General features: G+C 36.7%; 2 protein-coding genes across 2 annotated transcripts; both read right to left on the minus strand.

Moving 5' to 3' along the window:
• Positions 1-11,941: 11,941 nt before the first annotated feature.
• LOC149559072 (uncharacterized) lies at positions 11,942-58,247 on the minus strand. Its single transcript, XM_089833026.1, has 5 exons — positions 57,083-58,247; positions 56,208-56,290; positions 55,875-56,087; positions 54,542-54,645; positions 11,942-12,523 (listed from the first exon to the last, which is right to left on the minus strand). The coding sequence occupies exons 1-5, from the start codon at positions 57,249-57,251 to the stop codon at positions 12,325-12,327; spliced, it is 768 nt and encodes a 255-aa protein (XP_089689152.1). The 5' UTR covers positions 57,252-58,247; the 3' UTR covers positions 11,942-12,324.
• Positions 13,908-16,162, minus strand: LOC149559073 (uncharacterized). Its single transcript, XM_089833025.1, has 3 exons — positions 15,183-16,162; positions 14,687-15,095; positions 13,908-14,585 (listed from the first exon to the last, which is right to left on the minus strand). The coding sequence occupies exons 1-3, from the start codon at positions 15,555-15,557 to the stop codon at positions 14,527-14,529; spliced, it is 843 nt and encodes a 280-aa protein (XP_089689151.1). The 5' UTR covers positions 15,558-16,162; the 3' UTR covers positions 13,908-14,526.
• Positions 58,248-72,089: the final 13,842 nt, after the last annotated feature.

Consider the following 72,089-nt stretch of genomic DNA (forward strand, 5'->3'; position numbering starts at 1 on the left):
GGGGGAAAGCTCTCTCCCTTTTAAAGTCATACGAATGGTAGACATCAAGGTGAAGATGATGGATGATCAATGGTGGAGTTTGAAAAGAAGAGTGATCCATGTGCACACACAAGTTAACCAATAGAATATAAGTTGACTTCTCATATGAGACAAAAGTCACAAAGCTTTTTATTTTATTTTGAAAATTAGAAAAATGACTTTATGTGTGCACTTTAAGTGGGTTAGAAGAATGAGATCTTTTGTTTAATTAAAAGAGAACGTGTTCTTTTAATCAAATAATGAACTTGGGATAGCATAGTCAAACTATAGATTATAATCAAATTAATTGATTATTAGCAATTTGGCCTAGGTAAATGATTATTAATAAGGAATTACTTAATTTGATTATAATCTATAGTTTGACTATACTCAGCTGATTATTAATAAGGAATTACTTAATCCCTTTCCTTTATAGCGCTCTATTAGACAAGGCTGCTCGTTATCCCCCTTCCTTTATGTGCTCACAGCTGATGCTCTCGGTTACTTGCTCCACAAATATAACCAAATGAATCTTATTAAGGGTATTTCCATCCCTGATAATTCGGTGGTATTAAACTTTCACTTTGCTGATGATAGTATGCTTTTCTTGAAAAATTATGAAGCTGAGATATCTCATACGATGGAGAGGTGCTCAATCTCTATTGTGAAATCTCTGGTTCTAAGTTAGCACATCATAAAACAGAATTTATCATGACTCGTATAGATGTAGTCCCTTATTGGATTCCTAAAGAATGGAAGCAAATAAAACATGGCCAAATCTCTTGTTATTTGGGCATTCCCTTTGGACTAGGCGTCCCTTTGTCTGATATGTGGAATTGGTTTCTTAACAAATTCAAATCCAAGCTGTATGTGTGGAAAAATAAGTACTTATCTCTAGCTGGCAAGATTCAAATGGTTAATCGTATTTTTTTGGCTTCTCATGTCTATTATTCTTCATGCTGGATGCCATCTAAAAAATGTTATAATGATCTTACTAAACTTATTCGATGCTTTCTATGGTCTAAATGGAGCGGTAATGCTAGTTATACATATACTTCATGGTTGCATTGTATTCAACCTAAATCTAAGGGTGGCTTGGGCTTATTGGACCCCCAAACTCAAGGGGTTTGCCTGGCTGCCAAGTGGATAATTAGAATTATTGATGGGGAGGAACCTTGGAAGAAGCTGGTTCGGTTCTATATTTCCCATGCTTCTGCTTATAAAAGATGGCAATCAGTTAGATGGGTGGATAAAATTTTATTGGTCCCTTCCTTTCAAATTAAAGCTTCCTTTCCTTTGCAGCCTATCTGGAAAGCTTGGTAGTCAGTTTGCAAGTTTTTGAATTGGAGAAATCATTCCTTACAGCATGGTTTCAGTTTCAACGACTCTTCTATTTGGTGGAACAAATTGGTTCAATATCATGAACAACCTCTTGTTGTAGCTTTTCAAAAACATGCTAATTATCTTTTTAAGAAAGGAGTTCACAAGTTCAAAGATTTGTGGGACTTTAATTCTCTTGATTGGGCGTCTTGGACAACCATTAAACACAGTTTTCTTTTGCACAGCAAGTTCAAGGACTTTATTATATTTGTTAAATCACTAGTCCCTATCAAGCTAGCCATGAAAATCTGCACTCCATTGGAATGCAACTTTTCAAAGGACTGGTCATGGCTGTCCACTCATCAATTTGGTCACTTCCCCCTCAAGAAAATCTACTTAAATCTTGTGTCGCCAATGTCTTTAAATCCACGACTTAATAATAAATGGAATTGCAAATTCAATGAAAACACTTGGCGTAATTTGAGTGCCCAGATCTGGCTTTCTAAAGCTGAGGCTAATGCTCAACTCTTGGCTCGAAAAGTTTTACATTTCAAATTCCCAGTTGGTAGCACGCTAAGATGTTTGCTGACCCAACCTGCTAAATGCTCGTTTTGTTTGTGAGAGGAAGATATGAAACATCTCTTTTGGGATTGTATATGGCCTAAGAAAAAGTGGACTGCTGTCTTCACTTTTCTTCCAGCTATCTTCGAACATTCTTTAAGTTGGAAGGAAGCTATTTTAGGTATTAATCTTAAAGGTAATATTGTGGCCGACTCTTTGCGGCAAATTATTTTACTTAACATTTGGAAATGCAGATGTAACGCTGTATTTTCTAATTCTAAGATGCATCTTGAAGGAGAAATTTTTCAGTTTTATTCTCACACCATTTTCTAGAGGATCTTTTTGTGCAACTTTTTGCAGGGAGGACCCAAGGCCTAGTTGAAGATCAGTAACCAGCTTGACAAAATTAAATATCAGTTGCTACAACTTTTCAAAAGAGATGTATTTTGCTCAAAGGAGCTTCAACGAATGTTAACATTCAAGCTGTAATGTTCTTTGTTTGGTTGTAACTCTTTAGAGCCAGTTATGTTAACATGGTCTTTGTTTGGTTGTGACTCTTTGGAGCCGGTTTTTGTTGCTCTATAGAGCCGGTTAGTTGCTCATCATGCTGTTCACTGTATGAGCTTTTGGAACTATTGATTGACTCTTTTGTATTTTATTCTTTTTGCTTTATTCAATTGAAAAAAAAACTCATGCACACCAAAATAATCATCACTTCCACAACCCTAGATCTAATTGAAAATCAAAATCGTATAAGAACGCAACAACTGTCCTAGTTTGATCAATAATGTTCCATCGCTCCACGCACGTTCTTCTCCATTCAAAGTTATTCAGTTTCCAAGAAAAATCAACCGTCTCATGAAAGAATTGTATTTTAGTAATTTTACATTATCAGCTCCCGGAGTTCACTGATCCATACAAAGTATATTTGACTGAGGTGCTGTTTTGATCTTTTAGAACAAACGTCAAGAATCCTTCTATGAAAGATTCTCCCTCTAAATCATGTGCAACCGAGTATTTACTGATGACGGAAGAAAAAATTATCTATACAAAACAATTAATATTGTATTATGTTGAGAGGAGTATCCATCTATTTTCTTACCTAGTCTTCAGAATCTTGGTGGTGGCAGATTAATATAAAATGTAAAATCATTAGGTACATATGTATTTTGTTCAAAAAAATTGTAAATATCCACATATATGAATGTGGGTATTTGTGTTATATATAAAAAATTACAACAAATTTGAAAGAACTACCTGCCGCGTTCAGTTAACAATTGAAATAAAATATAAGACGATTAAATCCATTGACTTGTTTTAATTTAAACGAAAAAAAGCTACAAGTAATCTGTTAAAATTCCAGTTTTCCTTTTATAAAGATCAAATAGATCATACGCTCCTCCCTGTCCCCACACCACCCCAATACACTGAACCAGTGTAGATGAGCCCTTCAACAAATAAAAGATATATTGAGCGTGAGCACACACTGAGTTCATAGCATTCTACACACCGATGTACATTTTTTGGGAAAGAACAAACTATATATTATTCAATACATGGGAGGGAATCTAGACTGATCTGGAAAGGAGCTCCTTGTTGTGCCATCACTCAACCGTCAACTCCCCAAACCCTTCCATTCAACTTTCGATTCTCTGAACTCAACAGACAGTAAACTTCGAAATAATATAAAAGTCACATGGGACTACTCGCTCTTCTTAAAATCTCCCCATTTCATCTGTATTCCATTTTCACAGTTGTTTTTTAAGTTGTTCAAGATGTGATAAATATGATAATGGTTCTGCTAAATGCCAAGGATTCAAGAGTATTTATTCAGTTTTAATGTGGAGTCTAAGTGCCCTTCATTTGGTTATTTGAATAAGTTCTCTGTGAACTAATTTTTTTTCCACCATTTGGAGTTTGCTCCATCCATACGACCTTGAAAGCCATCCATACCATCTAATTTTACAGAAAGCGCTTAGCATGGAGAATCACTCTGACTTGCTCAGGAGAAAACTTCTTGTATTGATTTTTCTCTATTTTGTGCTCAGATTGCCTTGTGGGCAGGCCCTAGATTGCCTAAAAAATGATTCAAATGTTAAAAATCGCGGCTTTAGCAAAGCCCAGATGAAAATGGATTCAAATGATCTCAGTTGTAGAGCAAGTAGAAGAAATTTGGATGAGCAGAATAACCCACCTATTAGTTATGGGGCTTTAAAGTCGGACAGTGTTCCGTGTGCTATAACTGGACAATCATATTACTACTGCAATCACAGAGATGAGCAAGCTAATCCTTACACAAGAGCTTGTACCGCAATCACTCACTGTCGAAGAGATATGAATTAAGATTTGTTTCAATCTATTAAATTGAACTTGTATTGTTTCATCACTAGAAGTGCATAATAAAAACGTTTTCTGATAAAATATGCCAAGGGAGGTGGTTGTGTCTATTATATGGAAGTTACAATTTCTGAACTGTTTCAATATCCGAGCTGTACTTTTATCCTTTGAAGGCCATGACTCGTGCAAAATGTGCATAACACTTTTTGATCTAAGGTTTTCTTGGCATTTGTTGATCTTGACTGTGCATGAATGAAAATGTCAATATTTAGCTTGCTAAATTAGAATGGTCATTCGTTTTAATATTTTTCTGGCTTAAGCACGTATTCTTAGAGAGCTTTCTATCGCTATGCTATGCTATGGTAGAGAAGATTTATCATTACATTCTTTCGAATGATCTTTCTCATTAATGGTGTAGAGGCTCTGAGTTTGGTATGTATCAAATCAACCCCTGGCGAGAAATTAGAATTTAGAAGCCGGCATTGCCATTATTTAATGGAAGATATAGCTTACAGGTATTGGTATGTAGGATTGCATTTCTTATGGTACAGTCAAAAGTTTGTGAAAATATAGAGAATCGGTACCATGTCCATCGTCGTCATCATAGGTATCTAAAGAATTTTCAATTTTTTCTGACGGAAAGGCTTCCAATTGGTGGAAAAATAGGAATGTCTTTGCTAGATTTGGAAGTAGATGAAAGAGCTTCTTATATAGCAAATATGGATCGACAAGGAACAAAATGTAGAAGACCAATAATAAAAGAACATTAAGTGTGGATCAACAGTGGCGGAAAGTGTTTTTTGGTTGGATGTGAAGTCCAACTGTCATGTCTATTCAATTCATATTCCTCTCATTTGTCTCTTCATCTTCTCGTGAAGACTGTTGTATAAATATAAGGGCAAAGCCCTATTCATCTCATATTCCTCTCATTTGTCTCTCTGTCTTCTCATGAAGATTGTTGTATAAATATAAGGGCAAAGCCCTGTGTATATAAGCTGCAAGTTGCAGTGACTTAATAAAAGATAGGCTACGCTCTTCAGTCTGGGCGTAACCACATTTGTGGAATTATCATGTGTCTCTTTCTCTATTTTGTGACTTGTAGTTTATCTTTCAAACTTAACAATTGGTATCAGAGCATGTAAGATCCTAGAGAGCAGAGCAGACTATAATAACCCAAGTCAAGAAGAATCCTGTTAAAAAGAAAGTCTTGCAAAAACTGAAGATACAGGTGAAGAAAGCCATTAAAAGTAAAAAAAATGAATTCGTTGAGCCCCTCTAAAGGAAGTACCAAAGGCTGAGCCTAGATCTATACAGAGATAGTGAGCAAAGAGGGCAGACCATGGTTGTGCAAAGGCAGTAAAGAAAGTTGTTGATATGAAGATGTAACGCTTGCTGTTATAGCTTTTGAAGGAGTTAGGGTTTATTCCAATGTGTTGTCTCCATAAATAATTTTCTTGATTTCCGTGTGATGGAGATGGGGTTTGGATGGTTTAAATAGCGTTTTTGCCTAATTATGATTTCTGCATTATAGTTTCAGTCTGCAATATATATTCTTTATCTAAAATTTGTGAAACAAAGTGAAAGGCATGAGAATCTTCTATTGGTGTGGCTTCTATATTGATTGGTTACCTTTTTCTTTGAAAAAAAGCCTCGAGGAAAGTAAAGCAGATAGGCAAGTGCCTACGCATGGCGTGTAAGACGGGATTATTTTATACTTTGTCCACTGGAGGTTAGTGGGTCTTTAAATAAACCGAGGGTGTGGTCTCAGATTCAAAGCACATATAGCAGATTTCAAAGATGTCAAGAAATGCCTGCTAGATTTGTTGGAGCAAAGTGGCAGACCCCGCACTGGAAAAAGAACAAACTAAAATGCTATAGGCAAAATTAGGAGGCAACAAATCAACATGTTTCTGGCAGATTCTCTGAAATGGACAAACTGGGATATGAAGTAGGTTCTGAAGGAGAACAAGGTTCACTATTGGTTGCCCATCCCCTAAATGCTTTTAAGAGTGACCGTAAAGATGCACTCTGGGATTTGAAGCCATGTTTTTCTGATTCTGATGTGGACCACAGAGGTAGTTTTTGGGGCTGCATTGTTTTCTTGTTAGCAGAAGTTTTACTGTTAGCAGTATTGATAATGTTGTTTGATTTGGCTCATTGTGGAGAAATTGTAGTTTCAATATTACTGTTTAGTGTGATGTTTGGTATCATGTTTCAGATTTTGTTTTTGATACCATGAATAGTTCAGTGTTACACTGCAGTTGGAGTTTTAGCAAAAAAAAATTACTGTCATGAGATGGTTTCCTCCATAGTATTGGAGATGTTTGTTATTGTGTCATGATGAGCTCTTGATTCTAGATTGGAGCATTGGCATGATATAGGATCTCTTGACAGGTTTCACTCTTGAGAGCATAAAGTTTGATTTGTGGAGTTCCAAGTTGTGTTGTTTTCCCAGGTTATGCAGACGTGCAGTGGGAGTTTTGACAATTGGTGTGGTTAGTGCTCTTGGTATCGGGTACTTTGGCAGATTGACCATGGAGGTGCTCTTGAAAACTAAGAGGCTTGGGTGAGGCTATAGTTCTCTTGGTTTAGAGAACATTTGTTGAGACGGTTTCTCTTTGGAAGCTTCAACATGAAGTTCAAGGAGCCTACACCTGTGGATGGACGTGGATGCGAGTTGATTATAGACCTAGTGGAGATTGTTTTTGGATAAGAGTCATTGAGACTTGGTGTATCTTGGAGGAGCATTCTCACTTGCCATGTGGAGTCTTCTCGGCAGATTTGTCTCCTTGTGCACTTAGGAGATGGTTGATATTGTTCCTAGTTTTTGAATGTTTGGAGTTTGGTCTTCTTGTTTATAGGAGCTTTCATTCATGGTGTTTGGGTGTTGTAAATGCTCTCATATGGGGAGGTAAAGGAGATCATACTTGACACTGTTGGGCACTTGATGGTGTTGGTAGAAGGATGAGTTATGATTTGCGTTGGTGTTCCTTCCAAGAGTTTTTTGAAGTCATCTATTGTTGTTGTACTTCGTTGTTTTTTAACAACAATACGTGGTCTTTTCATGAGGACTTGGAAGATGACATTTTTAAACAGGTTGGTTGCAGTTCGCAGATCATCTCAAGTTAATGCCATGCCTTCTATGTGCTGATTGGTAGATTGAGTCAACTTATAGTTGACATTGCTCATACAATTTTAAATTACTCTATAATGGTCTTCTAATTTTTTACACATCAATGGCTTTTTGGTGTGTTTGGTTGGAAGATGGTATATTTGGTGAGTTATTGTATGGGTTGGTTATGTGGTTATAAATCTACTGATATTGTATGGTTAGTTGGATGTGATTAGCAATTAGCTGTGGTTGCTATTCCGGTTATGAAGATTGTCTTTTGGCAATTTCTTACCATGCCATTGGTAAGGGCAAGCAGAGTTTAAGAGGTTGTTTAGATGTGAGGTTGCAGCATAAGTTGAACTTCAAGTGGGAGATTGTTGAATGTGAAGTCCAACTATCATGTTTATTCCTCTCATGTCTCTCTTCGTCTTCTCGTGAAGACTGTTGTATAAATATAAGGACAAAGCCCTGTGTATGTAAGCTGCAAGTTGCAATGACTCAATAAAAGATAGGCTCTGCTCTTCAATCTGGGCGTAGCCACATTTGTGGTGAACCAGGATAAATCATGTGTCTCTTTCTCTATTTTGTGATTTGTAGTTTATCTTTTAAACTTTAACATTTTATTCAAACAAGGAAGCTTCATGAGACAGGTTCATGGATGGATTCTAAATGAGAAGGCCAATGCATCCATTAACTGTAGGCTATAGCAGCATGCTCAACTACAACATTGATTTGGCTAGACATTGATATATTCAAATGTAGAATTATTGAGCACACGAGCAAAATTGTGAGAAGGCTCTGGTATTTGATATTTTGAAGCACAATAAGGGCAAATATATTTTTCATTCATATTTCCATGTTAAGGCGTATAGGTTGTTTCACTGAAATTAGATATTCTTGAGTAGAGACTTCAGTAGTTGAAACATTCATTTACAGAAGAAGTTCATGTAACTGTAATAAAAGATAAAGTAGAAACATAGTATAACATAAAAGCACATAGGGTAAATAAAGGTTATGAAAGATTTCTGAGAATAAGGAAGAATTATTGAAGTGCCAAGATGATCTAGGGGAAAGGTTGAGAAGAAATCTCAAACCTTTACAAACTGAAAGACCAAAAGAAACTTTGAATATAAAGTTGAAGGGGCTAAGAGGAATAAAAACAGAAATTTATGAAGGTTGTGGCACACCCGCATCCTCAACGGGAGGCAACAATCATGGAGGCACAATGTGGAGAACCATGGAAGCAACAACTATGGTCAGAATCAAATAAGTCATAATTACGGATATACATGTCTAAGGAAAATCAAGTAAAAGCATGTGTGGGGTAAGAGTAATGAAGTGGAATATGAAAACAGCTATGGAGCAGGGTACCGTTAAGGACCATCAGCTCTTTTAATATTTCATTTAGATAATTAATAGTCAAGCATTGTGCCAGGTGCATACAGATTTAACAAGTCCCTCCCTAAGATTTACCAGAGGATCCCTTGGTGAAGGAATTATCAGGAGGAAATTATCCCTTTAGGTAACTCTTTAGCATGGTAACAGCCAGTTACACTTAATTCTCATCAGTGATGACCAGAAATCCATGAAGGTTTTAGTTTTGATACTGTTAACCATAGTTGGAAAACTCAGATTCTGCAATAATTTGACAAGCCCAAAAAATTTAAAAATTCAGGACTCAGCAAAATCTTAGGAAAAATTCAGCAATAATTCAGTAATTTTATCAAACATTTTTATACATAAATGCTTAAAAATATTCTTCAGAACTCACATATTACTACATTTGTTGAGCATATTACTGATTTCCATCATATATAAACCAAAATTAGAATTTAATACATAACACGGACCAAAAGACTAGTTCAACTGCAAATTGAATTATAACGCCACTTCCACCAGACATGTCATATGTAGAAATTGCCTCATCTAAAGAGATTTTTGGAAAGTAGGCACTCTAAAGAGCTATATCCGAATTCCCTGAATAAGTAATGGGGATTTAGGAATGGAGATCCCGGTGAGGTTAATGGGCAGGGCCCCTCATGGGGGTCTGGGGCACCACTCCCAGTGGGGTGAAGGGGCAGCACCTCTTGTGGAGGTTTGAGGGCAATACGCCCCCAATGGAGTCAAGGGGAAGCATCAATGAAAATCACATTTTTTATACTTTAAGCAAGGAAAATAAATCATATGAATTTGGACTAGTCTTTAACAGAAAATTTGCAATTTTTTGCATTTACTTGCAAGTTTTTGAGGAAAAAATTGCCAAGTGTTTGAAAAACAGATTGGGGAGTTCATGAGTAACTTTCCAGGCTTTTTAATTCCGAAGTATTTGTGAGTCATACAAAATTCGCCAAGATCTCATCTATGCTGTTAACTGCTGTCCTGCTAAGAAAATTCCAGTGAGCTTTCTGCCTGCAGTATGGTGGAACTTGCAGGGTCCTGTCTTAACCTTTGGCCCTAATTTTGGGTAGTTAGGTCGCGCTTTGTGTGAGAAATCACCAATGTTATATGCCTCCGGCCCTTAGCTTGCTCCATTGTACTTCCCTTCTGTCACTGAAGAATCCTTGGCAAAAACAAATCCACTGGGGAATTTTTAAATTACATGGCCTGTATGTCTGAAGCTTGAGGAGATAAGCCAAGTGTGAGATGGGAAGTTGTGGTCGAATCAGGACTATTCCAGTTAAAGCCTATGCAGAAGAGAACAAAAGATAATAATCTACTTGAAAAAATCAAACTCAAAGAAAAGGTTAAAAAGAATGAGCATTCAAGTGTCCAGGGCCCAAGCATCATGTCCTCTACCAGACTTACTAACAGTTTCCATAATGTTTACAGTAACTGATAACAAATCCATTAAAAAGCAGTTGGCTAAACAATACTGTTGATATTGGTAGATATCTTGACAGAGATGGGAGCCAGAAAAATTAAGCTATTGCCAGAAACCTAGCTATAAATGATTCCTGGATGAAAGGAAGTGGGAGGCAGAAGGAATATGCATGAGCTTTCCACAGGTATATTTACTGCTACTTTCTTGGTTAAATCAGAAAACTCCTAAGGATTACATAGATACATTGATGAGTATGACAAACAGAAAGGAGGATAAAAATTGATTTCTCATTGTTCCAGGGCAGAAATTTGAGATCTAATAGAATTTATCTGTCACTGCCAGAGATAGCCATACTGATCATGGTTAAGCCTTGCATAGAGTTAATACATCCTTTTGCACCCTCAGCAAACTGCCAAAACTAGAGGATTGGGGCAATCAGACGATATTGAAGATGTAGTTATCCTTGATGCAGTCAAAGTAGGATGAGAACTAATCCTAGATTTTGACAGGCTGCTGTGATTTTTACAAATTTGCCTAAAGGATTTGTATAATTTTTTCTTTTTATAGTGCATGTTTCTTCTATTGTTGGCAACAATTTATAATAAGTGAAACACCTCTTGCTTTATTTCAATGAAAATATTGACTCAATTTAATGCAGCCACTTCCCATAATAAAATACTGCATACACACAGTAATCAAGGTGCTGATTGATTGTTGGTAATTTGCTCAATATATTCAGGCAATTATTGAATCACTTTTTAAGAATAGCAATCTACACATAAATGTACATTGCCTTTAACCATAATTTTAGGCTGATGCCTGGTTATGTTGCAGATATATTCAACATAGGTACATGGACATAGTCCTGTTGTGAATCCTTTTCTTAAACAAGGGTTCATATCTTATTTTAAAGGACACCATTGTTTTCTTTCAAAAATATCTTTTACATAAACGCAGGACTCAGCAGAGTATCCACTTGCAACTTGTATGGGCCAAAAATTTTAAGTGCTAGCTCACAACTCGGCTTAATGGAACTTGGCCAAAATGTGATTGAAATACAACAACTTCAGGGGTAAATAAGAGGCTGAAGAAAATACCCTCCCTTCAGCTGATGTGTTTCAAAGAAAATTCATTTCAGCTATTTTTCCCTTGCATTTAATATTCTAATTCCAACCACTCTGTGCACATGCTAAATATGAATAAGGCTACTTTGGTTTGTCAAAAATATCGGCCATTATGTTATCCTTGTTCTATAGATGACAATGATTTTCTGGATTTTTGCTGTCCAGTTACAACCTTCCCATATTCTCCATATGTTCAAATCCAAATTATATTACTATCCTTCGGTTACTTGAGAATCAGAATATGATTTCCCCAATGTCCATGAAATATTTAACGCTAGAGACAAAAAGTGTAATGAACATTACATCAAAAAAACAGAAAAATACAAAAAATGTATCAACATTTCATGGAAAGTATGACCAATTTTTATATCAGCTAAAGCATAATATGCTTTTTCAAAAATGGCAGAATGTCTAATCTATATAAAGATCCCTCTGATTAAAGGTCCACCATAAATCCAGGCATGTTTCTTTACAACCTGTCTCAATAATCATAGACCGATTATTGGACATCTATGAGAATATCATGCGTCACATATATTGGCTTCACAACAAACACAGAGCCATGTGCTGTAGTTGTAACTTGTAAGTATGTGATAACCTCTCAAAAATAGGAGGATGCACTAAACATCATCAATTCAAAGATACAACTATACAAATATAATATCCAGACTCAATTCAAGGCTAAGAATTATTACATGTAAGATGTACATATTGATAGCTTCCATAACTAAATTCTCTTAAGACACCAGTTACCTATTCATATGCACTTCGGGTCAGCTGATTAAAAAATTAAACTCATATTTGCAGATTTAGTATACAGTACATGAAATATTTGATTCTCAAATAGCCGAAAATTCAACATATTTAGTACCGTGACACTAAATGCTTGTCTGTCTTGCCAAAATCTATTTGCGAGAAATTCAGCACACAAGATATTCTGTTTATTTTAATTTTATAAAAATGAAGCCCTACAAAGGAGCATACATATTGGAACCAGATGATATAGGGCGAGAAATCATTATTTTTGCTTTCTATCTTTGTCTCACAAGCCTTTCATCCAGCATTTGTGATGGAGCAGTGGGAACTGGGACAATATTCATTTGTTTTTCCCTTTCTTTTCTCAATAATTCTTCTGCTTCTTTCACAGCTTTCTGCCTTCTAATTTCAGCTTCACCTGTGCAGGTTTTTATTTCTTCTGCAAAGATATACATGGCCTTTGCAGCCTTTTCCCTGGCCAGAAAACAAGAATAGTACCAAAAATCAGCTGGAATGAAAACAGACCTGTCATTTACAGCACGTGGTGGAATTTTTAAGATATACATTAGAAAAATTGTGCAAATGTTTGAATCAGGGAGCATCAGGAAGATGAAAGAACTATTCTCCACATTGTTTCCTCTTCCTGATGATGGATCAGGGTGTGTGATTTGAATTATTGATACAAAGATGTGCACTAGGTTCTACCAGAGGATTCTAACTGTAGAAATACAAAGTGAATATTTTTTAAGCTAAACATTGATACTAATTTCAATTTTCCCAACTGGAAGTAACTCAAATGTAAAGGTGTTAAACAACCACTTCCTCAAACAAAAATACAAAATCTCTCTGATAATCTTTAATCAAAATCTCTGTGAAACTGTTATGAATAATAAGGGTTGAAACAGATCGTTTGCAGGATGTGCAAACGTGACTTGCTACTGAATGTCTAAGAACTCGGATAGATGGACTGATCCTGATAGCCAATTTCTATCAGATCATGCCCATGCACCCACTTACAACATGTAGGAAGATGCCATTTCCTTATGAGTCAGTCATATGACTGGTCAGACTTATCATTGCTTAAAGTAATTTACTGATGTGAGGTTGATATAAAGAGTAATAACAGATATTTTGAAGACTGTGCAAATGTGAGTCACTATTCAATGTCAAAGAACTCAGATAGATGAACTGAAGCTTATAAGATTACAAAAATATTCTAAAAGATCATGTTCATGCATATATTTACAAAATGTAGGAAAATGCCAGATACTTTTCAGAACAAGTCATAGAAGCAGTCAAACTCATAGTTCAACTTCTCGCCAAAATAGCGGCAATATCTTGGTTTCTCACGAAATCCTAGCTGCGGCGAGAAATTCTATCCTTTTCTCGCGAGATTCAGTTCCAGAGAAAATCAACTTCTCACAGCAATAAAACATCAACTTCTCGTTCTGAGAAGTTGTTAAGTTCACGTGGGCAGTGCATGAGTTGCCAATTAAAACACGGTGACGCCCAAAAATGACTTCACTTTTCCCTTTTTGTAGCGTTGAGCATAGTTTAAAAACTTGGTATTGGCAATATCTCGGCCGACCCAAAATTTTTGGAAAACTTGGAATCGGCAAAAACTCAGCTAAAAATTCAGCAATAAATTGGCACTTTTATCGAACATTTGAAAATATAAAATTTCTTAAAATATGCTTTAAAACGCATACATACACCAAATTTGTAGAATATATAATAATTTGAAAATTGGAATATCCACCATATATCATTTAAAGTTTAAGTTAAACAGTAATTTATACTTATAGCAAGAGGAACTTAGTAGATTAATCATTAACAATTTAACATACTGCTAGAATCGTATACCAAAAAACAAGTAGAACATCTGAATATAAATAAGTTCGATACATAAAGTCAAACTCTACGAAACTACTACTTCTGAATACATATTAAGTTCAAGTCTCAGAATCAATGAAAACTAAAAGTAGCAATCATAAATTGCGTCTATGAGTAAAACTCAAAAGAGATCCTTCCTACTGGGTGGGTGGTGTTGAAGTAGTTGCTATGGCAACATCCTCAACAGGTGCCCTAATAGGTCCCTCACGTTGGATAGAAGCCTCTGATGGATGACCAAGCTCGTGTTCCTCCTCACATGCTGCCACATCTACATCCCACTCATTTGCTTCTCTCTCAAACTCAACTAGCTGCTCATCTGTCAGTAAAGGTTCACCAACATCCGCATCCTCACCATTAGGAGAAGCAATCCAATCGGCTGAGTATGGATCAATGTCATCCAAGTCTAGTGCTTCATATGAAGCTTGCCCTTTCACCTTCTTCTCATGCAAGAGAAGCTTGTACTTCACATAAACCAAATCATTCAGGCGCTTTTGAGTCAACCTATTACGTTTCTTTGTGTGAATGTTTTGAAAAGTACTCCAATTTCTCTTGCAGCCAGAAGCACTACAAGGCTGCGATAAAATTCAGATGGCAAGCTTTTGAAGATTAGACGTTGTGCCACCATAATCTTCCCACCACAGATCTGCAAGGATTAAAAAAAACCATTTATGATGTGGTAAAACTTCCAATAAACTTCACGAGCAAAATGAACGGTATGATAAAACTAAACACATTCTATTTTACCTGGCTGCAAGGTGTATCTCCTACATTTGCAATTAGGAGAAGAAAACAATGGCCCCTCTTCCCTCTTGTAGCTTTGCAACTCATCAAGTATGAGGTCTCGAAGGTCTGTATCAACAACCAATCTTCGAATACATGTGTCCAAGCCAATTTGAACCTCTGCATCTGCTCTAAAAGTGTTGGAAAAATAGTACTTGGGGTTCAAGAAGTAGGCAGCTGCATGAATGTGTTGGTGGAGTTGTCGGTTCCACCTACTATCAATGATGTTCCATATGGGTCTATATTTAGTCTCATTTGACCTATAAAAGTGTTGAATGGCCTCTTTTGCACTATCCATGGCCTCATATAGAAACCCCATGGGGTTTTTATCCCCATCCACAATTCGTAGAACCTTCAACAACGGTTCTGATACCTAGACATAATAAAACATACAAAAATCAGCCAAGGACAATATTTCAAAATTGAATATTAAATCATCAATGAATACTTGAAAACTTACTTTGAGGGTCTCTTCCATCAGCTTTTGAAAGCTACCATCAAACACAATCCTCACAATCTTCTCTGCTTCAGGCTTCCTGGCATAAGGACTCCCTAACCATAACATGCGCCTGAGGTCTAGCAATGTCTTAGATATGCTTTGCAAGTTTAAAAAATTAGTAGTAAAGCGTGTGACCCCTGCCTGTACAAGATCCTTACCACTAGTGTGCTCTCTCATAAGGCTCAAGACCCATGTATGATTGTAGATGTACTTAACAATATTCCTTCCATCTTCAACCACCTTCTCCAACCAGCTCAGTTTCCGTAGATCCTCAAGAAGCAAGTCAAGACAATGGGCAGCACAAGGGCTCCAAAATAATGTGGGATGTCTCTCCATGAAAAGTCTACTGGCAGCCACATATGCAGCTACATTATCAGTCACAATCTAGATGACATTAGCAACTCCCACATCTATTACCACCTCATCCAACATGTTACACAAATTTTCTGCATTTTTTACTTGATCAGAGGCATCAACTGATTTTAGAAATACCAACAGCCCCCCTGAAGCAACTAGAAAGTTGATGAGTGTCCTGTTCTTGTCCACCCATCAGATATAATAGTGCAACCTTTCTGTTCCCAAACTTTTCTTTGCTCTTCTACAAGATCATGAATATTTCTTACCTCGTCTTGTAACAATGGCCCACTCACCTCATAGGGAGTTGGGGGCTTGAACCCCTTACCAGACAAAGAAATGGAAGTTACCACTTGATCCCAATACGGAATGCATAAAGAATTGAAGGGAATATCATTGCAGATCCAAAATCTTGTAATTGCCACCTTTGTCTTCTCGTGCATCTCTTTGTTCCACGCAATGCCTAGCAAGCCGGGTTGAGCACCAGGAGTGTTACGTGGAACCCAAAAGTCTGTTAGAGACCCACTCATACTTTCCGATCCTCATATCCGAGGCCCAATAGAAGAATCCTCTCCACCTGTTTCTGATCCTGTAGAACTAAAAGTCCCCATTGGGGCTGCCATGGCCTCAAATGTCCTCTTTTTTTCTGCCTTACTTTGTGCATATTTTTGTAGGCTTGTCAAAGCCTCTCTTGTAGCCTCTTCTGGACATTCTTCACACGCTATAATATCATTGCATGAAATCTTCGCAAGATGGTATTTCAATCAGCTTATCCCTGAAGTCATTTTCTTATGGCAATGGATACATTCGACATGTCCACTGATTACCCCTGGGATCCCATGTTTGCATAAAGGATCCTTAGCTCTGCCACCACCACTCATCTTGTAGACTTAGAGAACCTAATAAAAAATAGACGATGTATAGTTAGAAAGCATACATTATCTATTAAATATTCAAAAACTAAATTATAAATCTTTTAAAATTTTAACGTTAAAACTTAATGCTGTTATTATGTTATATAAAAAATTATAAATTTCAATAAAACAATAAATTTAATAACAATAATTCTATTTTATTTAACAGTTAACTATATCCTTGGGAATGGTTAAAGTTAAACCTTCAAAAATCAAAATAGATTAACACAAAAAAGCAGCAACAAACTGTATTTTTTTACAAAACCTATAGACTGAGACTTTTTACATGGAGAGCTAAAAGCCTAAAACAATTCAAACACAAGACAACAAAATTCAAAGCGAGAATATCAATTAAGCTTTTGTGAAACATCAGAAGGGGCAGCAGCATTTATAAGGTTAAAAAACAACAATTCTCTCTATGATACACGAACACAACAAAGAAGCATAGTGAAATAATGAATTAAGCTTTTTCAAAACTGTAAACATCTACTTTAGAATTTTACGAGAAAAACAACAAATTCGAATAAAAGATTAACAGGTTGTTCTATCCTACAAGAATGACAATAAGAAGCACAAATTCAGAGTGAATGTATAAATTTTTTATATTAAAACTGTTAATAACAGCGCTATTAGTCTACAAAAGATCATCAACTTGTTGTACCGTTCCAAATAGGTTCAACGAAGCATAAATTCTAATTGAAATCCTAAATTTAGATTTTCTATGACTAATAATAACGAAGTTAGCTGTTATAACTAATAAAATGAGCAATGGAAGCTTGATCCAGCACCATTGTTCGACACTAGAGGTGAACAAATACATGAATATTATAATTTCAACAAACACTCAGAAATACCTTTAAAACTTTGTCATGAGAGGAAAGCCCGTGCAGAAAATTCTCGAATTGAAGGTGTGAAACTTCGAAGACCCGTCGATGTTGAAGTTTTGAAGACAGACGAATTAAAATTATGGAGAATTTGAAGATCTGTAGCAAGAAGATCCTATCCACGGCAAGATGATCCGCAAAAATATCCGTGGCAAGATGAAATCATTAGTAAGAAATGAAATCGCGAATGACCTAAGACACGAAAATACATGACTTTATCAACCTGCGAAAACCTAATTTTTTTGGCATTTTGTGTTGACTATGCAAACGATTTTAACTCGTTCTTTATGCGGTATATCGTGATTTTAATAGGTATTTAACGCTGCAATTTTTCAATAATATCGGCGTCGATTTAGTGAGCGTTTTTATCGTTTTACTAGGAATCTCGCAATATATCGCGATTTTTATGATAAATCGCAGGTATTTTGAACTATGGTGTTGAGTTTGTTGGGTGAGAGAAAGGTTTGGGAGGAGAAAATAGGTGTTTGCTAGTGATTTAGAGCAATTGCCGGTGGATTTGGAGTGGATTTGAAGCTCTTTTCAAGAAAATACGGATTCACAAGTAAGTTTCTTAATTTTTTGTTCATTCGAGTTAAAAATCGTTTTTCCTTACTGTACTTGCATATCTTGCATCTTAGTTAAGACTCTACGAATACCATTTCTAATGTTCTCTAACACATTTTAGAGAGTAACGACAAAGATCTAAGACCATGTTTTTGCAAATTTTCTATAAATTATTTTTTCCCTCAATAATTTCATAACCAAATACATTTTTCATTTTATTCTTTGAATTTGCAGCTTGTGTTTAAACTTGTTTGAAGTTTCAATCTAATATAGTTTGTTCCCAAATATGTTAATTGAATTTCTAAATATGTGGCTTAGTTTGTATGTGTAGGTTGATTTTACATTAAATGACAAATATGGCTTCATCTACAATTGGGTCAAATGCAACATCTCCCAGTGGCCCCGTAGCATGTCCATTTGGATTAATAGGCATGCGCCCTAAAGGGGCTAGAGACTTTGCATGGAAATATGGCTTTGAAGGAACAAAGTATAATAGTGTCATATGCATAAAATGTGAAAAACAAGTTCATGGAGGCATATTTGTTTGAAGTACCACCTTGTTAGTATAGAAAAGCGTGACACAAGGATTTGCGATGAGACTACAGAGGAAATGAAAAGGGAGATGATTGCTTTGCTTACTGCCCAAGAAGAGAAGAAGTTGAAGAGGGAAATGACAAAATTGGCCATGAGGGCATCCATTTACAAATTGCAAGGTATGTTTCCTTTTTAAGAATCATTTATTATTTTCTAATCACAACTAGTGATTGTTGTAAAACAATTATCATGATTCATTATGACATGATGTGGGTTGTGACCAAGTATCCCAGTCACCTTTGATGAAGAAGAAGATGTGCTTGAGGGGATAGTGGGCTCTTTTCGTGGTCCACGAGTCCGTGCACGGAACACACCTACTTGTGGCAAGTCCTCGGGCTCAGCTTCCACATCTGTAGGTTCTAGTAGACCACAAAACTCTTTAATTGATGGTTATTTTGTGCATAAAAACACATCTAGATCACAACCATCATTGGAGGGTACTGGATGGAACCGTGATGTGCATGAGCAACTTGACATTCAATGTGTTGATTTTTGATTTTTTAACAATCTCTCCTTCAATATTGGAACAAGTCCATATTTTCTGAATTTTGTGACTAGTTGCATGGTAGCGGAAAAGGGCTCAAGCCACCTACTCCTGTAGCCTTGAGTAGGAGGTTAGTTTACTTGTTTCAAACTTTAATACTTTTACAGTTTTATAATTTACTTATTTTTGTTGAAAGTAATTTTTTTAATCAAAGTTGTGTACGTAATCTCATTTTTTATTTTGTGCTTGTAGATTGTTGAAAGATGTTGTTTCTAGGGGTAAAGATATGGTTGAAGAGAAAAAGTTACAATGGAAATAGTATGGTTGAACCATACTTTCAGATAGATAGATGGATGGAAGAAACCGTAGCATCATCAACTTTTTGGTTTCTTGCAAGGATCAAGTAGTCTTTCTTAAATCCTTAGATGCCTCGAACAAGATAAAGATGGCTGAGACTTTGGCTCTAATCCTAGAGAATGTATTGATGGAGGCTGGGGCTGAGAATGTGGTGCAAATCATAACCAACAATGCAGTGACATATGTGGCAATGGATAGGATCTTACAAGAACAGCATAACACACTCTTTTGATCTCTTTGTATAGCACATGTTATTGATGTTCTTTTGGAGGATATAGGAAAATTCGATTCAGTGAAACCGGTTGTAGAGGAAGCAAGGAAGATAACAAACTATATCTACAATCACCTTTGGGTCCTTCACTTGCTAACAGACTTCACCGAAGACAAGAAGTTGGTTAGATCCGCAATCACAAGATTTGCAACGATTTTTTTAATGTTGCAAAGTATTCTTCGTATGAATCCTTTGAGGCAGATGTTTGTGTGTCCAAAATGGCTATAGTCAAGTTATTCAAAGAAGACCGATGGACAGAGTGTTGCACGCATTGTGTTTGACATCCAATTTTTTGATCAAGCTACAAAAATTGTGGAGGTAACTTGAAAACTTCATAAGTTGAATATTGTTTTTTTGTACTTATTAATCAAGTCTCTCATTATTAATTTTTAACCCTATTCTCTGATTAATAATTGTTTTCTACTTTTCAATTGTAGGTGGTGAAGCCCTTGGATAGAGTTCTCTGCTTAGTAGACGGGGAACAAACCCCAATGGGGTCCCTTTATGAGGCCATGGATTAGGCCAAAGAGGTTGTAAGAAATAAGTACTAGGGGAGAGCCTAAACTTTCAGCCCATATGGGATATTACTGATAGGAGGTGGAGCAATCAGCTCCACCAACACATTCATGCAGCAGGGCATTTCCTCAACCCTTGTTACCGCTTCTCTCCATCATATGCAGATCCCAATGGAGAGGTTATGGAGGGCTTTAGTGAATGAATGCAGAGGATGGTACCTGACATTGTAGTGGACCTCATTGTATCCGAGATGGAAGTGTATCAAAATGCAATGGTCAAACTATTCTGTAATAATCCTGCTCAATTCCGACCTTAAAATGCTGATTGAAGGCTCGAAGAATTTTGTCAAACACTTTGCATACAAGGGGTCATGTGACTGATATAACTTTTCAGATTGCTGCCATGACTCTTGTTTCGATTTGCATCAAAGAGAATGCTTACAAAAAAAACTCCAGATTGTCTAAACAATGACCTAACATGAATGTGCAACTAATTTTGACAATATTCAATACAAATATGAGACTTAACTACTTGCAATATGCAGCTACAGCAACTAGTGATTATGACAAATACTTTGGATGCAACCTAAGATGGCATTAATGCACTTACAACCAAGTGTCATTAATATAAACACTTAGTATGCAAAATTATAGCATTATTTATGCCAAAAAGAGAACTTACAGCCAATTGACATTTTGTCAAACAATTGGCATGCAAACTAATAAGCTGATCATCAAACTCTAGGTTTGCAATATAGATAGTCTAAAAATTACAATGCTCTTTAAATTGCAAAATCCTAGCCTTCCTTTGATACCAATAATGCCAAATGGCAAACAAAGACAAGTACAATATGAAAATAGTGAAGTGCTGAAGCTATATTTTGTACTCAGCTGAAAACCTACATTTCTCAAAAAATATACCAAATGAGAAGTGAAGAACCTGATTGTAGATGGCTGCAATAATTTACTTCAATGCTGCCCCTTCTGCTTTGCTTTTTTCCAATCTGCTTTTTCCACTTGCTTTTTCGAACTACTTTTTTCAGATCCGCTTTTTTGAACTGCTTTTTCGGACCCGCTTTTTCGAGCTGCTTTTTTTCGGATTGCTTTTTTTGAAGCTTCTTTTTTGGACTGCTTTTTCGGCCTGTTTTTTCGGTTCTTCTTTTTCGGCCTACTTTTTTCGGATTGCTTTTTTGGCCTGCTTTAAAATGGCTTCCTATAATTTCAGACCTGCTAGAAATGACTTCCAATAATTTCGGCCCTGCTAAAATTGCCTCCTGAAATGCTGAAATGGCCTTAGGCCCAATGATGCCCTAGCTGAAGTGACTAAAGTATCACCTCCAAATGTACAACCCTTCAGAAGATATTTCACTTCCTCAGTTATGCTAATCCAAGGGAGTTTTCGTTCCCCAAGATCAATTGACTATCTGAAACCACTTGGCTCCAGAATAGACATTGTGACTGAATCACAATTTGATGTTAAGAGATAAATAAACAAATGGATGATTAGAATAAAGCCCGGGGTGCCTATTTATTCTTTTTCTCCACTTTCTCCAGAAACTTCTAGAACATTATTTTATTTTATCTATTAAGTGACTTCATAAAAAATATTTTATAATTCAAGTCACTTTATTAAATTAATTAAATATAAAGTTACCTTTTAATATTTATTTATTTGATAACTTTATAAATAATTAACTTAATACCACTTATTTATTTAATTAAAATAATTAATTAGTCATCCTCATAAAATATTCATTATTTTGGACAACCTAATTAATTAAATTAATTAAATCAAATTGCCTCCAAAATGGGGACATGACATATTCTCCTTAGCCTTAGCAAAGAGAGGCAAACGCACTTAGACCCTAGATACAATATTTTGAATTTGGAGTCTTTCACATGCATGATGAGTAGATAAATACTAAGATACAAAAACTTGTCCTCGCCTTGCTTTCTAACTCTTTAATATTTATCTTGCAGATGCTTGGTGGTGAAATTGGGGTGGCAATGTCCCAAATCTGCAAAAACTTGCTCTTCGTATCTTATGTCAGCCATGTAGCTCATCCAGTTGTGAGCGTAATTGGAGTTTGTTCGAATCCATTCACACAAAGAAGATGAACAAGTTGGCACAAAAATGCCTAAATGACCTTGTGTTTGTGCATTATAACCTCAAGTTGCACTTAAGGTAATGTCATCAGCAACTGAACCACTTGATCTGGATCACATAAATCCTTTTGGTGATTGGACAACATAGGAGTAGCCTTCATTGTTCAATGAGGATGACATATATGAGTTGGAGAGGCCGGCTATGGAAGAGAGTGGTTTTGCAGTGGGACTAGACGACATTCAGGAGGTCATTGAGAGTGATAGTGACGATGAGGATGAGGAGTCATTGCCAAGGCCAGCACCAACACCACCACAGAGTACAGACGATTGCTACGGCTAGAAATGCTAGACCCCTCCCTCTCCCATAGTTTTTACTAGAACTATTGGGACATGGAAGAGGAATATGTAGACTAATTTCATATTGAACTTGGCATTTGTATTTGCTTATATTTTACAAAGACAATTCGGTATTTGCTTCAAAGTTCAGAGTCTTTGACTACATCAACATTCCACGAGGATGCAATTTTGTTACTTATTGCATTTATACTAAGTTACCAGATTCTCTCCAGCTACCCTCAAAGTCTAGTTCAATTTTGTACAATATGGTCCTTGTCAAATTCTCTCCAAATTCTCTTGCAGAGCTGTGAATTTGCTTCAAATTCTGTCAGAGGAATCTGGGCAGAATTTGCAGAGAATTTTGAAGAATTTGCTATCTAGACCTAGGCTGAATTTGGTCTTTGAACATTTTTTATTTATTTATTAAAGTGTTTTTTGAGCTCCCTACCCTATTGTGACCACTAAAAAGACCAAAAAAGATGTTTACATGTCATTTATGCATTTGTGTATGAAAATGAAAACTTGCTTATAAAGGAAATCCAAATTGACAATAGTGACATCTAAATTGATGGTTATAGAGGAATGCCTTTAAAAGGACATGATATGTTTGATTTCGGGACTTCAAATTTGTACCACCTTTGACATAGCCTGGTTAGAAATGCTCTAATCAATACAAAAAAAAATCAGATAATTGAACTTATCTTTTGACAATTCCTTTCATTCACAAACTGTCCCCATGATATGGAAATATGTTCCATGCATGTGACCAAACAAGTGTATCAAGTTGTATGTAGTGCTAAATGATGCAATTAATGTCCTATTGAACTGAAACATAGATTTAGTGTTGTGTTTTGCTATGTTCCTTTACTATTACCAGATTCAAGTATGAATTTATTTTTTGTTTCATATATATACACACATACATATATAAAAAAAACAAAATATGTTTTTGTATGGATGAACCCAAAACGAATCCGAATCCAAGTCCAAAAAAATTTAAACGAATTTTGAACCCAAATCTCGAACCCGCATCCATATCGGAATCCGAACTGGCAACTTAGCATTTATATATATCTAGATCAGCTTGTTTGGTTTGTTTACTCATTTACTGACTCAATATATGCATCTACTTATTGAATTTTGTGAAAAAATGCATTTTAAATTAAAAGTCATTTAAAAATTCTCCGATATTTTTTCGAGAAGTTGCCAATTTCTCTCTGATATTTGCTGAGATTTTTTTTTTGGCCTCACCGAGAAGTGGCAGAGAACGAGATTTTGAGCTATGGTCAAACTCATCATTGCTTTAAGAAACATAAAGGATAGAAACAACTTCTCTGAGGCTATGTAGATGGGAATTTGTATTGGATGCCTAAGACTTTAGATGGATGGAGTGACGCTTATAACCAAGTTCTATGAGATCATGCTCATGCACATATTTGGGAAATTTAAAAGATCTTTTTAGGTGTCCGTCATATGACTAGTCAAGTTCTTCATCACTTCAGGTACTTACTAAACAGGATGACTATTGTAGATACAAAATATCTCAACAAATGGTATGTCATTTTTTCCAAATTGATGTGAACCAAGTAAAAATTAAAAAAACAAAAAAATAAAGAATATTGCGAAATGGGACATTGCACCTTTCCAACTAACTTTTGTCGATGGACATCTTTCACCTGAGTATTATCCAAAAATCCACTTCCACATAAGATCAAAGTCGCATGTAACTCTTCTAAAATTTCAACTATCAAAATGAGAACTCGCACTTTCCTAGGTTAACTTGTATAAAACTAGGCATAGCTAATTATTTTGCATTCATCAATAATGTATAACCCTCTAGGAATCCTAGCCTTCATAGAAAGCTTCCCTAAACAAGCCGAGGACTAGCATAACCAAGGAAGATCATGCAGATGATACAAAACATAGCTATATGATTTTACTCAAAGAACTAGTCCACTACGCCAAGATGGCTAACTACTAAGAATGAGATTTTTCAAACACTTACAAACTGACTTCCATCGATTTGAAACAGATTTGCGATGGGTTTGAAGTGGATTCAAGGTGGTTTTTGAAGAGGATGACATAAAAGATTTGCAGTGGCAGGCTATAAAGGAGGGGGTGGATTTGGTTTTGCACTAGATGACCTTGAGTCAAATAAGGATTCATTGCTAGTGCTAGGAGAAGCTAGAGGTAGAGCTACATCTAGGATGGAGGATGAGCCATAGACTGAGTCACACATACCAAGGGAGGCACAATAATGGCAAGTGCCACTGTTATGTCTAACTCCTATTTCCCTACAGCTCACCTACCAATGCAACTAGATCAAAAGTATACAATGGTACAATAACACAACTCAACTAATGCTATTTGACAAGGTCACCTCTTGACCTCAAACTCAAAACTCTTCCTACATATATTTCAAGGATGATAGCAGAGTTATCAAGTTATGACAATTACATGATCTCGATACGATGAGTGACTTTATAAGTTCTACTTGATAGTCCAACCAATATTAATAAATTTAATACTCAAATCCTTATTTAGTGTTCTCAAAAAGATATCCATTCAAATTGTTTGTCTATCAACATTGACATCATAGTAACTGTGCACCTAAGATAAGCATAAGCAATAATTGCAATTTACAACCATATTATGTTATGTACATAGTCCTACACACATCTGTTTGAATCTTTAATCATCAAGATCTAAAATGGCCCATTACTGTATCCCTATTTTATAATGATTGCAACATTGTTCACATGCAATTAGGATGGAACTCTACTCATAATCCTAATGGAAGTCATGCAGATCTTGTATCACCAAAGTCAGCTATTCTTAGCTCAATAATGCTTTCCATAAATAACCATAACCTAAACTAGTCACCATAAAATGTGGAGACATCATAATTCACATACTTGATACAAATTAAAACAATAGAATGTCACCAATTTTGGCCCAAACATTTGGAAAAGAACAAACAATTTATGTAATTAGAATAAGTTGTCTAAATTAATGTTTTTGGACTACATGTACTTTATTAATAGTATTTATAATTGTATATTTTATTCTAATAAAATGACTTTTCCAACTATAAAAATAAAATAAAATTTTGCTAAGTCAATTCATGAGCAAATCAAAATTAATATCTAGAAAGTGTTGGGATTAAGGTGTGTCAATCGAGTCCAAAGATGCTAATATTCTTTATTAATTTTAACACACTTTGAAAGTCCTAAAATTAAAGAGCCAGTGTCATAAGTTTCTATGTTGAAACTATGATAAATTTCTTTTATGACTATGGTAGTTAATAGTTTGGTGGAAGAGTCATGGAGTTATTTTTTGGTACTTAATATTTATGGCGAAGTTCACTTTTGACAAGTGGTGGGATATAGATTTTGCATAAAGAAAGATATCCATTATGGATGATCTATGCTTTGTTGCACTATAAATTTCTATGTGCAACGTGTCATTGGTTTAAAAACTTGTTCTTTATTATATCACATACCTCTTTGGTATTAGAGATGGTTATGGAAACTATGGGCTCTTTCCACTTGTGTTTAGCTCTATAAATGTAGCTTCTTAATGTATTTTATGATGACAAGTCGGATATCTTTTGAGGAGCATTTATGTGTCCAATATTCTCTTGAAAAGTATTAGCTCTCGAAATTGTATTGTAAGTATTGTTTTTGTTGATAAGACAACTAAGTCAGGCTTTTGAAGGGTTCTCTCATGTATACCTGGTGTTGTGAGTTTATTTGCTTAAATCTTATTTTGCATGTGATTATCTAGTTTGCAATAGTTTAAAGGCTTGTAAGAAATTATCTACATCATCTCTCCTATTAGATTCAACATCTAGAAACATATTTCACACTTAACTTCCTTTCAATCAGTATCAAAGCTTGGCCAAAATGGTTATTGTAGATGAGTGGAAGGACTTTCGTGCTGATCTAGTTTCAATAGGAATTTTGCCAAGAAAATATTTCATAACCTTGTTGCACGTCAGATGTGGAAAGCACATCCAGCAGAATAGAGATGGATAAATTTAATAGCAGCAATTTTGAGTCGTGGAAACTCAACATGGAAGACATACTTCTAGATAGAGATATATAGACTGTAGTTTCTTCATAAAAAACCTCAGGCTCAACCGCAGGATTAGTAGGATAAAATGGATCAAAAACCCAATGCTTTGATAAGAATCTGTTTGGTTATCTCAGAGCTCCTTAATGTCCATGAAGAGAAGACTCTAGATGAGCTTTGGAAAAGCTTGCTGAAATTTACTCGAGAAAATCCTTTGTAAATAAGTTATTACTGAGAAAGAAGTTATATTCTCTAAGGATGGAGGAGGGAGGGTTTTTTGTAGATCACTTAAATGCATTTGATATGCTAGTTGCTAAATTGAGTTTTGTTGATGACAAGAATGACGATCAAGATAAATGTATGCTTTTGTTATGTTCTTTTCCAAACTCATGGGATCACCTTATTATGACCATTTGTAGCACAATAACCACTTTCAAATTGAAGAATGTGCTCGGTTCACTGTTATCTAAAAAGATGCAAAGGAAATATTCTGAGATGGCAAAGGAGGCCCTACTTGTAATGGAGAAAGGCAAGGAGGTCAAGAGTAAATCCAGGTCTAGAGGAGGTCTATGTCCAAGAGTAAGAGGATTTCTTTTATTCTAATTTTAAGACTCCTCTCAAGATAAGTAGATGCTTTTGTCATTGTTGGTAAACAGATTTGTTCTTTCAGATTATTACTCTTTAATGCCCAATTCGGAACAATATTTGGTCACAAACAGCTGGAAAGCTCTTTGTAGATGTATTTTAGCTTTCCTCTAAATTGGTAGGTACAGCTACCTGAAATAGATTTACAATGAATTCTGTTTTCTTCCTAAACTACTTTAGGGTATGTTCTTAACCCAAGAATAGTAGAGGAATAACCGAGCTAGACCTAAATAAAATCCAACTCAGGCAGGTAAAACTTCTCAATTCTGAAATAGACTTATGCATCCACACATCTTATGAATCCATAAATTCCATCCATATAATTAATTGATGCTTCACTAAGCTAATTCGAATCTAAACTATGATTAATAAATTGGAAATACTAGCAGAATCCCTTCATCGAATGAATTATAATAATATTTATCACATTCATCTGTTGCCTCAAAACAGGGGAGGTGAAACTTTGTTCTTCCCTTATTCCAATTCAAAACGAAAGAGAAAGCGTAAACTAAATATAATAGTAACTGGAATAGAAAATGATTGACATAAAATACATTCAATTGTCTTTGCGACAAACAGTACTTAACACCAAAAACTTTGCTGACCTTTCATTAATCTTTTCAATTCATACATAGAGTTTTGAGATGACCATTACAAAGGAAGTTTAATCGGTTCATCTTCTGAGGGTGACAAATGGCAAGGTGCCAGTTTGTCATATTACAAAATTACAAAAGAAAACAAAAAAAGGGTATAATATGAATCATTTAGATTTCTTCTCTTTTCTATTTTCGCCCTATGTGACTTAGCAGCAACCATTATTGGGATCAGCTCTTCATGATTGGGCACGTGTATATTGGTGAATCTCAAAAGCCATTTTGCGTGTTCCCTTGCCAACTCTTTTACGGCATTCAACTGATCTAGCAACTCTTCTACGGCCACATGTATCCACCCACTGAGCGCTTGGAGTTTTGCAGTTTTGTTCTAGCTACTGGAAGCTACTGCAGACAAATTATCTAAAAAGGTAGAGAAATTACTTTTCATCACTTCTATTTTGATGAAGTCCTTTCCTTGGCCACTAGTTTGAGAGTCAGTGTATAACCCTCTCATCAGCTCAAATCCTCTATCTTGAGTCTTCTTTATTTTGCCTTCTATCTCCTTGAGCCCTTTCTCAGCTTCTTGGATCATCTCTAGTTTGAACTGCATACTTTGGAACCATTCAAACAAAGGTTCATTCCCTTTCTTTAGAATCTTGGCTTCGACTGCTTCTTTGGCTTTCATCTACATGATCATCTTTAAGAGGGAGAGGCATTCATCACACCAGACTCTTTCTCCGGCCAGAGTGTTACTGTTAGATAATATGTTATCCTTTTCTGTTTCCAATTTGAGGATAACATTTCCAATTTGATCTATGAGAGAAACTCCTGCTAATTTGAGTCTCTCAATCCACTCTCTACCAATCTGGCCATAGTGCCTATCTTCCTGGAGCTGGGAAATGAGAGCTTGCACTTTGGCTGCACTAGGAGTTTGAGTCACAGACATACCAAATAATAGTTGCTAGTGGAGTGACTAGCTGCCTAATAAAATTATTCAACTCTTCTATTTCTGCCTTCATCTTGATCTTGGACAATTTGAGACTCTCTAATTGTCCTATCACTTCATTGCTCGATCTCCACAAGACAACCTTTGTGTCATGCCTAGCTTCCCCAAGGTCGATTAAATGCAAAGTAAAATCATTAGGAGTCATATCCTCAATTCTCCCTCCTTTGTTTGGCTTTGCTATCTCCATTGTCAGGTGCCCTGTTTTTGGATCTTGTCCAAGTATGGACAAAGTCTTCTGCTTCTTAACCTTTGCCAATGCAGTCCTAGAACGAACCGCGAGGGATACAGTGTCTTTTATAGAAACTCTCATCTTTTCTTTTCCTTTTCCTCTCCAAAGTATCTTCTAGCCAAGAATCAGTTCCTATCACCTTGGAAGCTGTTCCGAGTGATTTGATGCTGAACATCTTCTTTTTCACTGGAGTCATGGCTATAGTGGTTGATGAGAAAGGATTCTTTGAGTCCTTGGAGATGAGTCTGGAAGAAGCCTGGCCCTTCTCCATCTCCAAAGTCTTCCTCGTCTCTTCATTCAATTCAGTTGACTCACTGGTGCTACTTTTTCCATCCCCTAAGTCTACTATCTGTATGGGAAAGCCACCTAGTCTCAACAAGGAAGCACTTGTTGATGGCATGGGGCTATGATGAGGGGATGGGATTGGAGTGGTATGCAGAGAAGGAACAGGGGTAGTGTGAGGAGATGGAACGGGAGTAGTATGTGGGGAAGGTATTGGGGAAGGAGCACTGCCCTTTGGTTCTTCTGCTTTCTTCTCTTCAGTGCCAGTCTAGGTTCCTATAACTGGCAAGGATCTATCATGACATGTTGGGGCTATAGGAGCATTCTTGTTTGGGGTTGATCACCTCTGCCCACAGGTTGAGCTGGTCCTTGGGTGGAAGCTATGGTCACACCCATTGTAACACTCTGAGATGAAGTAGGCGTTGCAGCTGCTGGAGAGGCTTGAGTAGCTGCACCCTTACTCCGACTCTTTCTGGTTGTCCACTCAACCCACTTCCCAATTCTTTTGATTATCCTTGCCATCATAATATCAAGACTCTCCTCCACGTCCACATATGGCTCAAAACTGATAGGAATTCCTCTTAATTTAGTAAGATATGTATTGCTATACATATTTTGACCATCATCCTCTAATCCCTCTACGTTGAGATCAACGCCATATGTCTTTATTTGTTCCATCGTGAGTTTGGCAAATGCACAATCACGGCTCTCCAACTCATCTCTGCAATCTACCAAATAATCCTCCAGAGTGGTGACATGTTTGATCACATTCCCAATCTGAAGCACCTCCCTTACATATCCATTTGGGTCGAGCATGGGCCTCATAACTTCATATTCCTCCAATTTGTACTTACTCTTGAATGCCTTGAGCATGTTTTTAGCATCAGACCGAGAATCACAACTGTAAGCCCCAACTTTCATGGGGAACTCATATCCCTTCTTCCTTAGACTGGCGCTCAACACGTTCACTTGGATAGCTTGTCTTATGATCTCTATGAGCACGATCATGTCGCTTGGGTATCTAGGCAACTTTAGAGGAAATCCGTCGAAAGCTGCAAGACGCAAATATGAGAAGGATGAGAATTGAATGAAATAGCTACCAAACTGGTTGATGGCTGCCATTGCTTCTGGGCTAAACCTCCTCTCCGTGCATCCTTGTAGCTCCCTGCAAATCCTCATTGTAAAAGAGTCATTAACCTTGACGTACTCTGCATAACTATTTTGTAACTACAAGCACGGATAAAATTCATAACTTTTTACATCATCAGGAAAATCCTCTATTCTGGGAAGGCCCGGCCACAATTGTAAAGAAGCCAACATATAAATTAGGAAAGAGGACATGTAGAAGGTATTGTAGCACTTTGCAGCACTCAAAGCTCTAGACAGATGTTCACTCACCTCATACACCCAATCAACATAATGTGTGTCTGAACAGATGATTTGCACTAAAAAGAAATATTGTTCTACAAAATTGAGTGCTTCTACCTCACCTTTCAATCGATGTAAAAGAACCAGGATGTCCACGATTTCGGGCTTAAGATCAGTGCCGAAAAGAGTCTTAGGAACCTTACTCTTAGGTCCTCGTGGTTTTTGGAATCAAGACCTCATGATTTCCTTCCGCCACACCATCTTCTTCAAGGAGAACTCGGACATGACTCCTCCCATGGTCAATTCGAAAAATACTTCCCATTCTGGAATCCAGAGGCAATTGACTACAGTTTGCCGGTCAATTGAGATTAGAACTGTATGATCCGGCAACAAAATTTGTTTAGTATCCGAATTGTAATGGTTAATGCATTCAACGATCAGCTCAGGGGCTTGAATTGCTACTCGGAATCCGACTGCTTCCACTAGCCCGCTTCCTCAGAGTTTCTCTGTTATTGGGTGGATTGGCTCCGTCTTCAACCTTCTTTGGAAATCTTGCATGTCAAAGAAGCGGAGTGAAGTATTTGTAACATTTTGCAATGTCGACTTAATCTCACTCAGTCCATCGAAACCAATGAATCTTGTTGCCATCTTAATTGAGATAGAGATGAACTGTAAATCTTAAAATTGGAAATAGTACAGAGAGTAGGGCCTTGTAGCTGTGAGAATTTTGAAATCACCTTCTGATTCAACAGCATAACAGTTCAAATAAGAAAGCAGTAGTTTAAAAATCAGTTATATTCATCTCTATATAGAAATCTCAATCCACCCGTTAATCTTCAAGATCCGCGCCACACGAGTGAATTAAAGGATAAATCTGTTAGATCAGTAAATGTGGGTGTTTCTAACGGATTTTTACATGTCATTTCACTGTTTCCGTTGACCCAACGGTTACTTTCCTTTATTACAGACTTACTTTCCCGTTTTTCACCAAGTTGCGGAGAATTAAGAACGGAGTACTCCGTGGGGAAAAATCCGCCCAGCCAGATTTTACTCAAGATTCCTTCCTGAATGTGATCAACTAGCTTCCATTATCCTTTTTAAGCATCTTGCAATTGATCTATGAGCCCAACATGCTTGCAGAAGTGATTTTTCAATGGATGCGGAAAATCGTTTCAAAGGGTTGAAAACCCGCCACGGAGAAGGCAACTTCTGTTTTTTCGCCCTTGTTTTTATTTTCACTTAACCTTTTAAGTTAATATGTCTCTAGACTTCAGAAAGTCTCAAAAGAGCTACAAAAATGAAAAAAAGGAAACCACTTACTTGCTTCTCTCTCTTACAAATGCCTTTGTCAGAAAACTGACTTCCCAGGTCGAAAACCCGCAGTGGAGAAGCTGCTTTAGAATTTTCTGCCGGATGCTATTCTAATCATTATGATGACTTCTGAGTCATTCTTGAGGTAGAATACTGCAACGTAGGAACAATCCATCCATAAAACAACTCATTTCCTTCTTGTTCTAGCTTGTATTCCTCTTTTGTTGACCTTTGCGAAAAATCACCCTCGCAGTTCGAAATTCCGCCAAGGAGAAGCTGATGCTAGGTTTTCCGCAGAATTCGTTTTTTTATGTGCAAACTATAATAAGTCGTGAGAAGGTTCATTCTTCGAAATGATTTTGGGAAGACTGTGATACAAACTAAGAATCTCCATCAAAAAGGATCTTAGATTACCCACAAAACTCATGACAACAAGGGGAAACCCACCCGGTTATGTAATGCGGGAGAAGGAGAAAGATGAAAATCCAATGGAGAGACTTTTCACTTGGGGAAAAGAAACGGACTCAGACATACCTAAACCTAATTGAGACACAAGACCATGTTCCACTTTGCATAATGGGTACAAGGTGAAAAGTGGGGCAACAGTCATAGCCTTGGCAACACATGCATTAGAAGATGTGTGGTTGATAGATTCAGGTGCTTCTTTCCACATGACCTCTCACTGAGATTGCTTTTTGAAATATGAAGAGCTTAATGGTGGGAAGGTTTATCTGGGTGATAACTCACTTGAATTTTGTTGGTCCTTAATGAGTCGATATCAGATTCCTTGATGGTAAAGTGAAGGGGATTGCTGATCTACTACATATCCCTAGTTTGGCACAAAACATACTTTCAATCAACAAGCTTGATGATGTGGGTGCGCAAATTGTTTTCTTGAGTGGTGGATACAAGATGACAAGAGGTTCTATGGTGATTTCTAAGGTTGTTTGGATTGGCTCCTTGTATAGGTTGTATGCATGAACGATTAAGTGCAATAGAGCTTTTTTGAAGTCCAAGAAAAGGGATTTGGATTCTTCAGGCTCGCTGTCAGATTAAGCAAAGAAGAATGTTGTTTCTACATCTGATGGTTATGCTTTTTGGGTACCTAAAGGTGCAAATTCTTTGGAGATGAAGCTCTTAGATGAAAAGACAATGTTATGGCATCAAAGACTTGGCCAAATTAGTAAAAGGGCCTTAAAGCCCTAAAAAATAAGAGCCTTGTTGAATGCCTTGATAATTGTAATCTCAAGTTCAATTTCTGTTAACACTATGTTAATGGTAAACAACATTGTGTTTCTTTTTATTCTAGTTCTCATAAGAATTTTGAGATTTTGGATTATATTCATTAAGATGTGTTTGGTCCAGTTAATGTTCCTTCAATATCTAGATATGTGTACTTTGTTTTGTTCATGATGATTACAGTAGGACATTTGTGCATTTCCTCAAAAGTAAATTTCAAGTTTTTGGTTGGATTAAGGAATTCAAATGCTTGGATGAAGATCAAACTAACCTAGAAAAAATTGAAGACAACATCTATGGGTTGTCTTTGGGATTTTTGAGATCTGAAAATGACCATTGTGTATATTATAAATCTGAAAATGGTTACATTCTCATCATAATCCTATATGTGGATGATATGTTGTTTATTGGGAATGGTAAAAGAATGGTTTCAGATTTGAAGCCTCACCCAACAACATAGTTTGAAATTAAAGATCTAGATACAATAAGATATATTCTTGCATTGAGATCAGTAGAGATAGAGATGGTAAAAAGATTTGGATGGGCCAAAATAAGTATGTTAACTCTATGTTGGAGATATTCAGCATGACAACTTGCAGGTAGTTAGTTGTTCTAGTATTACAAGAGATGAATCTTTTTGTGGAGGATTGTCCAGAATCTCATTATGAGATGGAGGATATGTCTAAAGTACCATATGCATGTGTTGTTAGTATCTTGATGTGTGTTACAGTCTGTACAAGGTCAGCTATTGCCCAAGTAGTGTGATTCCTTGGTCGGTGTATGGTTAATCCTTGTAGGGTGCATTAGAATGTGGCTAAGAGAATGTTTAGGTATTTCAAAGGTACATCTAAGTATTCCTTGTGTTTTTATGGTTATCCTACTGGACCTCAACATTCAGTTTATATTCACAAATATGTGGATTCAGATTAGGCAACTACACTAATAAAAGAATATCCACCAGTGGATATGTTTTCATGATGTTTGGTGGTGCAGTTAGTTGGATGAGTAAGTAGCGGGATGTACTCGCTCTATCCATTGCAAGAGAAGAGTACATGGCAACTAGTAATACTTGTAAAGAGGCCAATTGACTTAAGAGATTGTATTCTGATATTGGTTTTGATCCAAGTTAGATTACTATTCAGTGTGATAACTAGAGTGCTATTTATTAGCAAAGAATCATACTTTCCATGTCAAAACAAAGCATATTAATAAAAAAGTTCATTTTGCTTGTGATATGGTGTAAGATGGAACGATAATGTTGGAAAAGGTTGATACTTTAGCGATTGTTTCAGATGCATTGACGAAGCTAGTGAGCATTGATAAGTTTAGATGGTGTGTTTGTCGGCTTGGGGGCCTTGAGCAGGTGACATATTTTTGACTCTTGACAGGTCTTCAACAGGTGAGAGTGTGAGGATTAAGGTGTCTCAATCTTAGTGCCAAACATGCTAATATTTTTTTTAAGCCACTCTAAAAGTCCTAAAATTAAGGAGCTAGTGTCATAAGTTGCTGCATTGAAACTATGAAAATGTTTTACTATGATTATGGCAATTAATAGTTCACTGGACAAGTCATGGAGAGTTATTTTCTGGTACTTAATATTTATGGTGGAGTTCACTTTTGACAAGTAGTGTGATGTAGGCATTGCATAAGGAAAGATGTTTATTATGGATGAGTTATGCTTTGTTGTATTGGAAGTTTTTATGTGCAACGTGCCATTGGTTTAGCAAGTTATAGTTTATGACACAACATACCTCTTCAGTATTTAAGATACTTTTGGAAACCAAGGGCTCTTTCCACTTGTGTTGAATGCTATAAAAGATGTAGCTTCTTAGTGTATTTTATGGCGATAGGTTGGGTATCTTCTAAGGAGGGTTTATTTGTCGAATACTCTCTAGAATACTTTGTTGGCACATTTCATCTTGAAGATCATTGTCTCTAGGAATTGTGTTGTAACTATTATTGTCGTTGATAATACAATTGAGTCTAGCTTTTGTGACTGCGTAATTTTTCCCAGAAGGGTTTGCCTATGTATATTTGGTGATATGAGTTTATTTTCTTAAATCTGCTTTTGCATATGTTTACCTAATTTTCAATAGTTTAAGGTTTTGTAAGAAATTATCTGCATTGTCTCTCCTATTAGATTGAGCAGATAGAAGCATTATTCCGCACTTGGCTTCCTTTCCCAAAGTTCAACTAGGTTACAAGGAATTTGAGAGGAAGAAAGAAGATACATTTTGAAATTTGAATGTTTCTCTTTCAAGATTTGTGCCAATGGCCAAAATTCTCCTAGTGAGATGACAACCCCCATGGTTTTCTTGATGGGTGGAAAGGAAAAAGGAAATGCAGTCCCAACCAAGGACCAATGGCATCCTAAACATTTGGAAATGAGGATCAAAACACTCATATTCCATTTAAGTGATTTCATTCAAAACTCGTCATTGCATTGATAGTCAAAAACCAAAGAATTGATAGAAATTAATTTTAATAATATAATCCGACATGATAGAAACTAGATGTTGTAACTGTTAAATTTTGAACTAGAATAGGATAGATGCAATAATTAGAAACTCAAAACACACAAAAATAGAATTGAAGAGCACACGATTATACTGAGCGGGGTGGGGGTGGTGAATCAATATAATAATAACTTTTTCAAATTAAACCTTTTATCCACACAAGTAACTTCAAACACCGAAATGATCAATTATGTACATAACACAATAACATAATATTTACATTGAAACCAATGCGGGATAAAACCACGGAAAAGAAATACTTTTTATATAAACTTTTCTTTTACAATATTTTGTAGGCTCCAACCTACAAGAGGCTCCAACTCCTATGTTTATGAGCACTGACTCAATGGAAGCTCCAACTCCCACAATTTGCAGGCACCAACCTAGTGGCAGCACCAACCCCCACTGCTATCTTCGTGAGCACCAACTCATTGCACACTCTATTTTTCCACCTTATCAATGTTGCTATCTCAACTGATAATGGATACTTAAAAATCTCTTCACCAAACCTGTTATCTTTCTCCAACAAATCTGAAAACATAATCTTCTTACTGTCTCTAAAATCTGTAATATTCTTCAATAATTTTTCTTTTTGTCTGATTATGAATTCTTGAGCAAAAGTAATAAGAAACCCTCAGAATTTTCACTTGATTCTCTATAAGGAGAAGCATTTTCAACATTTGTAGCAACAACTTGATTCTCGGGACTTGTTGAACAATCTCTAGCAAAGTGGCTAAACATGTTACATCTGAAATGTTAAATTCTAGAGAGATCCTTCTTCTTCTTAGGTTCAAGAGATGAATCAGAATTCCTCTCTCTGTATCTCTTGAAATCTCATTTCCTTTCTCTCTTTTTAGAAGTATTGGCAGCAAGGACATGATCTTCTGCATGGTGCGATTTTTGTCCATTCCTTCTTGCCTCCAATCTGCATTCCTCTTGAATACAATCATCTCTCAAACAATCAAACTTAGCTAGTTCATCTCTTTCAATTGATTCCTTGAATGAAAGATTCCCAAGAGCGAAGAAGTCCATTCATGGCCAACATAACCAGGTATTTTTCCTCAATTGAATCTCCAATAGTATTGAATTGATCTTTCAATTCTGTAATCTTCATGGAGAAAGAAACAACAGATTCACTTAGCCATTTTAATATGAAGGAGTTGACATCTCAAGGCTAGAGCTCTTCTAGTGTTGTTGAATTCATACAAACTTTGAAGAATATCAAACATTGTTTTGGCTGAATTCAACTTTGATATAATAGGTGCTAGATGATCCTTAATAGAATCAATCAATATCTCTCTTGCCATAATATTGTTCTTCCTCTATTGAGCTTTATCAATGTCATCAGAAGGTTCGACTATATCAGACTTCACATAGTTGAGAAGATCATTCTCTTCAATCTCAATTAGGACTCTGAATTTCCATGAAGTAAATGAGCTAGGAGACAAGCAAAGAATGCACATCTAGCCTATCTTAATCTTTGAGCACGTTCACCATTGTTGAAAGCTGAAATAAACGAGCTATGAGACAAGCAAAGAATATTTCAAAGTTTTAAGAGCTGTGGTTTCGGAAATTTTCTTTAGACCTGCTCTGGTACCATGTTAAATTTTGAACAAGAATAGCATAAATCCAATAATCACAAACTCAAAACCCACAAAATGAGAAAAGAACCAGAATATTATCCTAGGAAACCCTCCAGCCAGAGGGGAAAAACCCAGCCACATAAAAATAGATCCTTTTTAGATGATCGAAATAATACTTTAGAAGCTAAGTAAAATGAATGAATTCTTCACAGAGCCTGTGATGACATAAAAGACATTAAGAATAAGAAATGCTCTACAGAATAATAGCAACACTTCTGAGAATCATCCAAATCATATGTGAAAATCAACAACACAATAATTCATAGAGAGAGATTAGATTCATTGAATCAATCCACCAAGACTAACATTAAAATCTCTACACACTAAGATCACACTGTGTTTTTCATACACAAAGATCATAGCATATTCTTCACATACGAAGATTGCACAGCACCAACATCTGAAAAACACACACTACTCTTTACACAATGGAAACCCTTAATCACTGCTCCAAGATCAACATAAACATGTCAACTTCCTAGACAAAACAAGTTGATACCCAAGAGTCAATGGTGGTTAGAAATCCCTATGTTTGTATTATCATTTACAACAGTTCGTCTTCCTGTGGCGCACCAACTATACCTCTACCATGCACCCGCTGAGAGTTAATGACCATCACAATATGGGCGGCCAACACAAGGCAGAGAAAAGTGTAATAAATGATGTTAGCTTTTACATAATAATGAGGACATTGATGGTTATTACTAGTAACCAATTCAGACTCAAAGACATACGATGCCACACATATGAGAACCACCATAAACAAGAATACAGCTGCATCAGGAAACACAAATACATATATATGTGCTGGCAACAATAACTCAGCCACACCATCATCATAAACACGATAGATATATGAAGGTATGACAGATATAAGAAAGACAAATGCTGGAGCAAAATAACAGCAAAATTGTCTGGTCACAGAGTATAATGGAAATACGCAGCATATCCTTTGATTGATCACCGAACATAAGAACGCAATGCAACATAAACATTTCAAATGACAAAGAATCAAAGGCACACTTGACTATTAATAAATTCAACCAAAATGGAACGAATGATAGCTCTTGATGCTACCAACATTAACAATAACAAGCATACAACTAATAAATGAATATCTCAGATTCTCAATTATGCCTTTAAATGACCCCAAACCATGGTGGATCTTGGAAGAGATTACTATTAGGAATTGTTGCTAGTTATATTTGGCATTAATGTTTTGTCACTGATGTCAATGTATATGTCTACCAGACAGTGGTCCTGTTAATGAGCAACGCAAAGAGAGTTTCGGTGAAGACACGGTATGCTGAACCTGAGCTAGCAAACCTGATGGGATGATGTTTGGTGAGTCTACATGCTATATTTGTCATTGTATGTGTTTCTGAGTTCATTTGGAGAAGTTACACAGGTTTTGTTGAAGATTGATTACAAACAGTATTTACTGTGAACTATTTCAGATAGAGGTGCAGTATACTCTTTGGTGAACTTCGGTGGAACAAATTTTGGTCTTCGATTCTGGATACATCAAGAAGACTTGGATTTATGCTACTCTCAGATTTGTTTGTGGATTGAAGACTTGGAAGTCAATTTTCTCATTGGACAGTGAAGGCAAATTATTTTCTGACCGACTTAGTTAAGAAACATGTTGATTAGGTTATTATGATTAGTTGTTTGTAGTGTGTTATTTGATATTGTAATGTATTCTATATGTGTTCTAGCCGACACTTATGGAATACCATTGGTAAATGCAATATTAAATTGTAATTAGGTCTCATATGAGTCGGAATTTGATTATTTCTCTTTCAAGATTTGTGATGGCCAAAATTCTCCTAGTGGGATGACAACCCCCATGGTTTTCTTGATGGGCGAAAAGGCAAAAGGATATGCAGTCCCAACTAGGGACCCATGGTATGGTAAACATTTTGATTTGAGGATCAAAACCCTCATATTCCATTTGAGTAATTTCATTCAAAACTCGTCATTGCGTTGAAAGTCAAATTTGGATAAAGAATTAGAGACTTGTATAAAGAATTGAATTCATTTGTGAATTCGTGAATAAGGGAGTATGCTGATGGAGAGAACGATATATGCGAAGCTAAGAATGCAAGTTTGGATTAGAGACAAAGATCAGAGTTAATTGAGCGAAGGTATGAGTGGAATCTAATAGTACTTCAAAGGAAATGTATTGGCATAGTGAATGATTTTAGTCAGTTCATCTCAGTGGATTGTTGTCCATTTGTTGGGTTATTGCCCATCTCAGGGTTGTTGCCCTTATTGTAACTGGATTGTTGTCCAATCTGGGTTGTTGCCCTTGTTATAGAGCAGTGAGCTCCAGGCAAGTGCCTGAATGCATGTGCAATCCCTATCAACCTTTAATAGGGATTTATATGTGCTAGTACATCATGTAGTGGGTTTGATCCCTACTGTGGTTTTTCCCCTAACAGGTTTCCTACGCAAAAAAAATTGGGGTTATGTATTATGGTGTCATTTTCTTTGCATTATCTTTAAGTTTTTAGATCTGATATATGGTGAGTGGTTTATTGTTTTTGATTTGGTCACAATTGATTCAACCCCCCTCCCCCTCAAATGTACGTTGTGCATTGTTATTCCTAACAAACCTGTCATTGTCACAACCCCAAGAAGCACACATAATCTCAATAAGTGAGAGCACAACAACACACATAATGCAAAGGATGGATGAATTTAAGATCATATCTTGCAAACTTCTGATTTGTTGCTGCTTAAGATCAATGATCAAGCCCCCAATGCCACTATTGCTGGAAACCATGAACTCCCATTTGAGCTTTCACACATACCATCACGACAAATATTTGTATAGCACATGTGAGCCCCACAGGCATTGCCATGGCTATGTGTGTTCTTATACACCTCTCTTGAGTCAGTCAAAATGATATCCTTAATACCTACAACTCCATCCCCCAAAGAGCTGAACCAACTTCTCATTTGATGAAATTCTTCTAAGCTTTGATGGATGTCCATACCCTCTGCCTACTTTTGGCAAGCTCATGTCAATCCAAAATCAAGACTGGAGAAAAATGTATCTTAGCCATTGCCCAATTAACCAGATTTAATTTTTGTAGAAAAAAGAACCTGATCTTCACATAGGTCACATCGCAAGATGAATCCAAATAATAAAATATATAAATGATAGTTTCTAGGTTACCAGCCAGGCAGGCACTTGTTGATGTCGGTTTTGTACCACTACATAACATATAGTAATTGAACACTTGATATGGGATATCAAACACTCAATTCCTCTCTTGAAAAGTTAATACTCATGAAGACATGAGAAAAACTTCAATGTTCCTTACACCTGTGGATACTAACTCAGTGATCAATGTGATTTGCTGGTAATCACATAGGCGGCCTTACGTTGTTTATTCAAGGATGACTTGGGTTTTGGGATAATGGTGATGATTTTGTATGAGTGCCAGATGATGTTGATGGTGGTGATGATGGGGGTGTGTTTACCAATGATGCTTCTCCTTCCTTCCTCACTTTCTTAGAATGAAATCCAACTACTCAACTACTTGCTATTCTACTCCTACTCCTATGAATGGAAAGATTAGCAAATGGATGGGGATCAAATCTAATGAAAGCTAACCAGCAACTTTACCTCCATAGATGCAATGATTCAAGGGAAAGTGACTAGATTACCACACAAGGCTTCCTAACCAACTGCTAGGATGCTAGTGGCCTAGTTATAGATCCCTATCAAACATCCACTAATATCACCATGCAACTATTCATCTACTCTTACTCTTACTTAACTTTCTTGAAATGAAATCTACTTTAGCAACTTCAATGAAATCTAACTTTAACTATTTGGAAGTAGAAACCATGCAATAACACCAAATGTTCTTAATCACCATGCAAGTCACAACAATGATAAAGAGAGGCAATTTTGGTATTATCTTAGCAACAATTTTCTCCGACCCTTTAGAAATGAGAGCAAATGGCCTTATATAGAGGCCCAAAATTACAACCAATGGCAAAGATAAAGAGGCAAAACCAACAATCCAGATTGGATCCTAGAAACCCTAATTAGGGTTGCCACCCCATCGGTCAATGAGAAGACGCCACCTCATCAATGGACCAATGAAAAAAATAAAAAGTGGCAACCAATGATGAAAGCACCAAAATGGTAGCCAATTAGAATCAGACACCTATCCTACCTAAGAAAAAGGAGAATTTTCCACTTGGGCTTACATCAAATGATCTTCTATCATAGTACTACCCTTTTCTTTCATCTTTTTAGCCAAAGTGATGAACGTGGCCAGTTTGTCATTGACTTCCTTCATGGGAGGTCAAGGTGTATGTTTCATCTTGAGCTCAGCTGAATTCATCATGTTGCTCGCTGCTTGCAATGTTTTCTCATGATCCTTCTCATATTCTTTCACATATCCGATAAAGGCATTGAGGGAGGCAAGGGTGCCCAAATGTTTCTTCTTGATGGCGACCTTCCCCAACTCATCCAATCTCAATCTAAATTCTGTCTCATTGATGTTCTCCTCTTTGATATCTTCAAAATCAAGCGCAACCCCAACATCGCTCATCATGGTTGAAATGGAAGTGTCAATGCCTAGGCTGTGCTGTGCAATTGTAATGTCCCCCACTTAGCCAATTTGGAGGTATGTTTTCGTTAGCCCATTCTTGTATGGTCCCGAGGGCTAACTAGGAATTCAAAAGGGATCCTGAGGTTATTTGGCCTAGTCAAATTTAATTACAGGCCAAACAGAGTTCATTTGTTGGGTTTTCAGAAAGACTTACTATTTTTAGTAAGCCCATAGGGGGATGCAGTGCCTTCAATTTTCAGTGACAGGATGAGATACATTTTGTTGGGCTCTTTTTGATGAGCTATTATATGTGGGATTTCGAGTTTATTTGGTATATTATTTTAATGTTTGAAGTTTCAACGATAAAGTGACTATTTAAATTAAATATTATAATGTTTCATAAAGTCACTTTATAAAAAATCAAGAGTCCCCCTTTGAGTACATACATGGACTTTGTAAAAAGAAAAAAAAAAGTAATATTAAAACTCATGTATTATCCCACATTGGCAAGATGGAAGCGGGGAGCAAGTGAGGAAGGGATTAAAAGAAAGAGGATAGCTCTCATTTATTCATGCTTGGAAATATCAAAGAAATTGAAAATTTTTTTGGAGATTATATCTCAATAGTTTGAAGGACGAAATCCCTTCAAGCTGAAAATCTTGACGCCAATGAAAGATATGGTCTTGAGATTCAACATAGTAGCAATCCGAAAAAGCAGTCCGAAATAGCGGAATCGAAAAAGCAGGCTGAAAAAGCAGGTACGAAAAAGCAGTCCGAAAAAGAAGAACCGAAAAAGCAGGCCGAAAAAAGCAGTTTGAAAAAAGAAAAGCAAAAAGGGTAGCATTGAAGGAAATTATTACAGCGATCTACAACCAGGTTCTTTTGTTAGTATTGTTTTTTAGAGTGTTATAAGCTTTCAGCTGTAAGTGTGCATTATACCAGCATTATCATTTTGTAATCCATGTAAATGCCAAAGTCTTGGCCATATTTCATGAGCATTGTAATTTTCATTGCAATTAAGAAGATAATAGTTGCTGGTGTCATTTATGCAATTTAATATCATTATTTATCAGCTAGTTAGTTTGCATACCAATTGTTTGTAAAAATGCCAGTTGGCTGTAAGTGTTCATTTCTCATGCTTATATCATATATATGCACTGAATATTGTCAAAATTAGTAGCACACTCATGTTAGGTCATTGTGTAGTCCATTGTAGTCTTCTAGCACAAGATTCTTGTTAATGCGTATTGAAGAAAAAGTCATTTGAAGCGAGCTGAAATACTATATCAGTCATACGTCCCTTGCATGTGAATTGTTTGATGAAATTCTTTGAGCTTTCATCAGCATTTTTTGAGAGCAGATTTGAGGAGGGTTATTACAGTGATATCAGAGCTATAAGTCCTACCATCCTGTGGAGGTCTTATAGGGAATTTGGAACAGCCAGATAGAGGGGAAAGTGTTTGACGAAATGTCAAAACACTAAAATCAGAGCATTTATGTTTGAGCATGCAACAAGGGCCTTATAATTTCCGCAATACCAAAGCAAGACAAAATAGGATTTCAGACCTGCAGAGCAAATAGTCTAGTTCATCCGTGCAGGTGGGCATAGAGTCCAATCATATAGACACAGAGGAGGTATTCTTTGATCAAGACGGCAATATGGGAGACAGGAATGCTCGGGATCCTAGAGAGGAAAGATTCTTACAATTATTAGAGACCTTGGCACAAGGATAGTGATTAGCAGAACAGAGGGCACAGGAACAAAATCAGAGAATGGAGCTTATGATGCAGATGATGGCTCGTCAAATGGGGTTGAATGCTAACATGGGGGGAGGAAATAATCAGAATGGTAATAATCAGGATGGGACACATAATGGAGGTGAACAAGTTGGGAACAATTTCGGTCATGCACCCCAGCAAGCTAGGACAGTGAGTTCAAGGCCCATGATTCCCACATTTCTTCCTAGAGCCCCAGAGCAGCCCGTACCAGAGCCCCAAATCACTGATATACAGGACCAGTTGAGAAGAGATTGGGAAGCCGGAGGTCCAGATTTTACTGCTGCAATTACCTTTAGGGAGTATATGGATGTGCGGATGAAACATATGCCACGTGGACATGACAGGAACCAGAGCTATGAGCTACGAAAGAAAGTAGGGAAACTTCAGTTACCATATTATGATGGCTCGGGGAAGTCTACAGCAAGAGTTTGGGTTCAAAAGCTTGATACATACTTTCAATTGAACCTTATGCCTGAGGAAGAAGCTATTAAGTATGCAGCAATTCATCTGGATGGGTTAGCACACGAGTGGTGGCATCATGGTATGGTCACTATGGGTCCTGCACACATTACCTCATATGTGGAGTTTACGGAGAGACTGATTGAACATTTTGATAGGAAAGATCCAGAACTACATTTCAAGGAGTTAGCTCAGCTTAAACAATGGGGATCATTGGAAACATACATTTCAGAATTTCAGAAACTTGCATGTTAGTAACAGATGTATTTGAACGGAGGATACTGGTTCTATTTATGGATGGGTTAGCTGATCCGTTGAGAGGGTGGATTAAAGCTCTCAACCCTCCCACTTTGCAGGAAGCCATTAAGAAAGCTTGTGACATGGATTCCTCTTGAGCTTCTAAAAATAAATTCTAGGCAAAGAGTTTCCCTTCGAGGAAAGATAAGGACAGTAAACCTTTTCGTAGAGAGGGTCAGCCACCTAAGGAGGAAAGTAAGAGGTTGGACACACTTAATGATCTCAGGAAGAAGAAGCTTTGTTTCCATTGCAGGGAGCCTTGGGATTTGTCACATAAATGTCCATTGAAAGCAAAAGCCAAGCAGATGGAGTACTTTTCAGCCGAAGAGTCAGTGGATGGAGATTCAGAGTAGTCATCAAAATCAGATGGAGATGATAATTCTTCACATGAGGAAGCACACAGTGATAGCACAATAGCTCAGTTGTCCAATATACAGGAGGCCGTCACTTTCAGAGTTAGGGGAACTTTGGATGGACAAAGATTTGTGGCACTCATTGATATAAGGGCAACACATAACTTCATTGATGAAAAGTTTGTGACACGCAGAGGGCTACATACAGAAGAGCATAGGGGATTTAAGGTGATGGTTGCCGACGGCTTCAAAATCGACTGTACCAAGAAAATCTCCAACTTGCAGCTTCGTTTGGGAGATTATTACATGGTGGGAGATTTCTTTGTTGTCAACATTGGTGATCAGGATATGGTGCTTGGGATGAATTGGATGAAATCTCTGGAAGAGTTTACATTTAACCTCCAGAAAATGGAAATGAGGTTTGAGGCAAATGGTAAGAAGATAGTACTCAGAGGTTTGTCAGATGGGAGACTACGAGTGGTGTCATTCAAGCGGATGCAGAGTTTCTTCAGACACGACCAGGTGCAGTGGACAGTAGAGTTCAGAGTAATGCCTGAGGTGATAGAGCAACATAAACAGGAGTATCCCCCTGATGTACAAAAAATAATAACCAAACATACTAAGGTGTTTGGTGAGATACCTCCAAAGAGACCCCCGAATAGGGGAATTGAGCATGTTATTGAGTTAGAGGAAGGGGCTAAGCCAGTCATCATCACACCCTACCGCCATCCAAAGAGATATAAAGATGAAATAGAAAAGGCAATCAAGGAGTTGATTGACATGGGGCACATACGACCAAGCAAGAGTCCTTTCGCTTCTTCAGTAGTATTGGTGAAGAAGAAGGATGGTACAATGAGGATGTGCATTGATTATAGGGAACTAAACAAGAAGACAATCAAGAACCGATACCCTATTCTGCGCATCGATGAGCTTATTGATGAATTGCACGGTGCCTGCTACTTCTCTACGATTGATTTGAGATCCGACTACCACCAAATATGGGTTAGAGAGGTGGATGTGGAGAAGACAACTTTTAGATGCCACTATGGACATTTTGAGTTCTTAGTCATGCCCTTTGGGTTGACTAATGTCCCTGCCACTTTCCAATCCTGTATGAATAAAGTATTCAGAGATCAGTTGAGGAAGTTTGTGTTGATTTTTTTTGATGATATACTGATATACAGCCGTACTTGGGAGGAACATTTGAAGCATATTGATGCAGTGCTCAACATTCTAGAGAGGGAGTCATTATATGCCAAGAAGAGTAAATGCGAGTTCGGGATGACAGAGTTGCTCTATCTAGGGCATATTATTAGTGCAGGAAGTGTTCAGGTTGACCCAGACAAGATCAGGGCCATTCTGGATTGGCCACCGCCGAGGAACACTTTGCAACTCAAGGGATTTCTTGGGCTTTGCGGGTTCTACCGCAGATTTGTGAAGGGATTTTCACAGATAGCAACACCACTTACAGATTTGACACGGAGAGACAGTTTCAAGTGGTCAGAGAAGGCTCAGGATTGTTTTGACAGGTTCAAGGAGCTGATAAGTACATGCCCTGTTTTAGCCATTCCAGATCTCACCAGGCCTTTTGAGCTGCAGTGTGATGCCTCAGGAGAGGGCGTAGGAGCTGTCCTCATGCAAGACAAACATCCCATCACATATGAGAGCAGGAAATTACGAGGTGTTGAGAGAACTTACAGCATCTATGACAAAGAAATGCTAGCAATCATGCACGCGCTAGCTAAGTTCAGGCAATACTTAGCAGGGAGCCGATTCACAGTAAAAACAGATCATAAGAGCTTGAAACATTTCCTTGGACAGAAGGATCTCAATGACAGGCAACAGAAATGGGTAAGTAAGTTACAGGCTTATGATTTTGACATAGTCTATGTCAAAGGGAAGAAAAATATCGTCACAGATGCTTTATCCAGAAGGCCTCATTTGCTTGCTGTTGGGATAGTCATGGACGATTGGAGAGAGTTGATCTTGGCAGAGTATGCCAAGGATAGTTGGGCATTTAGTGTTATTGAAGGAACTATTCAGGATAGTCGATACACTGTTGTAAATGATTTGATCATCTACAAGGAAAGGATTTATTTAGTACCCGGGTCTGCTATGAAGTAGAAGATTTTGAGGGCATTTCATGATTCACCATTGGCAGGACATCCCAAATTCTTTAAGACATATCAGCAGGTGAGAGAGCGCTTCACTTGGAAAGGACTCAAAACAGAGGTGCTTCAGTTTGTTAGGGAGTGCCCAGTATGTCAATAGAACAAACAGGAACATTCCTTTCCAGGTGGTTTACTACAGCCCCTACCCATACCAAAGAAGAAGTGGGATAGCATTTCCATGGATTTCATTACTGGCCTCCCCAAGGTACAGGGTCGGGATTGTATTTTTGTTGTGGTAGACAGATTGACCAAATATGCACATTTCTTTGCGATTTCGTCCACATATTCAGCAGTACAGACAACAGAGCTATTCTTTCGAGAGGTATTTAGATTACATGGGATGCCATGGAACATAGTCAGTGACATGGATAGTAGGTTTATGAGCCACTTTTGGCAGGAGTTGTTCAGGTTGTGTGGAACAAAGCTAACTCCGAGTACCAGTTACCACCCCCAAACTGATGGGCAAATAGAGATAGTGAATAAATAGGTTGAGGGGTACCTTCGAAACTACATTGCAGGAGAGTAGAAGGCTTGGGTGAAGTGGCTGCATCTAAGGGAGTACTGCTACAATACCTCTTTCCATATGTCTATTCAAATGTCCCCTTTCATGGCACTGTACGAGTATGATGCTCCTAATTTTCTGGATTTGTTATTTGGGGACGGTAGGGTGCCTAAGGCCAAGGATATATTGCAAGAGTGTCAGGACATTATGCGATCCTTGAAGAAAAATTTGCAAAGGGCACAAAATCAACAGAAGCAATATGCTGATCAGCACAGGGTTGAGAGATCTTTCGAGGTAGGAGACATGGTGTACCTCATGTTATAGCCGTATAGACAGTCCTCTCTCAAGAGGAGTGGAGCAGAGAAATTGAAACCATGCTACTATGGACCATTCAAAGTAATCAGGAGAGTGGGTGAGGTAGCTTATGAGTTGGAGCTGCTTGCAGACAGTAAAGTGCATAACGTGTTCCATGTGTCACGCCTTAAGAAGGCAGTGGGGCATAATGTGGTGCCTTCAGTAGTATTGCCACCTCTCGATGATGAGGGAAGCTTATCTTGATTCCCGAGGCTATACTTGACTCCAGGGAGAGGGTGCTTTGCAGGCGGACTATCAGGGAGTACCTAGTAAAGTGGAGGAACCTACCAGTTGAGGATGCGACATGGGAGGCAGAGGAGATTATTCAGCATCCTGAGTTGAGATTGCTTGGGGACAAGCAATTTCAAGAGGGGCGGACTGTAATGTCCCCCACTTAGCCAGTTTGGAGGTATGTTGTCGTTAGCCCATTCTTGTATGGTCCCGAGGGCTAACTAGGACTTCAAAAAGGATCCTGAGGTTATTTGGCCTAGTCAAGTTTAATTATAGGCCAAACAGAGTTCATTTGTTGGGTTTTCAGAAAGACTTACTATTTTTAGTAAGCCCATAAGGGGATGCAATGCCTTCAATTTTCAGTGACAGGATGAGATGCGTTTTGTTGGGCTCTTTTTGATGAGCTATTATATGTGGGATTTCGAGTTTATTTGGTATATTATTTTAATGTTTGAAGTTACAACGGTAAAGTGACTATTTAAATTAAATATTATAATATTTCATAAAGTCACTTTATAAAAAATCAAGAGTCCCCCTTTGAGTACATACATGGACTTTGTAAAAAGAAAAAAAAGAAGTAATATTAAAACTCATGTATTATCCCACATTGGCAAGACGGAAGCGGGGAGCAAGTGAGGAAGGGATTTAAAGTAAGAGGATAGCTCTCATTTATTCATGCTTGAAAATATCAAAGAAATTGGAGAATTTTCTGGAGATTATATCTCAATAGTTTGAAGGACGAAATCCCTTCAAGCTGAAAATCTTGACGCCATTGAAAGATATGGTTTTGAGATTCAACATAGTAGCAATCCCAAAAAGTGGATACGAAAAAGCAGTCCGAAAAAGCGGAACCGAAAAAGCAGGTACGAATAAGCGGAACCGAAAAAGAAGAGCCGAAAAAGCAGTTCAAAAAAAGCAAAGCAAAAAAGGCAACATTGAAGGAAATTATTACAGCGATCTACAACCAGGTTCTTTTGTTAGTATTGCTTTTTAGGGTGTTATAAGCTTTCAGCTGTAAGTGTGCATTATACCAGCATTATCATTTTGTAATCCATGTAAATGCCAAAGTCTTGGCCATATTTCATGAGCATTGTAATTTTCATTGCAATTAAGAAGATAATAGTTGCTGGTGTCATTTAAGCAATTTAATATCATTATTTATCAGCTAGTTAGTTTGCATACCAATTATTTGTAAAAATGCCAGTTGGCTGTAAGTGTTCATTTTTCATGCTTATATCGTATATATGCACTAAATATTGTCAAAATTAGTAGCACATTCATGTTAGGTCATTGTGTAGTCCATTGTAGTCTTCTAGCACAAGATTCTCATTGATGCGAATTGAAGAAAAAGTCATTTGAAGCCAGCTGAAATACTATATCAGTCATATGTCCCTTGCATGTGAATTGTTTGATGAAATTCCTTGAGCTTTCATCAGCATTTTTTGAGAGTAGATTTGAGGAGGGTTATTACAGCAATCTCGTTTTGTACCTCTTCAAGTATTCTCAATCTGATAGTCAAGGCAACAAACCAAGACTCCACCGTACTCAATCCTCCATTTACCAACTTGGCTCTTTCCAAATATTTCTCCAGTAGCTCGATGAATTCTTGTAGCCTGGGAATGGCTAAGTCCTTGATTGGAAGGAAATCCTTCCATTCACCTTCAAATATTCTAAATTTGTCTCTAACAGCCACTAATGACCTGAATGTCAATACAAAGGAAGGCAAGAAATTTCGCCCATCTTGGATTGTATCATGGATCCAATCCTTGACTTCACGCAGCTAAGCCGATATCTCTTCTATGTTGCTCCCGCTGTCTTGGGGAAGGGTTGTCTGGTGCAACTAGTGGATAGGCTGGCAATCTCTCCAATACTTGTTCTCGGCTTCCAACTTTACAATCCTTTCGTTTGCCTTCCTCAACCTTTCTTTGATTGAAACGATGCCTTCCTGGATCTTCTCACATTCCATGTCATCCGTGATTTTTCCCAAGTTATGCTCTACTATCTCATATTCCTGAGCCACAATCTCATCCAATGCCTTGTTAACCGTTGGTATAACAGTCTGAACCTTTCGGTGACCATCATTGTCGCTCCTAATTACCTTTGCCACCATTTTTGCAATTTGTCTCTGGTTCTCGCTAGCACCCTTTTCTACTAATCCTTGGATATCTTCAACTGTTCGGATAGTCACTACCTCGCCTCTTGGCATAAGCATTTTCCTTAACCATAGTGGTGCAGAGCATCTCCCCAAATCTGAATTTGGTTCGACTAGCAAAGCATCACCAACGGCCTCGAGCGCCCGGCTCATTTCTTCAATATCAATTGGCCAATCCTCTTCTTCACTAGTGACTGTCACGTCTTCTCCACATTGGTTCTCCAAGAAAGGAGAGTACTCGGTGCTGTCACTGTAAGTCTGTAACGACTTGATTCTGAACCAAAGCTCACCTCTACCGCAGCCCCTTGTCTAATTGTATTATCTTCTTGGCTTCTAGCCTCAATTATGCTCTCTTTTGATGGCGCTGCATTCTGTCTCTTTGCTGGAGGCTCTTGATGTTCCTTACTTTTCTCGATCTCCAAACATCTCTTCCTGTTCTTAATTGTTCTTTGCTGCTGGCTACTGCCATCACCTTTCTATTTGACTGATTTTGCTAGACCTTCCTTTGGTCTCATCTTCTCATAAGTAAGGTGTACCCTCTGACTTTGTAATTTCCTTAACTTCCCATTGTACCACGACTTGGTGTACAGATCAATTGTCCTTGTAATTGCTTCCAAGGAAGGATCTTGGTGATCATCCCAATCCACTGGATTCAACTCCATTCCATCCACTATATCATAATCTTCTCTCAGCACATTTTCATCAGCTTCCAGTTGATCAGGAATATCAAGGCCTCTCCATTTGATTGCCCTCATCATGTTCACTAACAATCTTGAGAAAGCTAGCGTTCTCACATGAAAGTCATCTTGTGCATTGGCCCAAAAATCCTCTATAGTAGGAACATGTTTGAATGTATTCCCATGAGATGCCTTGATAAGACCATTAGGATCAAATCCTTGTCTTGCTCTATACCATGCTAGATGATACCATTCCAATTTTTTCTACGCAGCTGCAAAGGCGATAATACCTTTAAGTTTCATCATTTTGTCATAATGCTCTAGTTGCCTAGCCAATTCCATCAAAACTACCTTGTCAAGTGGGTACCTTGGAAGTCTCTTTGGACAAACTATACTTCTTGCTACTCTAATATAAGTGAATTGCGAAAATTGGATAAACCAACTTCCATACTTCTTGACTTTTGCTTCTGCTTTCACTAAGAGTCTCTTAGCAGGTGTCCCTTGCAATATCCTTACTGTTTTTATGCAAAAGCATCACAAAACATCTTGTAATCTTTGGTGTTGTGCAAATGAAGCTATGGATAGCACTCATGCACCAAACATTGCCCCTGCCCATTGCCAATTACTCCTAAGGCCTTAAGTCCAGGATTTTCGTACAATCTCACTATCAGATAGAAAAGATAGGACCCCATATAAAATTGCTTTTGATTTTGTACGGTCCTAAGTTGTAATTCTAAATTTTCACTTATGATCCTAGCCCAATCAAATCTTCTTTTTCCATTTTCAATTTCATCAATAAAGAAGTACATCTAGTTTTCGAATTGCATACCTTGAGCTAGGCCCATGATTCGGCTGAGAAGCACAATGAGATCACCATACTCTGATTAGAAATCTGACACGGTGAGCCTTGATGATTTGGTAACTCCTTTTTTGCCTTCATGTAACCAATTCTGCTTTAGGTGAATGAAGAAAGCCTCTTGATTATCCTGAAATGACTTGGCCGCCTGATCCATCATGACTACTGTCATGCCTTCGTATTGGGGAATATTAAATGCTTCTTCGATCACTTGTCTGCTGATGTTGGTAAACACTCTCTTCCCTTCATAAAAAATAATGGACTTACTAACCAAATCAAACTGGGATGCACACTCCATGACCAATTCTGGACAAAGCAAGGTAGGAGGGAAGGCCGCCGTGTGTACAATTCCACTTTTGTAGATTTTCTTTGCCATTGGGGATTGCCCTTCCTTCAATCTGTCCTTCAACTGTAAATGTTTACTGTGTCGATATTGGTATCACTTATTCGCCTCACTTTTGAGAAAAAGGTGGTCTTAGGCATCATGTCTTCCTTGTCTTTTTTGGTATTCATTCCCTTTGGATTCTTGCTTGCAACACTTATTTCTGCCCCTTCATTCTAAATGATATGGACTACACTTATCAATCTCCAACCTTCTTTCTATCGATGGAATCTAGCTTATTTCTGCTTAGCCAAGTCCTAACTCTACACTTATCAATCTCCAACCTTCAACCTAGGGGTGGGACTGCCACTTATTTTTGTCTCTTCATTCCTTAAGATGGACTACACTTTTATCTCCCAACTTCAACCTAGGGTGGTCTAGCTTATTTCTACCTCGCCAAGTGTCTTATCATGAAATCTACACTTCTCTCTCCAAACTTCAACCTAGCAATGGGATGATGAATGCAAGAAGAATATAAGGGAAACGAACCAAGCAAGAACAAGGAGTGGAATCCGCCTTTGAACCAATCTTCACCTCTAAAATGAGTAGAATTTTACCTTAATTTTGCCTTTACCTATAATCGGGCCCCAAACCTTAGAAAATTCAAGCCTCCTTACCAAAAACATCAGAATTTTGATCCCTTTGAAACTGCCCACATTTATCAAAAAATAAGATCTTGGATCATGTATCTTCTAAAAATTGCCCAAGCTGGAAATTGAAATCGCAGCCCTTCTAGAAAAATCAAACCTATACAAAATCGCCCATGCAAGAGAAAATTTCAGATCTGCTACAAATCGCCTAGGGCATAAATTTTAGATCCATTCCAAAAATCACCCAAATTGGAAGAAGGAAAAGTCGCCAAGCAAGGAGAAAAATCTGCCTTAGAAGAAAAATCGCCTCTCCAAAAAAATCGCCCAAACACTGAAAGCTGCCTCTCTTTAGAAAAATCGCTCAACATGGAGGAGACGAGATGGAATGAGAAATGAAAGAGGGGGAGCCTCTCTTATATCACAATCCTCTTGCTCCCTCAAGCTGACTGACTAGCCCTATAGGAGAGAAAAATTAAATTAGTGCTTCATTAATGGTCCAAATTTAAATGCCATGCTAAAATTTACTTTGCCCATAGTGAAATTTGCCCATTTAATTGCCAGTTGTGACAAAAAATTGCAAAATAAAATTTGGGAAGCCTTGGAGATGCCAAAATTATCATTTAAAAGCATTTTAGCAATTAAAATATCATTAAAATCAACTCTAGCAAGCCAAAATCGATTTTCAATTTCTTTCAACATTTAAAAATCTTCTAGGCAATTTTAACCAATTTAATGCAAAATTTTGCAATTAAGTCCATTTTAATTTTGCCATGCAATTTTAATTTTTTCCAAAATAAATCATTTTCTCTAGCATCCAAAATCGATTTTCCAATTTAATTTCACTATCACAAAATTTTCTCTTTTCACCAAAAAATCAAGATTTTCCAAAACAATTAAATCTAAAAAAAATCATTTTGAAAATACTCAAGTCTATACAGTTATATCCCATTTTCAAAATTTGTCTAAGTCCCAAAATTTGTAAATTTATCCTGTCGGTATTGTTCTAACCATCGAAAAAAAATGTTATCTTTGAAATCGTTTGGCCTAAGGATACAATTTACATGCTCTGGAAAATCAAGTTAAGACCGGGTGGCAAAATAAATCCAGGCACCTCCTTCCTGGCCCGAAGGCGTCCAAAGTGTAAAATTTTCTAAATCAAATTTTTTTGGACAACTCCAAAAGAACTCGCTAAGGCGATCCCGAAAAAAGGGGGTCCCCAAAATTTTGGGGCAATGATGTGAGAACCTCACAACAGCACTGACTTAGTGAATGAGGTTAACTTCGTGGAAATCCACGAGAGGATTCTAACCTAACTGAACTTTTTAAATTTTTATAGCTTCTAGCCTTAATAGAATAGATGGACTACAGAGCTAAAAGAATAAAGGTTTTACTTAGGTGATATTGTGAACTAAGTTCACTGAGCAAGATTAATATGTTAGCAACATGAGCTACAAAGTAAACATAAGAAGGGTTTAGAATGCACGCACATTAGCAAACATGTATGTAAATAAAAATTAAAAACATTTTGATGTTCTGAAAGATGTAGACACTACATATGTGCAACCTTAAATTTCTATGAAATTGATTAAATCTTTAAATTACAAAATCCTTTATTACAAACCTCAAGCTATGCATTGAAAATCTTAGAACATTACCTGGGATCACTTTTGCGATCAGTCACATGCACTGCAGCTGCAATTACTTGAGATGCACCATCCCTGAATGTCTTCTCTAAGGACTGCCAATGAGATCCATAGTTCTGACAAACACAAAATAAAATTCCATTAGACCACTCCACATGTTACCAGAAAATACCTACTGAAATATTTGGCACCTGGAATCTACTAGAAATGACATGATGTATTCTTTGAACGCTTAACTCATTCCCTTGGTATCAGTTGACATGAAAGTAAATGGGAGTAAATCAACATATTTTGTTTGATCAGAATGACAAAATATGCGACAAAACTCTTTTCAGAATCTCGTTTTACAGGATAACATGGGAATTTAAGTGCTTTTAGTTTGCAATTTCTCAAAAGCCCAAATCAAATATTATGAGTACAAATCCTGATAATTGGCCACTCAGGATTCTTCAATTGTGTAAAATGACACATTTTAAACTGACAATTCAGAAGTTTTAAAATCTTTACAATTGACTAAGCGAATATATATCAAATCTAGAACACAATTCTACACAACTGTTACAAACAACGACATGATTATCACATGAATGTATCAGTAAATAAAAAGCCGTCCAAACCAGTTTATATGATTATAGCCTAGTAGTAAAATGGTGCAGCTATTCCCATAATCCCCCAAAATCAATACAAATGTGGCTTGTGTGAAATGATGGAGTTAAACCTCATATAATTCAGCGTTCCAGAAAATATGTGAAGAGTAAGCTTTGTAGCTAAAGGAAGAGTGCATCAAAGTAGGCATGCTCTTAGGGCCCGTTTGGTTGCTAGAATACAACCGGAATAGGAATAGGAAATTAGAATATGATTTGTATTCTTTGTTTGGTGCGTGGAATAGGAATAGGGAATAGGAATACGTATTCTCATTTTAGCCCCAAAATGAGCTTTTGTCCATTCCAAAAAATACCTGTAATTGGAATTGCTATTCTTGCATTCATTTTAGCTTTCTCAAATTTGATTAAATTTTCAAATCCGCTTTGACCTGGGGTGAGCGCTGAAACTTTGTTTTCAATATTTTCAAATATTTCAGCGATTTTCCAATGGCGCCAATTGCATTTTCAGAAATATTTTCAAATGGCGCCGATTGCAAGTTAACCCTATTCCAATTTAAGCTTGCATAACCAAACAAGGGATAAACAAGATTGGATTGCATTTTTCCATTCCTATTCTTCATTCTCCATTCTCATTCAAATTTTCTATTCTAATTCTCAATTCCTACGCTTGCAACCAAACGGGCCCTTAGATAAAACATTTAATCTTTCGGACAACCTGAAAAAAAAGTGAGTCTAACTACCTCAACAGTAAACAGGACCGCATAATAAATATCGTGAGCAATGGAATCCCTGTCAAAGTGGTCTTTTGAAACTCTGGACTTATTCAGAATTTCTTGCATACTCTGATAAAATTTCCCTTTCTCAAAATCTCCATATTTCTTGCATTCGTTGGACACTGAGTTTCCCAGCAACGAAACCACATCTAAAGGTGCAGTACTCTTCTCAATATCTGTCTGCAAAATGTAACAAACAAAAGATTCCCCTCTTAAAACATTCAGGACCAACTATTATTTTGTGTCCTTGAAATATAAGGATGTTCAAAACATTAAAGCACAAACATTCAAAACACATACCAGGCGCTTGCCAGCCAACTGGGACGCGGCAACTAACTCGTGCTTGTATCCAGCCAAGTACAAAAAGTATAATCTCTGGAGTGCTGCTCGTAAGCCAAAAGAGATATCTTAATAATTAACTATTTAATCAATAATGTGAAACGGGAACCGAAAGGGAAATAGGATAGTTTATAGAACAGAAAAATCAAGGTTATACTCGATATTTCCTAGCTATTCAAAAATTATTATTAACATGGATTCATAAATAGAAAGCAGTCAACATTTGACAATTACAAAAATATATTGTTATTTAGATTGATCGTTATGGGCTAGCAGAAAACAAACAGTGTCATCACAGGACAATTACCTTAATTGGCAACACAGACTGGGTTTCATCATATCTTTTCAGTCAAAACGTTAAGTACAGAAATGTACATCGAAAAACTTGACAGATGTTTAAAAAAGAAATGACTGGTGAATATGGAAATAATTGGTTTTCTCATCACTTTTTATGCAGTTTGGTTGGCCATTTTTCTTAGGCCAAAATGGGCTGAGAAACGTGGATTTCTCAAGAAAAAGGTTTCAGAATTTGTAAACCCCTGGCTGTTCTGTTACTTGTGTTCGGGTCAAATAAGTAATAAGAAATCATGCTGTTTCCTCAACTGAAATAAATCTCTAATGGCTTCTATAGTATGCTTGAATAAATTTAGACCTGGTGTATGATAACTTTTTGGTTTTAACCATGTGTATTGGCAATTGAAGTTTCCGATCACACTAACAGTGCAATACTCCAACAGTTTAAGGCTCACAAATCAAAACTTCAACAATGATTAAAGAAGAGAGCGGAATGAACTGAACTTTCAAAGTCCTAGTGTCAAAAGAATTTAACACCCCACCTTGGAAAATAAGATCAGAAGGGCTGAGACCCTTTTGCCTCATCTCTGCAAGCACAGAAGCCTCATGACTGCTTGCATACTCCTTCTTGGCTTTATTAAATCCACTAGAAAGAACTGCAAAGCTGCTCTTCAATAATCCAACCCCTTTTTTGGCGGCTGCCGTACTCATTTTGAGAGATGCCTAAATACTCAACTGCCCTAATTAACCTTTAATTCGACTCTGGACCTTCAGACACTCTTATCAGCCGTTACAATCACCTCTGATATTTCAACTTTCCACCGTCTCTGATCAGCAAAAAAATCAAACCCAAGAATTTGTCTGTGCAAATTTAGCCGCTCAGAAGCACTAATTAGCTCTAACGTCCAATTCAAATATTCAGATTACCAACTGATCCTACGAATCCTGTAATTCAAGACTGAAATTTCAGATGCCCAACGTGACAGATCCAACAAATTGTGATAATTCAACCTTAAAATTCGAAGTCTTATTAAAACTTTATTTCTGTTATATATTTAAAATTAGCCCATGTGACTCAATTTGTATAAAAAATCCAAAAAAAGGGACATCGCCTAGGCTTTTGACAAGTGGATATTGGATTTTCAGCTGCCAACTAACTATACCCAGAAGTTTGACCCCAAGTTCAGTACCCAGCAAATAGGCTCCTAACATAGCCTTGTAAATGATTTCGTTAGTGCTGGATCCTCTACAGTTGGTATTTTTCCAGAATAACTAAAATAAGGATCAGATCTGCATCTCTCCAGCAGAATGTCTCACTGAGTGTTACGCTGTCAATGTTAATCTGAAGATAATTTCACAGAAAAGTTTCAAACTCAAATCTCCGTATCCAATCTCCCAATCTCATAACAGAAGCATGACGAAGGAAACGACCTCTAAACTTGTTTGCTTATCTTCTTGTTAATTCAAGTTCCTCGAATTTGAAGCCAAGCCAAAGAAGTCAAAACAAAATGTTGGTATTAAAAAATTCCAAACGAACATTGCCGTTCTGTATTTAAACTCTTTTACGCCAAACAAAATTCTTTCACGTATCACCGCAAATAATAACTAATTAAGCTTCAGAAACTAATAGTCATGCACACCCAATTGTCCTGATCGAAACTGCCGCCGGAAGAACGCGTACACTTTTCTTTTTTCTTGAATAACTGACTATGAAAAAACGACTTCATCTTGGATGAGGACGCGACGAGAGGGTCCCGCAGTTGAAAGCTGAAGAATGGATAATCTCGCTGTTTATCTTTTAAAAGGACAAGTTCTAAAAAAAAATTATATATATTTGAAACCTTAATATTAAAATATATCTATCTAGACTAGTACTATTGGATTCACTATCCAAGATCAAAGATTAGTGAATTAGTTTTGAATATGTGTATCATTTATATTAAGTATTTTTACTCTATTTTAATATTTGAATATTTTTTATCAATTAAATATATTATTAAAAATAATTGTTTGTGGTGTTAGTGTTAAAGGAGTTGTTTTGCGGAGTTCTCTCCATATTGTATTTTTAATGACAACATTTCTGAATTTTAATGATAAATATAGATACATACACACTTAAACGTTATTACCTGGTCTAAAAAATTAAACAATTGCATTAATTAAACTAATTGATTTGTTAAATCCTGTAAGAATTATTTTCTTTTCAAAAAAATTAAAATGTTTTTTTTAAAATTTGTTTATTAACTTTCATTTTTTTAAATTAAAATAATAATTAACATGTTATCCACTATATTTTCTTTAATATTTTATTTAAATAGTACATTGTTAAAAAAAAATGTTTATCTCATAAAATTAACATATATAAAGTTAACTTATATTATACTATATTATAATACATTTTATATTATATGATACATAAGTAATAATTTTACTATACATTTATCTTTTTATCTATCAACTCTAACGACAAGTACATTATGTAGCACTTGTTATTATTTTTTTGATTATTTTATAGTGTGTTGGTTGAATGTTGAGGTCTTCTATTTGTGATCTTATTGATTATGAAGTTGGAGGGAACCTATTAGTAAAATTGCTCACCATAATCTAATGTGTTTTATTTAAGGTCTAAAGAGTTCTTCATAAATTCTTTTAATACTCATGTGTTGTCATGTATCATCACTAAGAGTGTTATATCTCCAATTGAGTATAGTAATGAGAGCTCTAAATGATAGAGAGAACTAGAAAACTTCAATTCAAAACTCAAAATTACATTATGATTTAACAAATTTCAAAAGTTTACTTGACATTAAAAAAAAGTAAAATAAATTTAGCTATACGATGAAGTTAAAATATTATATATTTTATATAATTAAAAAAGAAATGTTAGTGTATACATTTTTTTTAAAAAAATGTTAGTTAGATAAAGTCTAATTAATGAATTTTTTTTTTTTTAATTATGATCATAAATATAATAATGTCTAATATTTCATTTGCATTATTCTTTCTAATATTTTATTTTATAGTTTTGTTAAATTATTGTTGGTAAACAGATTCGTAGCTTGAAAATGGCCCAACAAAGTGTATGTGGCAAACTGTTCACAACAATTGGATAGGCCATTGATATGCTGTGAAGGTCTTGGGAGCTTGTCCACTAGGCGTGTGAGTTGCAACGTTCCATGAGATTGGCATGCCTTATCTGTGATTCCATATCTTGTTCATGATTCCATCATTCTTGAGTGTATACATGTCTTTGAGGAACATCCATCCCGTTGGTGTAATGAAATATATTGCCTTGGTACTTTATCAAACAAGTTAGCAGCTTCACTTGGTAGAGTCTTAGACAACTATTGATCACAAAATTCATTTGAACACCCATAGTGGCATCTATTTTGCCATATGTATACAAAATTTGTAATTATGATAAACCCTCTTTAGTGTGGAATTTTGTCAAACAATTTACGGGTTTTTCTATTCCTACTGTGCCAATGCTCAAAGCAATCTTCATAAATTTGGAACTCTGAACTCGTTGCAAGCGTAAGTTACCAATTCTCTAACACAAAGTAATGTCCATGTGGGTCGAAGCTGGGATCTTGATCATGGCACCACTCACCAAGGCTCTGAATCTTCTCCATTGAGTGCTTTGGAAGTATCAAAGATGAGTGGTCTAGAGTTAAAGTATGGGCTGCTTCGCATTCTCTTTTCAAGACTCTCAACTCTCTGATGATTCCTTTGTGCATTATCTTACTTTTAGGATTTTGAAGCCTCTATCGAATACCTTGAAGCAATATCTTCATTCTTTCATTATCGAGACATATTTTCTATCATAGAGAGGCCTTTGAGATGACTCACTTTTCAAATCTTATTTTTCAACAATTAGAAAAATAAGGTTAATAATTTTTTTAGAAATGCATGTTTTGAGCCTCTAACCTTAACATTTTTGGATAAGAGGTTAAGGTCAAAAATTTGAAGTGTTGGATGGAGCTAGAGACAAAACGAATGCATCAAGATCATAAAGTCATTAAAAATACAATAGAAATTTGGCCCTTTCAAATCTTGAAGATTGATACATTCAAACTTGTTTTTACTCAAAATAGAGATGGATTTTTTTGCGATTTGGCAGGTACAAGAACCATGGCAACAACTAGCTCTAATTGGGGACAAGAACTGAAAAAGACAAAGCTTGAACCTAGAATAACTAGAACAGTGTCTTATCCATTAGGCTATAGAGTCACATGAGGAACCACTTTGCAAAGGGGGAACAAACACCAAAAATGGGACAACAAAAAGAAAAACCAAAAGCAACAAAAATTGACAAGAGAACATGAAAAATGGGACAACTTATATACAAAAAGGTGTCACACTACACCTTCTACTGATGATAACGCTTCAAGTGTTGTCCATTGTAAGATAATTACAACTGGGTACCACTTAGGTATGATAAAATAAAGGAATTTTTCCCACATACCTCTTTAATCTGAAATGGGCCTCTCCATAAGGAGTCAAACTTTCCATGTAAACCCTTTGGCTCTCTATGCTTATCCCAAAGTAGGACAAGATAACCTTCCTAGAACACCCTCTATTTAGCTTTTTTATCAAACAACTTCTTTAATAGGGATTGATGTTCCCATATTCTATCTACAACCACATCTCTTTCCTCTTCTAGTATGGTCAAATATAATATTTTCTTTTCAAGAGCATCTTTGAATTCATGATTTTCAATAGCATTCTACAACTTCAAAACAAATAACTCCAGAGGAAGGGAGAAAACTGCTTCGGTACCATATAGGATCTCAAAGGGAGATAACCCTGTTGCCCTCTTCTTAGTGGTATGATCTAACCATAGTGCAGCATACAAGTGTTTGTGCCAAGACCTTTGATTAACATCTATCAATTTTCACAGAATGGATATAATATTTTTATTTCTTGATTATGCTTGATCATTTCCTTATGCGAAATAATTTGAGGAATGAGAGAGAATGATTCCATATTGATAGCAGAAGGTTGATATTTCTCGGGATGAGAATTTTGTAGCATTGTCAGCGACAATCTTGTTAGAAACTTTGAACCTAAACAAAATATTCTGCCTAATAAAACTACACACCACTTCTGAAGTCGTTTGTTTGACTGGAATGGCTTCCACTCACTTGGTGAAATAATTAATCACCATTAGAATGTGAGTATGTCCGATGGTGGATGAAGGATGGATAGGACCAATGAAGTCCATAACCCATTGTTGCAAGGGTTCTTCGATCACTATTGGTTTTAATGGAAGTGTCGCTAATTGAACTCTCCTTTTAAAATATTGACAAGATCCACATCTCTTGACCCATTCTTTTGCATCTTTGAACATTCCAAGACAGTAAAAATAGTTTCTTAGAATTTTATAGGTCGTTATCGATGTTGAGTAATGACCTCCTCATGCTTCATTATGAAACAATTGAAGCAACTCCTTTCTCTGCTCATAATCTACACATCTTAGGAAGGTACCATCTATGCCCTTCTTGTACAGCATGTCACCCCAAATAACATACTTCATAGATTTCAATTTTACGGTCCTCTTTTCTTTGGGTGGTAGATGAGCTGGGCATTTTCCATATGTCAAAAAATAGGCGATATTGGAAAACCAATTATCAACATTACCAATGAATAGAACTAATGATATTTATTTTTTTGTCTCTTCTTCATTCCTAGAAGATCCTTTTGTGATAGCTTTACACAAACCCTTTCCTTTGATGAGCTTTGTAGGTTTGATATCGAGATCATATTCTTGTACTTTAGCTATCTAGGAAGCTCTTTTGTTCACACCGATCTCCTACTATGTTAGAATAGTCTTCACCACCAAATCAAGAACAAATACCTTGGAGTGAGAGTTTAGGATATAAAACCTAAATTGTTTCACTACTTTGACTAGAGCATATGCACTCTTTTTTATCAAAGAATATTTCAATTTATGTTTCTTAAGAGGGACACTCACAAATGCTATCGAGGCCTCAACATTATCTTTGTTAGGTTGAGTGAGTATAGCAGATAAAGTGTTTTCAGATGCGTAACAATACAAATGAATTTTTTTAGAAAAAATTGGATAAGAAAGGGTAGGGGCATTAACAATCACAACCTTAATTTGTTCAAAAGAAACCTTACCTTCTTTTGTCCACTTAAAACTTATATTCCCTTTCATCATATCCACAATTGACTTTGCAATTTCAAAGAAGTCTAGTACAAACCTCCTTGTGAAGTTTATCTGCCCAAAGAAAGACCTGACCTCTAGTTTACTCATGGGAAGTGATAACTATTGGATAGCTTTCACCCTTTCAAGGTTTTCCTTCTGTCACTCCAAATATAGACTTCTTAGGATTCAACAAGATGCCCTAGGTTCAACATTGATGCAAGAAAGATTCAAGATGATGCACATGATCTCTTCTATGTTTAGAAAGCATTGTAAGATCATCAAGGTACATAACGGTGATCTTATTCTTGAGATCTACAAATGAGCGATCCATTGCTCATTAAAAGGTGGCTCTGACAGTTATCAAACCAAAAGGCATACGATTGTAGGGAAACATACCCCATGGAGTGGTAAAAGTTGTTTTATGTTGATCTTTCGATGCAACATTGATCTGATTATAACCAAAGAAACCATATAACATTGACATGAGCTCAGAACTAGATACCAACTACAAAATATGATCCACACAGGGAGCCCATAATTATCCTTAAGTGATGCCTAATTTAGATTTCAGAAGTCTACACATATCCTTATCTCACCATTCTTCTTCCTAACTGGGAGGATATTGGCTAGCCACATTGAATGGTGGATAGGGTAGATAATCCTTGCTTTAAGAATTTTATTAGCTTCATTGAATATAGCATCAGTGACCTTTGAATTGAATTGCCTTTGTTTTTGCTGGAAGGGAGTTGAACTAGGTTTCAAAGGAATCTGATGTTTAAATTTCCCATTCATGAATTCCTTCAAATCTACATAACTCCAAGCAAAAACATCCTTATAAAGCTTCAACAAATTTATGGATTCTCCTTTCTCTTCTAATGACAAATCTTTCTCTACTAGGACCATCTTTGGAATTTCTTTAGAACCAATGTTTACCGTCTCATGACCTAAGGAATTATAAGATTTAGTATCTTTGACTTTCTCTTTCTTTTTATCTTCTTTATCAAAAAGACTTTCAAGGGTGACTAATCCTCTTGGAATAACATTACCTTGCAGTTGAATAATTATAGGACTATCTCCTCGTGTCTCATCATGGTTCTTCATCTCAGCATTATGTGATTCTTCAAAATTCAAATCTAAAAATGGAGGTCGTCCCTCAAGAAATGAAATGATTTGCCCATCATCATCAAAGACTTGCCAATGTTGATCATTATCCAACACACTAGGCCTATGAATCATTTCCACTGTGTAAATATCTCCGTTAAACTCAGGGTGAGGAATAAGGAGAGAGGAAAAGATTGTGAGACAATATGCTTTGGAGTTCTATTCAAAACGAATAGCTAATAAAGAAAAAGCATCAAAATGCTCAATCTCATCCCACACCCTATTTCTATAGGCCTTCAGTCTTGTATTCTTGGTTTGATATTGCCTTTGGACCTAGTTGACAACTAATTATGCATCTTCTGATACTTTGAGTTGTTTGATCCCTTTTTCGCTAGCATATTCGAGGCTGAGTAGAAGAGCTTCACATTCTATGGTATTATTAGTGATTTCAAAAACCAACTTATAAGCTTTTGGGAACTTCTCTCCTTTAGGTGACATCAAAACTATCCCAACACCTGAACCAGAAGAAGAAGAACTTCCATCAAACTCCATGGACCATAATTTATTGGTTATGTCAAGCATAAGAGGCTCAGTTACATCTTCTTCAATAGATGTCATTATATATGTTCCATGTCTGGTATCAACATACAATATTTCAGCCCTTGGGTCATCCGATTTCAAGACTAGATATTTAGCTTTAGGTTCGGGATTAAATTTAACCTTCTTATCTCCAATTGGGATGAGGGCATGAGACATGTCCATCTTGATTTCACCACTGAGATCTTTGCAAAAACTTCTTCTCTATAGCATCCCATAATTGGTTGGGATATTAGCGACCAAGATATTCAATTTTAACTTCTTTTTTGGATATGCTGCAAGAGCTACTTGAGCATCTTTTAATTGGCCAATCAGTGGAACTTGTTTCACCTCCATAGAATACACTCTTTTGGATGGTTTATTTAGAGAGAGACCTAGGGCATGGGCCACCTTTGAAGGCATAACATTATCAAACGCACCATAATCAATAATACAATTGCTTAACTTGTATCCAGCTATATAGAGGGAAACATAGAATGGATCAAGTTTATATGATAGAGAAGCTACGACAAATGATTCTTTCTTAGTCATGAGCCCTGTATTGCATAAAAATGTAATAAATCTAATAAACACTAAGCAACTAATGCATATTCCTACATGATCATGCAAACATCAAAATATGCAAGAGAACATGTAACTAAGAATGACATGAAATAACAAAGATCTTAAGCTATTGAAAATAACACCAATGCAAACCTCATGAAATCACCACGTGGAGATGATTTCACATTATGGGATGTGGTTTCTCAGTATTCTTGCAGCATAACAATGAGATAGATGGTAGATGTGGAAAATGAGGAGAGGGCTCTCCTTTTATAGGAAATGAGATGAAACGGATGGTTGAGATTGAATGCAAGATGAAGGGCTAGGATCTCTCAGGATCGATGAGGTGTCCATGAGGTGGAGGCCAAGTAGACTCCACATGGATTAGGGTTTTGACCAATTCAAAGGGGGCAATATGCTCACACATGTGCGAGCAAGCTTTGATGGTGACATGTCAATGGCATGTGGAAGAGGTGTGAGAAGCATGGCTTCTCACACATGTGTGATACACCTTGACTCTCATGCAAGAGGACAAGTGTGCAAGAGGCATGGAAGACATGAGAGGTGTGGGAAGTGTGAGGATTCCTCACACATGTGTGAGCACACACCTAGGATTAAAAGGTGAATTAGCTAGGTGATTAGGAAAAGTAAGTGGGATTAGGAAGTGGGTAGGTTTAGAATGATGGGTTAGGTTAGGAAAGTGAGGTTAAGTGAGGGTTAAAGGTAGGAGCCATGTGCTCAAATAGGATTAAATGTAATATTTAATTCCAAGTGGGATTAGGAAAGGGATTAATTAAGTAAACGAAGTACTTAATTAAAGTGAATGGGTTAGGATGCAAGTGGAAAGGCTAGGATTTAAATAAACCTTAGTTTATTTAAATCAAGGTATGGTGAATATAATTAAATAAATATAAATTTATTTAATTAAAGGTAGGGTAATTAAATAAATAATAAATATCTATTTAATTGGCTAGGAAATGGCTATTTGGACAATTTTAGGTGTCTACATTTTGCCTCTCTTTGATATAGCATTAGTAATGCTATATCAAAGAAGAATAAAACATAGTGGATGGGAGGATAAGACTAGTAGCATGATGTCCCAGTCATGGAAGGATGAGGAAGGATGACGAGGGTGGAAGGGTATGCCTTCTCGAGAGGACATGCGGGTTAGGAGAACATAGATGTTCTCTCGATATGGATGGGAGTGGAAAATGATAAGAGTTATGCTGCAATGGTGTGAACAACCTAAGTTTGATATTGTATTCAACACTATGCACCAAGGTATGAGGAACCAAGATGAAAATGTGTCAAGTACGTGATAAAAGGGATCTAATACAACCATATGCCTTATGAAACTGTGATATGGAAGATCATGATTCTTGGGACAATAGGATGCAAAGACCATAATGAATACAAAAAATACTAGTGTAGACAAGTAATACCCAATCATGCACAAAAAACCAAAAGCAAACCAAAACTTTGCCCCTAGTCAAGTTGAAAACCCATTAATGGATTGATTGATGATGATTGATTAAGGATGGCAAAGCTAACGATAAGTGTAATGCACATCCAAGGATTGGGAAGGATTCATCCCATGATAATGTTTGAATATGGATTATCAACTGATTGGGTCAAATTGATGAATTGATTAGGGATTGATGTACACGATTACAAGATTAGATTGATTGAATTAGTATTTATTGCGCAAGTGATTTTTTTTTCTTTTTTGATTTTATGGAGAGTTGAACGATGAAGAGACAAAATTGAAATGTAAGTAGAAGAATGAATGGGGATGAGATTGGAAGAATTATGTTGATAGGATGAAGAATGATTAAAGTAGAATTGATTTGATATGAAAGAATTAGAAGAAGGGAAAATTGATTGAATGAGAGGATAAATGAATTTGATTGAAGTGAGTTGGAAGAATTAGATTGAATGAAGGTGGGATAGAATGGATAGAATGGATGGAAATGAATCAAGTGAACAAATGTGGGATAGAATGGATAGAATGGATTGGGACCAATGACAAGGGAGAGCCAAGGCATGGTAAATGGAGGAAAAGAAATGGGATTCGGTGGACAAAAGAGATGGTGAAAGGATATGAGGGGCGAAATGACATGTTGTTGGAAAATGCGGAGCCAAGGACCATGTTTCGAAGGAGTCCAAATGCCCCATACCAAGGATAGGAAAATGGAAGAGGATATGGTGGGAAAGGATGCATGAAAATGGAAAGATGGTAAGAAGGTGAGCGTATGGAGGAAAAGAAGGCATGTGTTGTTCCAAAGCATGTATGAACATTTGTGTATTGTGCCTCTAATAGTGATCACAGGCATGGGTATGAAAGTGGGATGAAGAAAGGATATGGGAGGAGGGTATGGAAAAGAGGATAATGATATGGAGAGTATGGATGTAATGTGGGATATGAAGTGGATGGAATGGATAGGATAACCAAGACCAAGGACACATGAAAGGGGGATGGAAAATGGACAAATGGATATGACAAGGACTATGGGATGCAAGATATGGATAGCATGTCAAGATCAAATATATGGAAGAATTATGGAAGTATGTAGGATAGATGTATGGATAATGAGAAAGGGACATGGAAATTGTATATGGATGGATGAAAGGAAAGTGAAAGTCAAGATCAAAGATGGAAAAGGATGATGAATAGTATATGGAAGTAGGGAGGATATGTATGGAAGAATGGTATGGATGGAGCTTTCCCCTAGTGTAGAGTGCAAGTGGAAGAGGAAAAGTCAAGGGATGGATAAATGGAAGGGGGAGGAAATGGATACATGATAGGAAAATGAAGGGAGGACTCAAGCAACTAGATATATGGATGGTATCCCTTAATTTTTTAATTTTTAATTTTTTACTTATTTATTTATTTATTTTATAATTTTATTTTATTTTCAAGGAATTTTTATTATTTTCTCATAGATGTTGGTAGGATAGTGAAAAAAAGGAGGAAGTGGATTGGGGAATGGAGGACAATCACTTATGAAAAGGTTGGGATTAAGGGGGTGGAGTGGTTGGGAGGAAGACATGGTTGATGAATGCTAGGTTGGAAGACTAGTGAATGAATGGATGAAGGAGGTGGAAAGATTGTCATTGGCACACACCTTGAAGGGTAATGGAAAGGAGAAAATTGTGGAGGATATGTAAGTTTGGATTTTGGGATATAGGGACCCAAAATGGATGAAGGAGACGATCGATTTAGGATGGTGGATTTGGGTATATAAGGACCTAAAATGGATTTGGAAAATGGAAACTAGGTTGATTTATAAATAAGGGAAGCCTTTGGATTAGCCAAATTGGATGTTATTTTGAATCTTTCTTTGAGATTCATTGCTACATTAAGTAGCTTTGGAATCCACATAATTTTTGCATTTTTTATTTTCAGCCTTTTGATTTTGCTTTGGATTGTATTTTTCTTTTCTTGGACATGTCTTTTGGAGGGGACATGTTGATCCTTGGGATTTTGTGGATTTTTGGCTTTATGCTCTTTTCCTTTGGCATCCAATTTGCTTCCATTGGCTATGGTAGGGGTGTATGAAGATAAATGGGGTGGAGAGCATATGGATGGTGAACATTGGAAGGAAATCAAGGATGTGTGCCTTTGTTGATCTTTACAAGGAGCATGAGGAGATGAAGTGGAAAACATGGATATGGTAGATGGAGGCATGTAAGGACCCAAAATGGAAGGAAGGGATGAAGGATTTGGCTGTGGAATATAAGGACCTAGAATGGACAAAAGTGAGGAAGGAATGGGAATATGGATATAAGGTCCCAAAATGGATTTGGAAGGTGAATGATGGGAAGCTTTGGCTGTGGATGGAGGAACTTTGGAGTTGAAAGAAGTGGAAGGTATACCAACATCTTGAGACATTATTTTTGTAATGGGATACTTATCATTTTTAATACTAGACGTTCATGAGTGAATTGGATAGGTTTGATAGGATCATGTGGAGGATTAGGATTGCAAGGGGGATTATGAAGGATAATAGGATCTAGAGATGGAGTGGTATCATGAAAGGAAAATGAAGGGGTGCTTTGATCTTGACTTAAAAGAGGATCATATAGCGGAACAAGTGGATGATGAGATGGAATAGGATCATGAGATGGAGTGGAGGGAATGGAACGATGAAATGGAGTGAGTTGATCTTGACATAAAGAAGTATAGTGGATGAAGTGGAAGGAACCTCTTCATGAAGTGGAGGATCTATGGAGGCTAACTCTTGAGAGGGGGTAAATGCCTTGATCTTGATTAGGAAGGGAATCATGAGATGGACTAGGAGGGATAAATGGAGCTTGAGGGATAGGGTAACGATGGGATGGAGAAATGCTTGGATCTAGAGGGGATGAGGAACCTATGATGTCATGCTTTGGAGGAAGGTCGTGAGATGGAACTAGGGGTATGACTTTGGGTAATTGGCTCACTTTATCTTGAATTTTACACTTAGCCATGAACGCTGAGAAATACCCCTTACGAGATGGGGATGCTATTTTTGGAGGATTAGGATTGTGGTTTTTGGCATGGAGGTCAAAGGATGGGGAATTACATGGAGGATTGTGGTTGGATGGGACATGAGGACTATGGTCTACGAAACATGGGGGAAGAGGACACATGGCATGGAAGGCAAACTGTTTCTATTGATTTGCTAAGAGATAATTCTTTAGTTGTTCCATTTCCATGGCAAGGGCATTTGTGTTTACAGAATTGTGTGGGTTGTGAATGGAATCGTATGCGGTTGAAGGATAATGAGGTGGAATTTCCTTGTCAAAGGTATAAGAATAATGAACATGAGATGGATTAGAATTGGATATGAAGTTATGAGGATGGATTTGATATGTAGGTTGAAAGGGAGGTAAAACTCCATATTGTCTTTGAAGATTGTCAACCATTTGATTAAGAAAATTTGGATCCATTGATGTTAGATGAAGAGTGATGAAAGATTTGATGATGGATGGAATATGAACTTAGGACTAGGAGCTTTGGACTTTGTGTTGATTTGATTTGAATTGGATTGGACTTGATATTGATTGGATTGGATTGGATTTGATTTGATATTGATATGATAAGATATGATATGATTTGATATTGATATTGATTGGATGAGGGCTTGATTTGAGTTGATGAAAACCCTATGATATTGCAAACAAGTGAATGTGGGATTTGAATTAAAGTCCAAATTTTATGACAATGCTCCTATGTCCAAAGTAGTAGATTTGATGCAAAGTTGAATTAGAAGAAGACGTGAATGAAATTAGAAATATTGATTATGGATGAAGATGCAAATGGAGTGAATTACGAATTGATTAGAAATGAATGAATTTGACAAGGGATTGGATTAGAAGGATGATGGTTTGAAGGATTGAATTAAGGATGAATGATGAGAGTGGCTAAGGAAATTGGATCTAGATGATGATGAATCATGACTAGGATGAAGATTATGGATTTGATTGAATGTTTAAGAAAATGAGGAAATGATTTGGATGAATAGAGATGATTAAGATGTCAAGCAATGGTTTGAATGATGAAGACAAGAGATGTATGAGGGTGATGACTTTGATAGAAAGAAGAAGTGACATGGAATTGATGTGGACAACTTGACTAAGAGGACCTAAACCAAGACATGTTTTTGTTGTTTTTGAGATTTTTTGATTTTTTTGATTTTTGAACCTTTTTTTTTTTTTGGATTTTTATGTTTTATGATGGTTTTGAGTTTTTATGTTTAAGATGCAAAATCAAACAAGGAAATATGTACAAGGAAAGTGTGTTTCAAACACTCAAGAACGTCAAACACACCAACAATCCTATAAGGTTTCAACTAGGGTGTACAAGGATCAACTAGAGGGCATCCTTAATATACGCAAGGTACGTGAGGCCCAAATCTATAGATGAAAGAAAATATTGCCACACAGCTAGGGGAAGACAGTAACCCAAATCTCGTCCTTCACTTCCCAAAGGTATAAAGTTCTTTGGGGCTTAGCCAAGAGTGACAATATTTTACTTCCAAGAGAGGTGTCTTTCGATTCACCTCCCAATTTTTATACTCCACCAGAACACTGGAGTTGAGGTTGTCCCAAGGGGTGATGAAATCCCCAAGTAGGCCTCCTAAAAAGAAAAATAAGACCACTTATTTCTTGTGCACCCAAGATCACCCAAAAGCGCGAGGGGAGAGAATACGCAAGTGTCCTTGGGGTTTAAAAAGACATGCGTTCGTTCCCAATGAAAATTTAGGTTTTGTAATCTACTTTGAAGACACATATGTTTATAGCATACAATGTTCTTTCCAACTTGAAATTGTCATCAACATAAATGGAAGCGCGGATTCGTCAAAAAGAAAGTAAATTGAGCATGTGCATAAGCAAATTGCTGAAAATGAAATCAATTTCCCTTAAGGTATTCAAGATTGAGTTTGAGTGTTTTAGCATTTAACCATGCATTCAAAGATGAGTGTTTAAGCATAAAAGTTCATTCCAAAACAAACTTAAAGCAAAATTTGCAAGCAATATAGTTAGTGAGAAAATATCCCACATAAACACAAGTTAGGGCAGTGAAAATGTAGGACAAATGTGAAACAACCCTGCAATGAAAAAGTTAGCCCAAAGTTTGGTCTTTGAAAGAGAAAATAGAGATCTAAATAGCATCAAATTCTGATGAAACTAGCACCATGACGATCGGCTTGGAATCAACTTTTTGGCAATATTTCATTTTTTGAAAACAGAGTTCGTATGCTCAAGTTATGAGCAAGAAACCAAAGGTTGTTCCTTATGGCCTAGAAGGGTATGTGGACTGCTGATGTAGTGATGATGTCAACAACCTGCGAGGTTAAAATTGACGGTTAGTAGTACATCAAGCAATTTTTTATTTTTTTTGACATTTTTGCTTTAAAAAATAAATAAAAATGGTAATAATAATAAAATGAAATCCCCCTATTTTATTAAAAAGATAACTTTTACTTTTTATTTTTTGAAAAATAAAATTGAAAAATAGTTAAAGTTTTATGAGCTTAATAAATCTTATGAGTTGAATATCAAAGAAAAACAACAAAAATAAAATAAAATTAAAAAGTGGGTGGAGGGTTTTTAGGCCAGGCGGAGAGTTTGGAAATGGCGAGAGGAGTGGTTGT

Source organism: Cupressus sempervirens, chromosome 5 (genome assembly GCF_028749045.1).
Source record: "Cupressus sempervirens isolate cs-2001-9-10 chromosome 5, ASM2874904v1, whole genome shotgun sequence".
Lineage (NCBI taxonomy): Eukaryota > Viridiplantae > Streptophyta > Pinopsida > Cupressales > Cupressaceae > Cupressus > Cupressus sempervirens.

Coding starts and splice junctions, on each gene's coding strand:
- LOC149559073 (XM_089833025.1), bottom strand. CDS start 15,557: ATGGAGAGACATCCCACATTATTTTGGAGCCCTTGTGCTGCCCATTGT. Junction 15,096..15,182: donor TGATGGAAGAGACCCTCAAA/GTAAGTTTTCAA, acceptor TATTATGTCTAG/GTATCAGAACCGTTGTTGAA. Junction 14,586..14,686: donor GAGATACACCTTGCAGCCAG/GTAAAATAGAAT, acceptor TAATCCTTGCAG/ATCTGTGGTGGGAAGATTAT.
- LOC149559072 (XM_089833026.1), bottom strand. CDS start 57,251: ATGAGTACGGCAGCCGCCAAAAAAGGGGTTGGATTATTGAAGAGCAGC. Junction 56,291..57,082: donor TTCTGATCTTATTTTCCAAG/GTGGGGTGTTAA, acceptor GCTTACGAGCAG/CACTCCAGAGATTATACTTT. Junction 56,088..56,207: donor AGTTGGCTGGCAAGCGCCTG/GTATGTGTTTTG, acceptor TACATTTTGCAG/ACAGATATTGAGAAGAGTAC.